This window comes from Pipra filicauda, unplaced genomic scaffold (genome assembly GCF_003945595.2).
Source record: "Pipra filicauda isolate LSUMZ 115617 unplaced genomic scaffold, ASM394559v2 scaffold29_size4552773_pilon, whole genome shotgun sequence".
NCBI lineage: Eukaryota > Metazoa > Chordata > Aves > Passeriformes > Pipridae > Pipra > Pipra filicauda.
Window position 1 is genome coordinate 3,683,085 of NW_024104420.1, and position 72,089 is coordinate 3,755,173.

General features: G+C 40.2%; 2 protein-coding genes across 5 annotated transcripts; one reads left to right on the forward strand and one right to left on the reverse strand.

Annotated features, from left to right (window-relative positions):
- Positions 1–2,346: 2,346 nt before the first annotated feature.
- GRAMD2B (GRAM domain containing 2B) lies at positions 2,347–34,276 on the forward strand. 4 transcript variants are annotated; one of them, XR_005564252.1, is made up of 15 exons: positions 2,347–2,504; positions 15,668–15,790; positions 19,142–19,229; positions 19,547–19,613; positions 20,572–20,675; positions 23,897–23,992; positions 24,982–25,053; positions 25,183–25,263; positions 25,954–26,065; positions 26,774–26,896; positions 27,111–27,198; positions 27,657–27,758; positions 29,484–29,577; positions 30,460–30,831; positions 33,035–33,050. XR_005564252.1 is itself a non-coding variant. In XM_039383106.1 (14 exons), the coding sequence occupies exons 1-14, from the start codon at positions 2,413–2,415 to the stop codon at positions 30,547–30,549; spliced, it is 1,332 nt and encodes a 443-aa protein (XP_039239040.1). In that variant the 5' UTR covers positions 2,347–2,412; the 3' UTR covers positions 30,550–34,276. The 4 variants fall into 4 exon arrangements, 3 of the variants coding, with proteins under 3 accessions (XP_039239040.1, XP_039239041.1, XP_039239042.1); XM_039383106.1 differs by having other exon boundaries at positions 30,460–34,276; XM_039383107.1 differs by lacking the exon at positions 30,460–30,831 and having other exon boundaries at positions 33,029–34,276.
- Positions 34,277–50,943: 16,667 nt separating this feature from the next.
- ALDH7A1 (aldehyde dehydrogenase 7 family member A1) lies at positions 50,944–67,258 on the reverse strand. The gene is made up of 18 exons (XM_027710273.2): positions 67,083–67,258; positions 66,917–66,970; positions 65,848–65,913; positions 64,161–64,241; positions 61,706–61,829; positions 60,975–61,107; positions 60,310–60,354; positions 59,483–59,560; positions 58,514–58,611; positions 57,454–57,495; positions 56,241–56,335; positions 55,294–55,378; positions 54,898–55,004; positions 54,032–54,148; positions 53,481–53,578; positions 53,230–53,303; positions 52,187–52,262; positions 50,944–51,438 (listed from the first exon to the last, which is right to left on the reverse strand). The coding sequence occupies exons 1-18, from the start codon at positions 67,188–67,190 to the stop codon at positions 51,384–51,386; spliced, it is 1,536 nt and encodes a 511-aa protein (XP_027566074.1). The 5' UTR covers positions 67,191–67,258; the 3' UTR covers positions 50,944–51,383.
- Positions 67,259–72,089: the final 4,831 nt, after the last annotated feature.

The following is a 72,089-nucleotide window of genomic DNA, read 5'->3' on the forward strand; positions in this document are numbered from 1 at the left end:
ATTTTAAATGTCTTCCTTTCTATCCAGCTTGGTTTACAGTCTTCGCATTTTCTTGAACTGGAGCTAATTAAACCGACAGCCTAGATAAGATCATACAGCAATCTCACATTTGCTGTGTGCCCAAGAAACTATGGCAGTCCTGAACATCTTCACCATTAACACCTTTCTTTTCACTGATTTCCTGAATGTATTGCAATACCTAAAATTCATTTCTTGCACCTCCAAAAGACTAAGTATTCAAGTAATCCTAACAATGCCACTCAGAGGTGATTAATTTTCTTCTTACATTTTTTAATCTGAAATGTATGTTAGCATCTATCTCCTACACAGATATTCACCAACGGAAGCCATTATCGTGTACATATTCTCCCGTTACCTCATGTGAACAGTTGGCTGTTAGGAAGAAACCAATATAGTATATTATTAATTCTATTAACATATTCTAACACATTAAACATGAAAATAGACCTTTTTATAGAGCTGTTACCATGAACTTTCATTCCCAAGATTGGTACTCTTTAGACTGTATCCTTACAACCACAAACTCCATCTTAACTTTATGAAAATATTAGTTCACCAAACTAAAACCTGACTTGGGTATTAAGCAGGCAGTGAAAACATTTTTCATATGCATGTTCACAGTTTGTGTCTGCCATGCAAGATGACTTGTGCCAAATGCTTCCTTAAATTTAACCTTCCTGAGGGCACAAACTTGCCCCACACCTCCACCAGCACAAGCCAAGGGAAGGCCAGGGTAGGTCATACTTGATCTTTTTTGCACAATATTAGGTCATTTTTTCAGAGTTACTAGAAATGAGACAAGGAAGGCTAAGACCCATCTAGAATTAAATCTGTCCAAGGATGTCAAGGACAACAAGAAGGGTGTCTACAAATACATCAATAACAAAAGGAAAACTAAGGATAATATGGGCATGTTAATAAAAAGGGACCCTGGTAACAGAGGATGCAAAGAAGGCAGAGCTCCTGTGCACCTTCTTCGCACTTGTCTTCACTGGCAAGACCAGCCTTCAGGGATCTCTGAGTGGACCTGGGTAAAAGAATGCTGGAAGGAAGACTTTCCCTTGGTCAAGGAGGAACTACTTAGAGAACACCTAGGGAAATTTGACATCCACAAGTCCACAGACCCTGACAGGATACATCCATAAGTGCTGAAAGAGCTGGCAGACAATATAACTAGACTGCTGACCATCATCATCTTTGAAAGGCCATGGAGATCAGGAAAGGTGCCTGAGGACTGGAAGAATGCAAATGTCACCACAGTGTTCAAACAGAACAAGAAGGAGAACCCAGGGAACCACTGGCCAGTCAGCCTCACCTCAGTCCTGGAAAGGTGATTGGACATCACATCCTGGAGGCCATGTCTACTTACATGGATGACAAGACGGTGATCAGGAGTAGTCAGCATGTATTCACTGAAGGGAAATCATCCTTAACCAACTTGGTTGCCTTCTACAATGAAACAACTACCTGGATGGATGAGAGGAGAGTAGTGGATAGTGTCTACTTCAACTTCAGCAAAGCTTTCAACACTGTCCCTCACAACATCTTCATAGACAAGCTGAGTGATGCCAAGCAATAGGACAAGGGGCAACAGACAGAAACTGATGCACAGGAAGTTCCACCCAACTATGAGGAAGAACTTCTTTACTGTGGGGTTGCCCAGGGAGGCTGTGGAGTCTCCCTGGAAAAATACAAGAATCGTCTGGACACAATCCAGTGCTGTGTGCTCTAGGATGACCCTACTTAAGCATGGAGGTTGGACCCACTGTGGTCCCTTCCAACTTGATCTATTCTGTGATTCTGTGATTTTCTGGGCAGACGAACCAGCCTGGGGTGCTGCTCATGATAAAGGAACCAAAACCACTTGAGGCTGCCACAAATGGAAATATCAGCTAGTCACCTCAGAAGTTCACGTTAGTACAAGCCGTCCAGAGGCCAGCATCGATATTTGGGCTACTGCCTGCTTCCAGGAGTCACCGGGGAAATACGCTGACAGAAACCGGGGCCGCGCTCACCGCCGCCTTCTCCCCCGGGACCGCGCCTGTGTGAAAGCGCGTATCTCCTGTCCCCCCGTATAAAACATTAAGGACGGCTTTTGTTGGAGCGGCGGGAGGCGGCGTCTCACGCGACACAGCATCCCGACTGAATAATTTAAGGCTCGTAAAGGATAGGCTGCGAGGGGAGCGTGGGGCGGCAGCGCTCCCGGAGCTCTCGGCCGCGGCCCGGGCCGGCACAGAGCCCCCGGCCGGGTGGATCGACCGGTTTTTGGCGGCTCGGGCTCCGGCCCCAGCCGGCCGAGCGCGGGGGCGGGGCGACGAGGGCGGAGCGGAGCGGGGAGGCCCGTCCCGCCGCCGGCGGAGTGCTGTGGGGCGACAGGGTGCTGCCGTGCCGATGGTGCTCATGACTGAGCCGCGGTGCGATGCGGAGGAGCCGAGGGCTGTGCGGGCCGCCGGCAGGCGGGAGAGCAGGGGCGGTCCGCGGCTGTGAGTACTGCCCGCGCCGGGACGGGGGGGACCCGCCAGGGCGCGGCTCCGCCCGGGGGGAGCGGAGGCGGCCCCCGGGAGTCGCTCGGCGGAACCGCGGCCCGGGGGCGGCGGGGCGAGCCCTCGGCGCGGTGGCGCCGCGCTCTGGGGGGCGCGGGCCTCGAAGTGCCCCGGGAAGAGTCGCCAAAGGGGCTCCGCGGCCAGGCTTAAATGGAGCGCGAACACCCCCGCTCAGCCGAGGTCCGCACCCGAGCACAGCGTTGAACTCCGAAGTTATACTTTAGGAGCAACGCGTATAAATACTGCTTCTAGTGATTTCACGCAGCAGCCTGGAAATCTTTCTGAAGTACAGCAGCTGTGTTTTATCGCTTACGGCAATGTGCATGGGCTCCAGTGGGAAGCTGTGATCCTGTCCTCTGGGTGCCAAGAAAACCCAGAGCTTTTCCAGAAGTTCACAAAGTCTGATACAGGCACGAGGCAGTAAAATGGGAGTTCAGTGTGACTTCTGTCCCACACAGAGATGGGACAAGGCAAGGCGGTGGTCGGTCACCTGCCTTGGCATGGTTCCCCACCATGGTCCTTGCCCATTGTGGCAATACCCATACTGAAACTTCTGCTTTTTAACCTAGGAGGTACTGTAAAAATTGAGCAGGTGTACATATCGAAAGTGCTTAATGTTCTCCATGAGGAAGAGGAGGCCTTGCTGGGTGCCAAAGGCTGTCGGCCTGGTGGAAGGTTAGGGAAGTCAGAGGGCTTCCCATGGGCCGGAGGACTCTCTGCACTCCCCCAGGGCTGCTGACCTTCCCAGCCTCTGATGTGACTGGGGGCATAGAGGGTTAAAGGTTCATCTCCTGCATTGGTCTTTGGCTTCCTGTGGAGATCTCAGTTGTTTTAGTTTCTTGTATGCCGTGGCAATGACCATCACGTGAAAATGTTACTGGAGTCAAACAGCTGTCTGTTTCCATACTGACCTCCCAATTCACATGGGTCTTGGCAGTCCCAAGGATAGTGTTTGAGAAGTTAAGCATCTGCAAAATAAGAATCTAAAAACTGTGGGGCTTTCTCCTCAAAAGAAATTTAAAAAGTTAACTTTCTCCTAATCTGAGATGATTCCTCTTCCCAAAGAACTGTTTTTCAGAAAAATTTAATCTTAGCCTCCAGGAAAAAGGCGAACAAGTTACCAGCAGCTAGCTCTTTCTCTGGAAAGAAACACTGAGAAGGTCTGTGGGTTTTGGAGGTTTTTTTGGTTTGGTTTTTTTTTTTTTCCTCAGCTGTTCTATCCCTGATCTCTAAGCAGGTGTATTCCCAAAGTATGTATCAGAGTGAAATCTGTTGCCAGAAATAACTTGCTTGTCAGAGAGCACTGGGAATCAAAGTGTCTTCTAAGTGTCCTTTATCCTGAATGGTGTAATCACATCAGTGACTTCACATTACAAGTGAGGCATAATTCCCAGACCTTCTCTAGACCTTCTGACTTCAAGACTTGGATCCTGATCCCCCACGCAGAATTATGCCAATGAACCTAATCAAGTTCTTCAGGTATGCAAGATCTGTATCTGAGTTTTCTTTTGAGAACAGAACTAGGAGCCCAAGACAGGGCATAGAAAGCTTGATCTCAGAGACAGTGCATGTTCACCAGCTGACGAACTGACTGTCTGTTTTGACCCCAGAAGTTTAATCTTTCAGTCCTGAATCAGCTACAGTTTTAGAAGCAAGGTCAGTCTTAACCAGTGTGATGAATGGAGAAGTCTCACTTGCTATGACATTATGACATTTTTTTAGCTGTCAATTCTTGCTGTTCAGTAGGTGTGATGCAGAGGAAAGCTGGGAGGTCTGTTACGCTGTAGGCTACAATCTTCAGCAATACTAGCCTGGGCGTCAGGAGGCTGAAAAGACCAGGGGTAGGCAAAAAAACTTGAAATGCTTTGTCTTAGACTAGAAAACTGTTGAAGCGTTTGCTGGCTGGAAACAAAGTTGAAATTTGTTTGCCAGTCCTATTTAACTAGTATCTGGATCCTTCTGAGAACCTGTTGTGTTCGTGTAACTGTGAGTTAGCTCACAAGCCAAGTAACTTTGATTTGACTAATGAGAAGTTGTACTGGGGATTGTTCAGCTGAAGAAGAGGAGAATCATAGTTTTGATTCAGCAAGAAGTGAGCTTTCCAGAAGTTGAATCGTTGAAGATTTGTTTTTAGAAAATGTTGTGCATAAGTGTGTGTGGATATGGTGGAGTTTCATTCCCTTCATGTACTTCCAGGGAAAAATATACAACCAACAGAGCTCATGCTGACCTCTATTTGAAAAAAAAGCGCTAGCACAGTTATAGAGGCTCATGGAATCTTTTTGTGTTTTCCAAAGTTCAGGAGGCAGAGATGTGTGTGTAGAGTGTGTGTGTACAGTAACCATACTTCCTGGAGATACACTTAAAGTGTTGTTCAGTTTAGAGATGGACTTGAAGCTTGATATGCTTCTGCTGCTGTCATAAAGATGTCCCTGGAGGATAGGTGCTTCTGAAAGATTGAGGCTGTAGAAGTATTTTGGGTTGGTTTTTTTTGTTGTTCAATTAGTTGTTCTTAATTATTTCAGGCTTAGAAACTGGGAAGTCTCTGTTTATCTGGCAGCGATTCAGGGACATTATACAAAAAGAGTTAAGTACGTTCATACTGATTTAGAAAATGGGCTTCTCTGACATGTTTAGTGATAATTATATATTTACAAAGTTTGCAGTAGATCTATGTGAGTTTTATGACCACAGAGGTAACACTGTGTGTAAGGTGGGCACTGTTGTTATGCAGACCCAAAACAGTGATGTGCCGAAAGTTTCTCATTATGTGGAGTTCCTCCCAAGCAAATAAAAAATTTCTGGACAGAAAAAACCTTCCGAATGGTGATCTTGACCAATACATCCTGATGTGGCCTCAGACCAAAAAGGAGTTAACCCTTGTATTTAGAGGAGATTCACTTTTCTGACCTGCAAGGGGGATGTGTTATATTTGTGGTGGCACTGGACATGCCTTAGGAGCTGTCAGCCCTGCTGCAGAGACAGCTGGTGGAACAGATATTTTAGCATTGAAAACAAGAGTGTGGCACATGAAGGAGAAATGGCAGAAGTGTAGTAGCAAGCAATTCATATTCCATGTCAGCATCAGTGTGCTTTCACCCATACTTGCTTCTTCTGAAGTCACTATAGCACTTTCTGGTGCCACAGATGGTATTTGTTGTGGTACAGTTCAGTCTCTCTGTATTGATGTGATGTGCTGAGTTCCTGCATGGTAAAATACAGCTAATACTGTGGCACATTCTATCCCCTTATGGTTACAGCATAATGTCCAGTTACTGAGTGTAACTTAAAGAAATTAAAAGGCTGGACCTTGAGAGTCTGAAAGGTATGGAAGGTTTTAGATTTTTTTTTTTTTCCTTTTGGAGTAAAAATACTTTGCAGATACTGGGGAAAATATGCTACTGAAAGCAGTGGAAAATGCTTGCAAGCAAATTGTGTACTTCTGGACAAAGAGCGAATGTGATTTTTATGGTTTGTTTGTATGAAATATTATTCTACTGTAACAGATGTTTCCTAATAACTGTTTATCAGTTGATAAGTTAAAAGAAAATTGGCTGACCTGTGCATAATCACTATTCACGAATTATTTTTTTTCTTGAAGTCTCTTACTTCAGCGAAATACAAAATGCAGAGCAGAAAGGGGAGATTATTTATTACTGATTCAAAGTTTTATTTCAGCTTTGATCCAGGTTAACTTCTTTCCAGCAGCCAAACTTCTACTGGTTTTTTTGCAAAGGGCAAAAGGTGTAGGTGTGTACTTTCAGTGGATGAAGATATTAATGTCTATTAAGTATCATATTTTTTAATTTTTCCCTGGTAGTTCTTATTTTTATAGCAAAAATTGTAGCATATGATCTGAAAAGACGGATAGGCTTGCAAATGAAACATTTAAACTTGAGGTGTCACAGGAAAGGTTTTCAACCCAGGTAACCTCTATTTGTTCATGATGATGTTTTTTAATGCCTTCTATTTTTTCCTTTCTTCCCCTTGTCATTCTTACTTTTTTCACTTTATGTGCATGCTTAAGTTATAAAAACAGCTTTTTAAAAATAATTGTTCCATGTGTAAATGCATGATATGCATCTGAACAATGTTTTCTTTCTACCCAGTTGTCTCATGTGGCTAACCTGAAATATTCCCAAATGTGCCGCATTTACTGGTTATATGCAGTCTGTGAGAAATGCTTGTTAGGCAACTACAGATAAGCTTTGGGCAGCAGGATTTATTGCTGGTATTTGACAGGTGATACATAAACATAGTATCAGAGTATTGTCTTCATACCACTATCTCCATAAATGTTGCAGTCATGTGGTTAGAAAATATGTGCTTATCTAATGATACCACTGCTGGGGTTAATGATCTTCTTGCTCTGTACATAGCTGTTGTCAAGTCCATATATATCCTTGTAAATTAATCTTTTTAGACTTGTGTTACTCTTATACCATAGAGATCTTGCGTTTGTTCTAATGTTCTTTACAGACCTCTTTTTCAGTAATTATTTTAACTGAAATTCATAGGTGCCATTCTGAATCCGGCTAGCAAAAGCCTCTTCAAGTGTTGTCATCATGGAATTAATTTCACTGCAGATAATAGGAGTATGGTAGGACAAGTGTTTCCCTGATTCTTCACTTTTTCTTTGAGGAGAAACTTCTTGCTTTATCTAGAGGATCTCTGAACTACCCCAAAATTAGAGATTATATTTTCTTGCCAGAAGGCTATAATTATGTACAAGTATTTAGAACACCTGTTTTTCCTTCCAGGTAGTGCAAGGGGGAGTAGAAGATTCCAAGAGGACCTGGGCAACTGCTTCTGGCCCACCCACTGTGTAGGGTCCTTGTCTCATCTTTGTAAAATGGCATAACATCTCGTGCTGGGATGATCATTACAGCAATAGAATCAAGTACTGGGAGGTGGGACAGTTGAATAAAAGGGGTTGTAGGGGTATGTACAAGGAGAACACAGTTGCCTTTTCTTAATTCCCTGGTAACTGAGCTTCAGTGCTGCACTGAAGTATTCACTTCCTTTAACTAAACTTCTACCTGGCACTGACTGTATTCTGCCTCTGTCCTTGAAAAATAGCACGCTAAGGTTAGGGAGGTTAATAAGGTTCCAGAAAGAGTGGCAGGAAATAATATGCAGACTGCAGATAGGCAGCAGGGAATTTCAGCAGAGCAGGGAATGTAGAGGCAGACTGAAGCCTTCATTCATCCTCTGTGGATAGAATGGAGAAGCCTTCTCATTACCTGACTATAAAACAGCAGGTCTGTACATCTGCTATAAAACCAGCCATACCTAGGCATGTCTTCTACAAAGACCCATTCCTGCAGGTGCCTCAGTTTAGCCCTCTGGGATAGACCACCTAGACAAAAGACTTGATGGTGCTTTTGTAGCTGCCATCTGTGCTGCACTAGTTCAAAAAAAACCATTTAGGTTTTTCAGCCTTTTTCTGGAAGAGAAGGAAGGTTATAATACAAAAGTTCAGTAAATAACGTAATTATATATATACCTACTTGTTTTTGTGAAATTTTAAAATACATGTGAGCATGCTATGGCCAGCATAGGAGGGAGTGTGTTTTGCCATGAAGGACAGTGTGTGGCCAGTGGAAAAGTTTATATTGAAGAAGGAGGCTTTCAGAGCATTCAGGCTCATTGTCCTAGTGACACAGAAAATAAAGTTCAGCTGGCCTTAGCAGCAATCTGGCCACCACATGTCACATCTGATTCTAATAAGGCTGTCTTTTTCCAAGACTTTGGAAGGAAAATGGTTTGTTATGTTCAGTGTCACTGTCAAAGGCACTGTTGCAATTAGTGTTGCTTAGACCTATTGTTGGGAGCTAGTATTTCTTACTGTGAAACAGTAGCTTTTGTATTAGATTATCTACATTGTCCTGGGCTTTCCCATGAACACCTAGGCAGGTCTGTAAGAAAAATCATAGATTGCAACTACAATAATGGGAAATTCAGCATTGCCAGATCCTTGGTAAACAGTGAGCCTCCAACACTGATTTTACTTTAGTTCATATCTGTCCTTGATGAAACATAAAAATGTACTCGGATATTCCTTGAAACTTCAAATTTTGTCTCCTCATTTACTGTTCCATTTTAAACAAGGAAGGTGTGATGAAATAGGGTGGATAGACACAGATGTTCATTTTCATCTCAGTTAATGTTTTTCATTTGGCCTTGTTGTGCACTATTCTTGCTGGGGAACCTTACAAAAAAAGGTACATAGATATGTAGAAGCAGAGTCTATCTTTAGTACACTTTACACTTGAAACAGGGAAATCTTATTAATGATTATGGATTATCTGTTATCAGTGCCAGTTCTCAACAAAACTGCTGCCTGATGAGCATCCTTTTCTTTGTGTATAACCTATTATAAGAACTAAAATTATTTTTTCTTGTGTACATTAATTAAAACACGTTATGTACTGCATAGTAAGTCGTTATTTCTAGAAGTGCCATAACACAGACATTGCTGGTCAAGTGATTCATGGCAGCTTCACTTTTTATAAGCAGAGAATGGAAATAAAGTGTTGGTAAGATTGCTCTCAGACTCTGCTTTCATTTCTGACTGTTCTGCATTCTTAATAACAATTGTTAATATAATTGCTGATGTCTTTTTTTTTTTTCTTAATCCTATTTCAGTCTGATGTAACTGCTTAATTTTTTTTGAAAGCACAGTTAATGCTGGAAAACTGGCAGAAAAACATGCCTCATGTGGAGTCATGTTGCTCTGGAGTTCTTCCTCCAAATACCAGAGATGTAGCTTCAGGTAATGAGGCCAAACCTTTATGCTTATGCTCTTATGATCACGCCTCATTTGCAAAGATGCTTGTGTTTTTTCACAGAGATTTGTGGTGTTTCTGTCTGACTTAAGGAGCAGCTCTGGTTGATAGATGTATTGAACATATGAATTGTATATAGGTATAGTATTTGTCTTTTTTGTTGGATTTGGTATAGAACAATTGGTAGACCAGGCACTTAAGTGCCTTTGCCCTCTTTTCTACACCCGGAAAATTTGTGTTGTGTGCTAGATTTGTCTATGCTTTTGTTCAGATAAATAGTTGTTGGCCAACCTATTGAAACTCCCATGAAAACTGCATCGTGGGAATGTGTGGAGTTGAGTGAAGATACATATGAGAGGGCTCTTGCTTTTTGGAGTGGATATATGAAACGGAAACTCATGAAAAGACAAGAGAGCTAAATGGCTTGTGTTCCTGTTCTAGTGTTAACTTAATAAAATATCTTGTTATAGTGTCTCTTGTTTCAGAGCACAGGGAATTCTTCTGGTTTGTGTTTGGTTTTTTTTCTATGGAACTTGATACCAGTCTGGTTTTGATTAGACAGGGAATACAGACAGTTAATAATAGATGGTATTTAGAGCAGAGAATTTACATACTTGCTAATGACGTCCGCAGTGTCACAGTGATCTTGCTGATGTCCAAGTGGTAAGGCAGTGTGAAACTTGATCTAGTTATTATGTGAAATGTCTATTCAGTTGGAGAGAAAAACCTGACTTCCTCTGTCTTTAAAAGTGTTAGAGGGGTTCCTCTTCAGTATTAACTCAAAAATTTCATTCATGTTTTTAATAAAGATATAGCAACACAGATATACAAAACTACTCACAAGTGAGTAATTGTGTTCCAAGAGAGAGGCGTGGAATAAAGCGTAGCAAGTATTTCTGAAATTAATTACCTTCATGTATAAAATTAGATTCGGAGTTTAAGGTCATCTCTAACATTTGGGTTCGTTCCTCTTTTGGTGGCATCTGACATCAAGATTCCAGCTGTGCCTGCAGACATGTTCCATCCTAGAAATGCATATGGAAACCCATGGTGTGTATGCATGTTTGCCCATCCATATGCCTGTTTTATACACTTAATGTGCAGCTGTGTAACTCTGCCTCCATTGTGCCATGTTTGACTGATCTCATGAGAAGAGGATTAACCTGCTTCTTGAACAACCTGAGGTAGTTAAATCTCAGTCTGGTTCATACCTATTCATATTAACAAACCCTTCATGCACGGTTTTACATCTCCACACACATTAATGCTTTGCTGCTCTCTGTATTTGGTATAAATACATCTGCTGGCTGTTTGTTTGGTATACAAAAGACAAACAAAATACTGTACTTCAGAATCAGCTGTTTAACTTCCTTCAGACTTCAGCCGTAAGTATAAGCTGTGTCCTAAGTGTATGGAATTATATAAATACCAAATTGATACATTATGGCCATCTTTAACATCTGTTATAGCAGCTGTTAAGCAGCACTCTGGTTCTGTGTGATTAGGGTAGCTGTAGGTAATTTTCTGCCTTTTTTGATAGTTTAGTGGTGTCAGTGATAGTCAGTGTTTGACTTTCCATTTACACGGTAAAAGTGGTACTTGGTCTTAGATTAAATCATGACATTATTTTGAGGGCTTGTTTTCAGGAGATGTCTTTTCTCGCATAAACAGTGCTGTGTCCCACCTAACACTGGAGCATGGCTACAGAGCTACAGGAGGCATTTTGCTTCGAGGGACCAGACTACAAACAGACAAAACAGACAACACCTAAGTCCTCAGCTTGTGCACTTCTGTTAGTTTTTCCAGTAGGGAGACCACTGTGCTCTAAGAGGACAGCGGGAGAGTTTACTGTGGAAAGGTATTTTCTTCAGTCCAGGTGTGAAGTAATGGAATTGTTTATAGTATGAAAGCAAGCTCATCAGATAAAGCACTCCAGAATCTAATTACACATGCAAAAAAAATTTGTTCAGACTGGTGTGGCATAGAAAAGATGTTTAGTGGAATGATATCTTTTGAAAGAAGACTTAAGACTTTAGTCCTAGTACAAGGTAATTTGAGATGATTGCTCCTCTACGATGTGATAGGAAAGTCAGTGTCTAGGAGGAGACCTCTGACCTGCGATGTGCTTAGCAGTGTCCTTTCAAGCACTGGTATGTTTCATCATACCCTCTTGCAGTCTTCTCTGCTTGAAGCATGTTTTCGGTTATGTCTCCTGGATTACTGCTTAGATAGATCTCTTCATCCTGCTCATTCTCCTCTACTTCCAAAGCCTGCCCTAGTCTGTCATCTTGATCACAGTCTACAACTTCCTTGTGAGGGGAAGAGGATGAGTAGACACTGATCTCTTCTGTGTGGTGACCAGTGACAGGACCTGAGGGAATGGCCTGAAGTTGTGTCAGGAGAGGTTTATGCTGGATATGAGAAAAATGTTCTTCACCCAGAGGGTGGTTGGGCACTGGAACAGGCTCCCCAGGGAAGTGGTCACAGTACCAAGCCTGACAGAGTTCAGGAAGCATTTGAATGATACTCACCCACATGGTGTGATTCTTGGCAATGGTCCTGTGCAGGGCTAAGGGTTGGATTCAATGGTCCTTATGGATTCCTTCCTTCAGAAGATTCCGTGGTTTGGGATCCTTAAATATTTGGAGTCTCTTCCTTTGGCTTTTAGTTTCTGATTAGAGACCAGTGTCAGGGAGTAAGAATAGCTTAAATAACACTATCTCTTAGCATTTGAACCTTTTACACTGCTTTGATTCCTTTGTCAAATCCTTTTGGTCTGCCAAGTAAATTCAACACAACTAAGGGATACAGAATTTCTTTGTGATGGATATTTTCACCCATGGTGTACAAGCATGGTTGTGGACAGTAGGGGAGAAATCAATTCACACTACTGGTTGATCATTTGCAGTAATATAGCAGTCTAACTGCTGTTGCAAAATTAATACTTTTTGTATGAAAGAAACAAAGCAGAACAACAGGGCTTCTGAGGTAACATGATGATTGATACGTATGCTACATCCACAGAAGGAAAGTTGCACCAACTCTGAGTCAGCTTTAAACCTTAGGGAAATTCTGGTTTGGCTCCAGTTTTACAAAAAATTGAAGTTGTAGCTAACTTCTCTGGTTATTCAACAGGCATTTCTCCTCCTGCAAAACTGATCTGTAATTTGTGGACCAGGGGACTGGTTTGTCACAACTTATTGTCGCTTCTGAACTTTTAGACCTTTTATCAGGTAGACCAAGTGGTGTCCTGAGAAAGCTTTGTAGAAGGATTTGTGTGGTTGCAGGGAATTAAAGACAGTAACCACCGTACAGTTCTGGAATTTTTGGTATTTTATGTATGCCTGAGAAGTGTTTGTGTCTGGTTCTGTACTGGGTTGTCAAAGACAACTGTTGTTTATTAAGGCTCATTTTCCAAACTGCGGCCTATTATTTTTGTTCAGTGCTTTTTGCTCAAACGGGTTTAGAAAGGACCAGGGAAAAGTTTATATTTTAGATTAATGTGTTTAATTTTTTTTCTCTAGAAAAAAATCCCATTAATATGGTACATTATAACATTCATAGGGAATTTGAATTTTTCTGGTCTGGGAGAAGATTAATGCCAAACAAGAAAACCTTTTGAAGTTCAGAAAATTTTATGCAGTATAAAGAACTTTATGCACATCTGCCAGCAAGTTTTTGTTTCACAGAAACTATTCAGATCGGAAGAGAGGAAGTTCCTCTGACTTTTAAAATATATTGATGAATAATGTATTTTTGAACTTCATTAGAATGAAACTTAGTCCACTGCCTTGGTTTATGGATTTCGTAGCACTTTCCCTTAAACACAACTAATGTTTATAATAACTTGCTTGGATACAATGTATGATCCCGTAGTAAGTATAGGCCTTGGCTTTGAAAATATTCCTTGTGACAACTGTTCTTTATTTAGAAACTAGAGACAACTTTTCTCTTTTTTTTCTTTTAGATGTTATTTTGAGTGGGTTTGCTAGTAGTACCAAATGTACAATATATGTTCAATTTGAGAAACTTATTTTCGTATCGACAATCCTGGTGTCTCTAAGTCTTTTTTCTTTGCCCTGATATTTGCAAATACAGTTCTTTTATGTGCAGTTACCACTAACAGTTGTAGTTAGCGTCACTTGTTTCTTAAATGCTCTTTATCTAATTTTTTTTATGGATTCCTGACTTTTATGCTCTTTTTACAAAGCATTTATGAATACTGACTCACGCATAAAAATGTAAGAACTGCTTTAAATTACTTGTGACTAGATAAACAATATTTTACTGGTTTTAGAAAAGGAAAGGAAGATTTCGGAAGGAATGATCTTCTCCAGAAGGTCAGCTAAAATTCTTCTGATACTTAAGAACCACCTACTAAGTGCTGTGTGAAGCTATAGTTATCAGAAGTGTAAGGACAAATCCTTAGGTAGATTTTCACTATGAGAAGAAAGCATATAGGAGTTAGGGTGAAGGATAGACACAGTGAAACCATGTCAGATAGTAGAATACAACCAACTGCTACTGCCATTGGCACATGTTACATGGGTGAGTCTCCTCACATCTGTGTTTGGGTACGTTGTCACTGTTCTCAGCTGCAGAAGACAGTCTTAGAGAGGTGACCGGACTGGTGTGAGTTAGCTCAGCATTTCCAAACACAGCTGTCAGTAGGACTGACGTGTTGAGATACCCAAACTCTCTGCCATCTGAAAGGAGCTAGGTGGAATGAGTTCAGACAGTAGAGATTCAGGAATAGTAGAAGTCAGTGGGGAAGACAGATAGGATAGAACAGGCTCATAGGTTTACCTGTGAAGCAGGGATTCATTTATGGATGAGGGAAAAGGAATAAGAGTAATAAATAAAAAAAAGCATTTAAGAGTAGCAAAGCATCTAACCTTGCTGACAGGTGTAAGTAAACACTAAAACCTGTGTTATAGGTTTTTTTGAAAGTTATTTTTAATACAGAGGTGTGAGACAGGCCACCTGAATCAGTTGCATTGCCAGGTAAGAGTAGCAGGCTGCCCAAGGCAATGATCGGCACCAGTCAGGCTTCAAGCTCAAGCAGCTACATCTTAAAACCACTGCTGTGTTATGTAGTCTTATTCACTTGGGAGTTTCCATGCTGAGCTGCTCTTTTGAAATACATGTGTGACTGAAGCTGACAATTTTGCCTCATCCTGTTCCTTATCCCACTCACGTCTGGTGTTCTCTGGCTGCCCTTGGAGCCCAAGGATTTGGGGCATAGATTAAATCAGTCTGAGAACCTCTGTTAGCAAAACTTTTGTCTTAGTAGGAAAAGAAACTGTTTGTAGTAAAGACATTGTCATGTGATGGCTGTGGTGTTGCTGTAAAATGACAGAAATTAAACATTTTAATGGAAAGCCTCTGTAAATGGGGTCATTCAAGCCAGGCATTTAATTAGTGGGCAACATAGTTTGGCTTTGTTCTTTCATACTAAGAGCATGCTTGAGTCTTTCTGAGGTGTCAGGTTTCCACAGGCAGATATTTGTATATATTTGTCATGTCACTTTAAAGTATTGTCATTCTTCAGACCCAGTTATTAATGACAGTTTTTTCAATCTAAATTTTCTGAGTTAATAGTTTATTAGAAAATTATGAAAAGAGAAGCCAGGGAGAGGCTCTGATGGCACCTCTTTCAGCCTTCAGACTCTAGTTCCTTAACATATATTTCTGAGGCAGTGACATGTGATGTGAAAAGACAATGCACTGTGGTGGCAGTGCTGCTTTTGTAAAATAAAACCAGTGCTTTTGTACTTGCAGGGGAACCTTTATTGTAAAAATTCTGCATGTGCACTCTCACAGAAGAGGTAAGTTAGAGGCAAAATAGGACCCATCTTCCTCTTGCAACATTGAACCACAAATAATCTGCTAAGCACTAGATACTGTCATGCAGGATGTTTTTCTCCCAGCTTGATGATCAAGTTAATTTCCATTAGTCATCTGAGTCTAAGTACCGAACATGGAATGCGTTTTTCCTAAACGAGACATACTCTTTGGAACAGAAACTAGAGCTACAAATTTTATGAGCGCTGAAATATCCATGGCAGTATTTCAGTTTTCCTCTCTTGCTGAAATTCTAGTACTGGAGCTAAGAATACTGTTCAGATGCATAATACAGTCAAGTCAGTAGATGAAGACTTTTCAGGACCTTAATCTAAAAGATATGTCATAATTTTGTTCTTTATTATGTGCTGTATTGCCAGTATGTTGCAGTGGCATTTGACATCACTATGAATCCTGCAATACACATCGCTATCTGGATTTCTAATTATTTGTTTATTTTTCCCTCTGCAGTTCAGATGGAGAAAATGGAACAGATGAAAAGAGAAAGGCAGGAAAATTGCCTACTGTGTTGCTGCAGACCCCCACCAGTGAAATGGAGTATTTTGATGATCGGAAAAAAGTTGATGTTGCTAGGTAATGTCAGAAATACTGTCACTTTTCCTCTGGTCAAATTATTAGAACGGTTACAACCCATTAAAAAAGCTAGACTGACTAGCAATATTTATCAGACATCCTACTTGTGGGTTAGGTTGCACACTGTGCAAATAAACAGGAGTCAGCCCCACTTTCCAGGGTTGCTCTGTTACTCAATACAAGCAGTCAGAATAGTGGGAATTTAATCTTTGAGCTGGCTTATTTTCCCTGTTCTAGGAAAAAATACATTGCACTGTTTGTTGCCATTGCTAGTTACATCCCTTTCACAATCAATTTGACAGGCAGTCAAACTGAGCTGCAGTTTGAGTCCTGGCCTGTTTCCAGAACACTTTCATGCTGGAATATTGATTGTCCATGGTAAAACTATGACATAAGTTTTCATTTTAGATTCTCAGTTCTATATTGCAATAGATTATTGTAATGTCTCCACAGAAACAGTCATTATTACTTTGTTGGAGAACTGGAATGCATTTTAAACTCTTCTAAAAGAAAACTAAGTAATACTAAAATCCCGCTTGAATGGTTTGCACGCAGCTTTTGCATCCTTTTCACTTTGAAATTCACTGAGCAGTGAATTCAAAAGTCAGTGGTCAACCTGACACTGTGGATTTGATCACAAGGCAAATATTTAAAAGACATCACTTAATTTCATGAAGCATCTTTGAGGAAAAGGTATTTGAAGGAATATGTCATTACTTTTTTTTCCCCCGAGTCTTTCTAGTGTTACCTCTCATAATGTAATTGATTGTGTTTGGTAGGGGTAGGCATGAGTTTTTTGTAACTTGTGCTTTAGATAAGCACAGAAATACATGTGCACATGTATTTCAGTGTTTTCTTCTCTGAGGAACCACCTGAGATAATGCAGCCACTTCCCCTCTTATCTAAGTCAGTCCTACTATACAATCTCTTTCCAGCTGCGTCTCCATTATACTTAGGGTTTCTGTTCCTCTCAGCCTTAGAGATTTTATTGTTATTTCTGAACCTCTCAAGTTTAGGCAAGTAAAGAAGACTTGTTATGCAGGATATGGTGCAGTAATAGAAACTTCTCACAGAATCACAGAATGTGCTGATTTGGAAGGGACCCACAAGGATCACTGAATCCGACTTCTGGCCCTTCACAGAACCATTCCCAAGAATCACACCATGTGCCAGAGAGCACTGTCCAAACACTTCTTGAATGCTGTCAGGCTTGGTGCTCTGACTACTTCCCTGGGGAGCCTGTTCCAGTGCCCAACCTGGGTGAAGAATCTTTTTCTAATATCCAAGCTAAACTTCCCCTGACACAACTTAGGCCATTCTCTCAAGTCCTATCACTGCTCACGACAGAGAAGAGATCAGTGCCTGCCCATCCTCTTCCCCTTACAAGACTGAAGTGAGGTTTCCCCTCAGTCTCCTCCAGACTGAACAAACCAAGTGATCTCAGCCACTTCTCATACGGCTTTCCCTCAAGGCCCTTCACAATCTTCGTTGTTCTCATTTGGACACTCTCTAATAGCTTAATATCTTTCTTATGCTGTGGTGCCCAAAACTGCCACAATATTCAAGGTGAGGCTGCCCCAGTGCAGAGCAGAGCAGGACAATCCTCTCCTTTGACTGGCTGGTGATGCTTTGCCTGATGCCCCCCCAGGACACGGTTGGCCCTCCTGGCTGCCAGGGCACTGCTGACTCAGATTCAACTTGCCATCAGCCAGGACCCCCACATCCCTTTCCATGGCACTGCTTTCCAACATGTCATTCCCCAGTCTTTCTGTACACCCAGTGTTGCCCCACCTCAGGTGCAGAATCTGACACTTTCCCTTGTTGACCTTCATACAGGTGGTGATGGCCCAGTCCTCTGATTTGTCGAGGTCTCTCTGCAGGGCCTCCCTGCCTTCGAGGGAGTCAACAGCTCCTCCCAGTTTTGTCTCATCTGCAAACTGCTTAGTATCCCTTCCAGTCCTGCATCCAAGTCATTTATGAAGCTGTTGAATAGCACAGGGCCCAAGATGGGGCCCTGTGGAACCCCACCAATGACAGGTCACCAGTCTGTTCACTGTTACCCTCTGTGCTTGAACCGTGAGCCAATTGCTCACCCCCCCACATGATGTGTGTATCCAGCTGTGTGCTGGGCATTTTGTCCAGAAGGATCCTGTGAGAGACAGTGTTGAAAGCTTTATGGAAATCCAAAAAGATTACATCAGCTGGCTTCCCTTGATCATCTACATGAGTTACCTTGTCATAAAAGGAAATCAGGTTTGATAAGCAGGAATTTCCTCTCTTGCAGCCGTGCTGGCTTTGACGAAAAACTGCGTTGTCTTTCAGGTGTTTTGCAACACCTCCCAGAATAATCTTCTCCGTAACTTTACGAGCACCTTTCTTTCCCCATTGTATCTTTAGCACAGCATGTTCTTCAGGTCATTCAGTATAAGAATCCTGTGATGTGTTTTTACTTCTGCTCTTCAATCTGTAACTGAAGGCATCTGAAAAAGAGCTACCTGATTTTTATAGTGTGTTGATATGCATTTGTTCTGTGCTAAATAGCTCTCAGAGGTAATGTTCTCTTCCTGATTTATGAAACAATTACTGAACCTCTCTGTTTTTCTGAACAGTCCAGGCCATTAACTCCTCCTTTACAAAACAGACAAAACTTATTTTCTCAGCCATCCACAGAGACTTTCCTCTGTACTTGTTCTTCTCTAGAGTTGTATGATGAGTTTTTTTGTTTTCCAGTATAAATACCTAGAGCTGTACAGGTACAGCTTCCTATACAACTGGCACTCAGAATTTCGTTTAATCTCCTCTAGGGTTGCTGGTTATCTTAATGATTTCATTACGCTACACAACACAGTTCATAGCCATCCTCTGACTTGTACATATGTGTTTCTTCTCTGTTGCACTTTCAAATGAGCTCACTTCCTGTGATACACATTCATAGCTTTCCGCACACTACCTTTCACTTTCAACTACTAAGTTTTATCTTACTTAATCGTGCATTAGTAAGGAATCTGCTTAGTATTAGTATTTCACATATTGCCAAGAAACAAATTAACGTGAAGCTAAACACTGTAATAGCTAATTCACTAAGTTGTAAATTGTCTTGAAATTTTTTTACTTTCTTACAAGTAAATAATTTAGAATATCTCTTCTAAATTAAAAGTCCACCTTCAGGGAGAACTGGCGTAATTTAAGAATAAGATATACTCCTCTTTATTTCTGTGTAATTCTTAATGAATTAGATAATAGTTATTTAAAGGATTAATATGTTTCATGGAAAAGTACATCCTGTTGGTAACATACGAAGACTAATGAACTGAGGCCAGGCTTATACCAGATGCTTTTTTTAATCTTCAGGACAAAGAGCAGCACAGATAGTCCAGTCCTGTCAATGGATATCAAGAGTGACTCCAAGATTGAAAGGAAAAAACGTGCCTCAAATCAGGTAGGGCAGAGAATTTACTTGTTTGTTTACATATGTTAAAAATAAACACATAACTACAATGAGAGGCCTTTTGTTTAGCAATATTATAGTTCATGGTTGTATAATGGTATAGGTTCCTTTTGCATCAGTGTGTTAAAGTTTGGGTAAAGCAGATTATAGAGTTAATAGCCACACAGAAAAAAAAATGAGGATTTATTGTAAAACAAGTGGGCAAAATGAGAAGGTATGGGGAGGCCAGGAAGTGGAGCAGGTCACTCGATTGTCAGACTGTCTAATAAAGTATGTGTCTTTTGGGTGTGGGGCTTTTTGTTTTTTAGCTGAAGGCAAATGCACACTTTCATAAGCTGTTTCTAGATGTTCCCATTGATGAGCCACTGAAACAAAGTAAGTATTAATCCCTGTGTCATTGTTGGCTGTGGATCCTAGATAATGTAGTTACCCAACAACTGTGGTGCTGTACAAGAGGAACTACCTACATTTTAAAAACCTTTAACTCCAGCTGCCTAGAGCTTCAGGGCCTTCATCTACATGCAATGGCCTTTTTGATGTAATCTTGCAGATCTTAAATCTTTGCGTTTTGGGCTTGTTTGGGAATAGTAGCCCACTTTGCAATACTTAGCAGAGTAGCCTAGTACAGTATTTTTTGATACTGAATCTTCCTTACTAAAGGCACTACTGAGACAGCACTGGTCAAGTGATTATCTTGAGTTTTTGCTGTTGATGATGCTTTGATACTTAAAAACACTAATACAGAAAGGACATCAAATGTTTAAATATTGTGCTGTTGCCCGTGGTACTTACAAGGGAATTCTACATAGACGTTTATAACAAATGTTTCTTAAAAGTAATACAAGGAAGGCAGTTCATGAGTGAGAAGTGGTTTGCTCATGTCTACTGCAGTAAAAGCAGTATTACTTTATGTGGATTCTGCCTCTGGTCATCTAGTTTAGACAACTGCTATAGAGCTAGAAGTTTAAAGCTAAAACTTTCGTTAAACCCTTTACATTTAAGTAATATAGTTACCTAAAAGCTAGTCAAAAAGTTTATAGGAAGCTAGGTGGTAGTCTCTTAGAAAGGATTTTTGACTTGTAGAGACCAGTTGCATGTTACTATTCATTTCAGTCATTGTTCTTCAAATATTTTGAGCCTAAACTTAGGCCTGTGACATCTTCTCAGCTTGTCAGTGTCAGTTAAGCATTGAAAGTTTCAAAGTTTGACAATGTTTATCAAAGGTATAAATCTAAATATATTATGGCTTTGAAAAAAGAACAAAACAAAACCTGAATTGGCTTGTCTTGGGTTGTGATTACCTTGAAGATTATAGAGTATTTATTTGTTTCAGGCTTTACCTGTGCTCTGCAGAAAGAAATTCTGTACCAAGGAAAGTTATTCCTTTCTGAAAACTGGATTTGCTTCCATTCCAAAGTTTTTGGTAAAGACACTAAGGTTAGTAAAATCTTTATGTATGGAACAGTAATGCTATTCTTAACAATTTGTTCATCACCAGAAGTTCAAATTATTATGCAAGACTAGAATACTAATATTTCTAAGTTTTTTAAATACAGTCACTATTTAGAAGTGATGCCCAAAATTCACTCTAGAACTGGAGCTCTATTATCTTTATTAGAGATTGAGTCTCTTGCTTAAGGACTTTCTGTCTGAAAAAAAGCCTGATGAAAGGAGAGGATCTGACAAGCAGCAGTGAGGGTGTTGTGAAACCTGTGTAGCACAAACTGCAAAAATGTCTCTCTTGGGGTAAGTATGTAAAAGAGGAGGAGGGGGAATAATGAAGGCTGAAAAGTATTAAGGACTCCAAGACTATAGATGGGGAACTGGGGAGAAGAATCAACATATTTTAAGGCAGTTAAAGAGGAAGAACTAAAACTGGCTTCTGACTTGAGTGGCAAAGCTCTTTAAAGCATTCTTCTATCACTCCCATTCTGCATAAATAGAGAACAGGGAAAGAAAAACAAGTTTGCAAGGTTTTTACCTGTGAGCCTAGTATGCAGAGCAGAAATGAGATGTGAACAGTTGGGAAGATCAAAATTTAGTCTTTGTGACCCACCTAAGGTTCGGTCCCACTGTGGTAATGATGTGCATATAGATAAAAATAAAGAACACAGATCTTTGCAAAAAGATCTGTGTTCTGGCTCTGTTGATTTGGAGCTTTTGGAGTGATTTTGTTTACATAAGCTGCTTTTTTTTGGCTTTTATTGGAAAACAGCTCAGTTCACTTGAAGGATTTCTTTGGCTTCTTTCTTTCAGGTGCATCTCTGAACAAAGTTCCTGGTTAAATCCAGTGAACTGGATGCTGAAGTCAGTTTAAGGGTTGAGATTACCTTATTTCTCTGCTGTCAACCATTTTGATAGAATACATCTGTCTTTGAAAGGGCTTTAAAAAGATAGAATAGTTTTAAAGAACACTTAAAATTATTAACGGCACATTGTCCATTAAAATTGAAGCTGTTTTACTAGCAGCCTTCTATTCAGCATGAACAAATGTGACTAATTCCAACTGTGGAATAGCTTTCTAAATTCAGGCTAAACTAAATGTTTACAAAATATGGTAGAACTGTACTGAAAAATAGAAAAACCCAGAAAAAAAGAGGCAGAATAACAGTGATGTAGTACTAGGAAATTATCTTTGTCAACAGGGTTTCAAATGCAGGAATATATACATAAATATATATATATGATGAAAAGTGAAATCATTTCACAAGATAAGATAGAACAGACAGTATTGTAAATGTGACTGTAGTAAGATTCCAGAATATTCAATTCTGGGTCTTGTTTTCAGAAAACAGTGTGGGGAAAATTAAGAGTGAAGGGGATAGTCCTTATTGTTTACTTAGAGCTTTGTCCAGTTTTTAGGAATACCATCGACAAAAAAACAGGAAAATCATTAATACAATGAAAATTAATGTAGTGGGAGAGAGAGGAGGAAATAAAGCTTGACAGGAAGAAGAACATTCTTAGCAGTCAGATACACTGACAAAGTCTCCAAGATGCAAAGCCTCTATTGCTTAGAACTTGTAAAACAATTTAAGCCTCATGATAAAATGTTTGTGAGAAATAGCAGATCTACATGTTCTAATAAAACTTTTTACATGAATTCTACCTGCAGAATTTTTTTTATTGAAAGCTTTGGTGCAGGGAACAACTATGCAAATCAGGAATTTTGAATACACAGTGAAGACAATTGTGCGTATTCAAAAATAAGAGATTGCTTCAGCAGGATTGAATAGGCTTTAACAGACATCACTTTCTTTCTGGGTAGCTCTTATTTGGCTATATGTTGGCCTTGAGCCTTTTTTGAATTTAAATATTATCTTACATTTTTAAACTGTTTTCCAAGTTGCCTGCAGGTTAACCTTGTATTCTGAAATAATTATTACTTGAGATGTGAATAAAGTAGCGATAAAGCAGTGTTTTTACCCTTTTAGTCTAATACATTAAGCAATAAGTAAATGCTTAATCCCACTGAAGTACACTTTAGTCCTGATTACAGTGATGTTATCCATCAAATAGCGTGCAGTATCATCTCTGATTCAAAGCTCTTGGAGGTAAATTGTGAACTGACATAGAAAACTTGTAAGCTGGGGTTTTTGTAGCTTGTAGCAGGATTTCTGTTCAAACAGTACTTGGCAGTCTCGTAACCAGCCTATTAATACAATAATATATTTTTTGTTACCTGGAACAATTTTTCATTTCATGATTTTGTGTTACTGTTCTGAACAAAAGTTAACAAGAAGCTGTGCACAGAGTAACTTCATTCTCCTCTAGTAACATCTTTTTAATTCAGTTCTGTGATTGCTCTTTGAACAATCTACAGACACTTTAAACCTTGTTTCCAAGTTTCTCAGGTAGTTTTGACAGTCTGTGCCAAAGGAATTTTTAACAGGATCTGTACCTTAATCATGTATATCCAGGATTATTATATTTGCCTAACTCTCTAAGTCTCTAAGCTTTTCAACTGAGCATCAAACCAGATATTTGTTCCTTTGCAACATGAGCTTTACAAGAAAAGCCCATGCAGAATATCTAAAGTGAAATCCTCTGAAACATTGCAGATGTTAATTAAGCTAATGGGGTTGGATGTAAACACAAAGCAGGAGTGAAGATTGAGAACTTTGCAATGTAAATGTAGTCAAGCCTGGTTGGCACACACAGGAATCAGTTTAAGTCAGAGAGTGTGTGGATATTGGATCTTTCAATATTGCTGAAGGACAAGCTGTTTACTCACCTGCTTGTTGCAGATCTGCGACTGGTGAGAAGACTTTTGTGTTCACTCTTCAACAAGCTTCTTTTGTCTGATGTGTTCTGAAATGTTTGGTTTCTAAACAAAGAAGCCTAACTCTAAGACTGGTTTGTTCTGCAGGTCTACAGTGAACTAAACCTATAGTCTTGTGAGACCCAGAAGGGATTGGGAAAGGAAGGCACAAGCAGAAACCTGGATTAGCATTTCATAATAGCAGAAGTAGTTAAGAAATAGTAATAATCTGGAACCATACCTATTCCATATGAAATAATAGTAATCAGGGATGTAGTGGAGAAATCTCTAAGAGGGTCTGGCTTATCACAGTTGGTAGGCTGCCCCTTGTGAAAGATTGTACTGCAGATTTGTGTGCACATGTTGGGATTCGAACACTGTTTTGATCTTGTTTCAGATTAGTATACCTGTGCTGTCAGTGACGCTGCTGAAGAAAACCAAAACTGCCCTTCTTGTGCCAAATGCCCTGATCATAGCGACAGTCACAGATAGGGTAAGTACTGGTAGAGGGCAATGGTATTGCACCCTACCCACTTTCTTTTTTTTCTACTTTTTCTTTCTCCTTACTTACCAGCAGTAATATGAAGGCATCTGCAAAGTACCAAGTGGCCAGTTAAACAGCTATGGGAATTGGTCACATGTGGGCATTTAGAGTCAGAACCCTGAGGGATCTGGTTTGTTTGGGAATGATTCTAACTTCTTCTGCCTCCTCTCTTTTGACAGGCAAGGACAACTTTTTTCCTGTTACTAATTTTCTGTCTTTTTTTCTTTGGATCTGCAGTAAACAAAGCTATGTAGAACTTGGTGAGAAAATAAAAAAAAGAACCATGGAATCTCTGTTTGCCACCTATTCTCTGTAATCTTTCATTCCCTGTTTTCCAAGATTGCTGTCATAGCATAGAGGGAACTGAAACAGCTGGGTCAGGAAGTGCATGCACAAAAGGTTACCTGCCTTGGCAGATCTGACAGTCTTCTTTCATTTACTTGTATCTCTTACCTAACCAGCCATACCTTAGACACACAAAAACTAGTTGCTTACAGTGATATTCAGGAATAATAATTGCATCAGTCAGTAGGAAGTGTGATTAGCCTAAGAGCAGCTTCAGAACCAACATACTTTCGTTGCACAAATATTTTGTGGGTACGGGAGACTGTACACTAAAAGCAAGTTTTGGATTTGGGATTTTGTTTGTTTGGGGTTTTTTAAGGGGTAGGTAAAACATAGCATGGAAAGTGTTTTTGAAAGAAAGAACAGATCTGGATTATGCTCTGGCTCCTGCAGCAGAACATGGTAACTTTTATGTCCCTGTTGTGATTAACCTCAAGTCATAAATTTAGAAGTAGTGCAGGTTTTTCCTGCTGTACTAAAGTTCTTGAAAGTAGGTACTTGATTTGCAAAACCACTTGTCAGTTTTATTTAAATAAAAGGAAGCTTGTAGTGTGTACCTTTTCTCAAACAATTGTTGAACTTTTGTTTTTCAGTACATGTTTGTCTCCTTACTCTCCAGAGATACCACCTACAAGCTGTTAAAATCTATCTGTAGACATCTTGAGGTAAGTACTAGTGGGAGTGAGGAAGTACTAATGGGTGTGTAGCTTTGTGTTCTTTATTACTCCCTTTCTGCTGTTAAGTACCAGGTAGTTTCCCAGTGTTTTCCTGTTAACACTGCTGCTTTTTTTCAGGATACAAGCGTAGGCAACAGTCCAAATCCCTCTTCTGCAGAAAACAGCTTCAGGGTTGATCGTCCTACAACCCTCCCCCTGGTAAATGGTTTAGAAGTTTGTTCTTTTATTGCATGGCATCTTTGATTGCAAGTACTATTTATAATCTCTTATGAAAGGAAACTGATGGAAATCATGACATCTGCTTCTCAAACTCCATGATTTTTTAACATTAGAAAACACTTGGAGCAGTTAGCATAGGTGTCGTTTGAGCTGATCACATGCAGTATATATACATGCATGTGCTTTGGATTTATCCCAAGGTTTGTATGTTCTTCATATCTCTGTTTTGCAATCAGATTTCACTGTACTCAAAGTTACTTCATCATCTGCCATGAATAGTTTCTAAAGTGTTTCTAGAAGCACTCCTTCCTCTGTAAGCTTGTTCAGACATATGAAAGAGCTGTGTAGACTCATGTGATGACCAGAATCTAAGTCTAGTAATGCCCATCCTGGACTCTCCAGTTTGTATAACTTAGCAGTCTGACTTTTATACACAGACTTAATTTCTTTACTTAAACAAAGGCAGGGGATGAGGCTTGAATTCTGGTGATCTTATGGATCTTATTTTTCTAACTTGATGTCAGCATCTTGATATCAGAGATTATTCCTGGTTAAACAGTTTTAAAGCTTTAGTTTTTGGTTCTAATTGCAGAGTGAGGTTGAAGGAAATTAGATTGCTTAGATTTAGAACAGGACTGAGCCTTTTTGTGATGTTTTTCTCCCGATCAGGATTTCAATGAAGATTATTCTGATCTGGATGGAATAGTTCAGCAGCGAAGACAAGAGATGGAAGAGTCCAGCAGCACAGGCTCACAGACACCAGAGCTGGAATGCTTCCAAGGTGAGTGGGATCATGGAGCCCCAAGAAAATGAGTATGGCTTAGCTCTCAGTTATGCTCCTGTAATCCCCTTCTGATATGGAATCTACATTCTCCACAGTCCTGGAGAATTATGTGATTTTTGAGGTCTTCCTCAAGTCCCCAATACCTGCATTTTTGTTATTTCGTTACCCTTTGCAATCCACATTCAGGCAGTGACTTGGTCATCAGCAGATCTCAATTGTCATTACTGCTTCCAGTTGCTTAGGCATACTAGGACAGATACAATGTAGGAGCTGTTCCTGCTTTGAAACACAGAAGAAAAATACTTAACACTGGTGCTTGCAATCTGCTGTTGTCTCAAGTTGTTCAACTAATTAGCAGTAATGCTGTGTAGAAACTCACTACATATAAGTTAAATGAGTACAGCAGTACTTGTTTTATGTAGCCCATGCTGAATGTTACTTCATGAGTTGCCATCTTTCAAAGGATCTGGAAATATATAGGCAACATACATTTTCCCTTTTCAATCCAGGTGCTTGTTTTTATTTTGTGTTGATGCAGAATTCATATGTAAACTATTTCAAGGATACAAAAAACTGCTTTGTACCCAATGACAGAAATGCACCTTTTAAAATCATCCTCTTCCCCTGCTGCTTGACTAACTTAAACTACCAGCAATTTCCCTTGACTTCATATTTCAACTTTATTAAAAATCTTACTTTTGACAGATTATCATGTCATGGAAACAGAGACTCACTTGAAAGTTTCCAAGACTGAGACCAAGTCTGTTCGTTCAGATGCACATAATAAACGTGGACCTGATGGAAAAGCCCGAAACAGTCCTCGAAATGGTACGGAATCAAGGGCAGACTCCATCAGCTGGAGTTACTTGAGATAAATTTGCATAGTTATGACAGTTCACGTAATTTGGAAGATCTCTGTCTTGGTTTTCCCTCTGTTTGTATTAGCTGTTAGCTAATTAGCATGTATTAGCATGCTTCAAAACGCTGTTTGTATGCTGTGGTCTGCTCCAATCAAAGTAACATTTGGTTCTTTTCCTTGCAGGCCATTCTGAAGCCTTCAGGTTCTTCCACAAAGTGAAGTCCCAGAAGCTCTTATCTCTGAACCATGTGCTTGTGTTTTACGCAGTTGTGTAAGTTAGCAATTAATACCAAGATTGTCCAAATATTAGGATTTTCTTACATTTACAGAATTGATATAATCTAAGCTTCACTGGAAAAAGGAAAATTATTGGGAATTGTGGCCTTTATACTTTTCAGAAGTATATATATATATATATATATATATATATATATATATAAGCCTGCTAGGACTGGCCTTTTATGTGCAAGGGGTCTTTTGATTCAGGAAATGTTTACAGTATTTAAGTACTTGCAAATTCATTTTTTATGTCACTTAAAACACCATACTCAAGGCTGAGACTTTCATGACTGTCTGAATGCCAGTGATTGTGTTCCCAAAGTGTTTCTAAGAATGATACCTTTATTATTGAACATGTACATGTAACAATTTAAGTGGCTTTTAACATTAAATTTGTCGAGTACTACTAAAGTTTCCTTAGCTGATGTACTTTATTCTTCTCTCTTGCAGTGTTTGTATATTAATATTTTCTACCTTCTACATGAGATATAAAATCAGTGTCCTGGAGGAACGTCTTATGTCCATCACATCCTTTGATTCACATATTAAGGAGTAAGATACAGTCTTTAAAACACTCACTCTGGGGGTTTAAAGTCTTTTTAAGTCTCTCTCGTGTTCATCTATTTTCTTCAAAAACCACTGTAATATTGTAGTGCCCATGTGATCCTTTAGTGTTCTGTAGTTCTTTCATCTAGCCTAATCTCATCTTTTTGTTTCAGACTATTAGTACAAATGTGATATATCGTGGTGTACTGCTGTCTTGAGAATATTTCAGATAGCTGTGGGTAACTTCACTGTAAACTGCTGAAGTGAGCAGCTCCTTTCCAGAGCAGTAATCCTTGAGAATGGTGTAACTTTTGTCTTCAGTCTTGATGTCATTTGATTAGTCTAAAATAATAGAACATACTGCATAATCTTTGGACCAGTACATCTGTCTCGCTTGTGTACCATTTTCTAAAGCTTTGGGCTGCCTATATTCTCTTTAGAAACTGATATCCTATCTTGTTAAAGTAAAAAAACCTACACCAGAAAACCAAACCAAACCAAAATTCAGACACACCAAGGGACAACAGTTCTTTGTGTATTTGAAGGGGAAATAGGGAAAGGAAGCAGCGTTCCATGAATAGTTCCTTCCTGTAGCTAATCCTGGCTATCATCTTCCCCTGTGGTTAGTTTGTTTGTTTGTTTTGTTGTTGTTTTGTCTCCATGTTTCATAGATAGAAAATATGCAAACATTAAATGGAGAGGCAATACAGGGGCATGTGTTTTCCACAGCAGTTTGCCACCAGAACTTGTGTCGGCTTCTTGCACCTGTCATAGGACAGAAGGCAGTTAACTGGATACTGCTGAAAATACTAATCAGTCTATTGAACTTTGCATTAGCTCTTCTCCCCTTCGTTTAATAGATTTTTTCCTGAGCTACTCTGAAAAACATGGCTTCAAAAGTCATTTGTAAAGTCACTGCAAAACCTGTAGCCACATGCAGCATGAATGGGAATGCTGACAGCTGGAGAAGCACCTTATGAAAAAAGAGAGGGAAAATAAAATTCAAGACAGAGCTGACTCAGGCATCGTGGAACTGTCTGCAAAGTGTTTCAAACCTATACCAAGCTCCTAAATAAGTGTGCTTTTTAATTCAACTTTCTTTGATGACCCATCCATGAAAAAGCATGTCACTCCGACATTACACTTTCGGTCATATAGAACAATGACTGGCCTGCTCATGATCCAACTGCTTTCAGCTGTCATCTGTGGAAAGCTGTAGGACTTGAGTGCGTGTGTGAGAAGAGAGAACTAAGTTCTTCATAAAAAAGGGATAGGAAGGAAACGGTTCTCTATCTTAAAGGGGTTTGTATTCATACATTACGAGCAATGCAAGGGGCGGGGTAAACCTGCCTCACATAGTAGGTGACATCAAAAGCCTTCTTCTCACTTCTGGCATATTTTTATTAACAGAATGCTGTGTCGCTCTTCAGAAACTCAAGACAGTCCTGTTTCTGGTGTTCTAATCCCAAAGGGTAAAAGATACAGGAAGGAAGATCTAATGTGCACTTCTACATTCTCAAGGGGATGGGCTTTTCAGTGGAAATAGCAGTAAAGTTTTACATCAAAACTTCTGGAGAATGAGACCACATAAAGAAGTGACTTAGTACTTTGTTTGTATTAATAAGTACAGTTCACAGTGTTGGCACTGTGTTGCCTTCTGTAGGTGAATCCCAGTTCTGTTTTCCTCTTTTTTTTTGTCTGTCACACTTACTTTTTCATTCCCTTTGACAGAAATCCAGTGCACCAAGGTTTGGGATCTCATCTGCAAATTAATGCTGATGCCCTTTGTGATGAGTTAACTGCCAATCTTGTGAAATTGGAAAAGGTAACATCCTATGATATAATCAAATGCTGATAGACTAATCAGGTTCTTGCTATGTTTCTGTGATCTGTTATTTTGAAAAGTGTCAAGTTACCTCCAGATTTGATACCAAAAGCTGACACATTTTCTTAGACAAAGGACTGGTTTTTGAACTACAAATTAACCCAAGTATAATATTGGTATGTGTAGAAATTTTGCCTTGACCCGATGCTTATAACTAGGAATACTGTCCCTGAAGTGGACACTTCAGGAGTGATTATTACATGTGGTGATCTCAGTTCTTCTTTTAATATATCAGGGCTAAGGATTTTGAACTTAACTTTTGTGGCTGTTTGATGAATTTTCCTGTTTGGGGCTTTTTTTTTGAGTTTTGTGTTTTTTGATTAAGAAAAACAATGCTGACTTTCATATAACTGCAAAACTAAATGAATTTGGTGACTTAAATTGAAAACTATACATAACAAGAGGGTGTGCACACCTTATTTCCACTTCAGGTGTTGTGGTGTGCTAACTTTGGCCAGCAATCAGATGCCCACCCAGCCACTCTCTTACCCCCCTTTCTTAGTGGGGCAGGGGGAGAAAATAGGAGGAGAAAGCTCGTGGGTCAAAATAAGGGCAGAGAGACTGCTTACAACTTACCATTGCAGTCAAAACATACTCGACTCCGGGGAAATCTGTTTAAAATAGTACTAAGTTAAAATAGATTTGAGTATTGATAAACAAGGACAACCAATAGAACACCTATCCTCTCCCTTGTGCCAGGCTTAACTTGACTCCTTTGCTGCTGACTCCTAACCCTCATGGGGCTAGTGGGGGGATTACATTCAGTGCATAACTATTTTCCTTCTTCTTCTCTTTTCTTCACCTATTTTCCCCCTGCTACAGTGTGAGCTCCTCCAAGAGCCCCAGTTCTCAGGAAATGCATGCTTTGGCATGGATTCTCCATGGGCTGCGGTGTGGACATCTCTGCCATGAAGTACCTCCTCCCCCACCTCCTTCTCAGAGTTTGGGGTTTCTTTTGCTGTTTCCCATCCTCTTACTCTCCTTCTGTCTTTGTGTGGTGTTTTTTCACCTTTCTAAAATACTTTACCAGATGCTCCACCACCATCATGGCTGGGTTGATGCAGTGGGTCCATCAGAGGCTGCTGAAATGTCTGTGTCTAGCATGGGGCAGCCCCTGATTCTTTCCCACAGCTGCTGCCCCTGCAGAGCTCGTCCCACCCTGCCCCCAAACGCTGATAAATGCATCCAGTACAGGTATATGAAATGTTGCGTGTTGGGAACACATACAAAGGCCAAGAATGACAAAAGTACTGATGGAACAAAACCAAAAGTTACTTGAATTCCTATGTGCTTAAGTCACGTGGGATATTTTTGCCTCTGTTTCTAAAACTGAGTCTGTGCCAAGGTCTTTCAACACATTTTTTCCCCAAACCAAGTTTCTCAAATAGCATAAAGCTAAGATTATATAATATCACCTCTGTGGCACAGATTTTAGAAATACTGCCAAAAAGGAGTTTCTTCCCCACATCTTCAGCCCCTCGTCAGTGGAAATCTAGAGTAATGCTATCATTACCCCTCTCTGTGCTCTGCATAATAACAGTGTGAGTACAAGGGGAAAATGCTTTCCAGATGGTTACCAGATAGAATCTTTGGCCAAATTAGGTCATTTAAGAGGTTACTGCTTTCTAGCTGTCTGGGACAGGCTGGCAAGATGGTTCATGGGAGGCCTTATTTCAGTGGGAAGCCAGCCAGCCAGCCCTTTGCAGCAGGGCTAGGCACTTTCCCATTCCCTTATATAGTCTCTGCTTGGAGACACAGTAATAGGCAGCTGGATTGTTGGATCATTCAGCTGTTCCCAGAGAAGTGACCCCCCTTAAGTCGTGTGGTTTTTTCATTTGGTGTCTACAGGATTGGACCCTCAAAAACTTACTTGACAGCTGTTCAAGACAGTGAAGTGTTCTGCATACAAGATAAATCAGTATTGCCCATAGGTGCATAATGCCACATGCTGGTTCTCTCTAATCTAGATAAGCAGTGGTTAAAACAGAATGTTTGACCCTACTCTTTGTACTGCAAAAGTGGTAGAAATCTGATAGCTTTTGGTTCTCTGAGCAAAGTTACTACAGTTGCTTAACAGTTTCATATGCTTTAGTGAATAGTGGTGCAGCAGCAGAGGTGGTGTAAAAAGTTCCAGTGTAACTTGTCTCTCCACTTGCTTCCTCTGTGAGCGCAGCACTGTAAACTGGAGCACAGAGATTATCTAGATTGAAAACTAAAAACTACTTTGCAGTTAAAAGATGTTCAGTGCAAGAGTATGTTGCAATGACTTTTTCAGTGTGACCTTGTGATTTTTACAAGCTCTCATTTATGCCTGGAGCCAAGGAACTATCATGGCTTACCAAAATTCTGCTAATTTGGCATTTAATTTTATTTAACAGGTTGTTGAAATGCACCATGTGTATCAGAGGATAAAGCATTAAATGGGGGAGGGAAAATGTGTCTTAATATTACTCATTCCCTTATGCTAACTTATCTTGTTAAAAGGAAATTCATGTTTGTGTTGTAACTCTTAAAAAATTAGATACTTCTTACTGCTTCCCTTTCCCCAGAATACCACTCTTGAAAACGGTATGCATCTGGGATAGAAATCATGAAGTAGGATTAAAAAGTGGTATCCTTGAACAGGAAGTAAAATGGCTTCTCAGATAAAAGCCTGAAAGTAGCTGGGACTAAACCTTCTGTAACCAGTGACTGTGAGTTACTAAGATACTGACATATCAAGTACTTGTGTGCCAGGGGATGTGACCCACTATATTCCCCCCTCTCTGCTTTTAAGGACAAGGAGATGAAAAGTGGAAAAATAGGCTGTGTAAAAATAGGTCTGTACAAATTATCCTCGAGGATGCCACTGGCTGGCATTGCCTTCAGTGTAGCTAAGAGAGGATGACCCACAATCAGTGGACTAAACCTGGCAAATGGGACACATCTCCTAATGGTTAAAAGACCTTATTTTGCAGTGCACACATCATAGAGGAAGCTGTTACAAAAACTGTTTGAATTATCCACTTAAACCATAGAGCTGTGACGTGGAAGAGGCCTTTATCAGATTTTGATTAAGCTCAAAATAATTGGGTTTCTTGTCCCATTGCTTCAAGCTGGAATTTTATTTCTATCTTATTTTCTCATACCTAATGAAGGAGAGGATCTGTAGGAGAAAATTGCAGGAGATACTCATAATATAAAAGCTAGATATTGTGGTGGTCAGTCGTATCTAGGTGTTTCCTTTGATGCTAGTGCAGGAAACATTTAACAGGAATACCACTGGTATGAATAGGTGTGACAGAATTAACATTCACAGAGAGTATATTGAAAAGCATGTCTTGATTTTATTTTTTATTTCAAATGCAACATAACACTTCCTGTGTCTCCCCTGTTTCCTTCTTTTTCTAAGATACAGAACAACTTACAGAAACTTCTTGAAGATGGTGAATGAAACATCATTGTTCTTGGACTGCTTCAAACCTCATTCTTCCATCGTGACAAACAGTTCCAAAGGAGCTCTGCTGGCCAGAGTTCAAGCTTCTTTATTTTCAGTCCAAGCCAAGCTTAAACTACTGTAAAGCTCATGTCATAATGCAAAAAGTCAGTTTATTCTTGAACATATATCTATTTGTTTTGAAAACATACATGGTTTGATCTACATGTATCTATGTGTTTTAAAAATATGGGGATTTTTCTTTCTCTTTTGTGTGTGAATTAGTGGACTTTATAGCTTGCTTGATTCTAGACTTGCTTACACCGGTGCAAACCTGGTCCATATCCTTTTACCTCAACATTTGCTTTATGCCTGTTGTCATACAAATGTAAATGAGAAGAATTTCAGTCATGACTCATGTGCTGAAGTGCTGTGTGAATGAGCAGGTATCTGTTTTAGCTTTGGTTATGGAACGGTGCTGTGCTCTTCATTTTTACTTACTTCTTTGCACCCTGACATCCCAAAGATCAGAAAATAGATGCCTCTGCATTTGGGTATGCAAAGTGCTGAATGTTTGAGGCCTGCTCAGTTCTCAGGTGCTGTAAAAAGGCTCAATTTCACCTTCTGTGACATTGTATCACCACTGAGGGTAAGGTCTGTTTCTACTGAGCATTCAGTTTCTATGGATTTGCCAACTTACAATCTAGTTGTTTATGAATGGCAGAATGGGTGTGACACACCTGCACAATTTAGAAAAGCCACTTGGTTTTTTTTGTCCACTCATGTCATCTCTGTCCTTTATGTTAGTCGGTGTGAAGACCCTCAGTCAGCTTTCCTTGGAGTTGAATGGGGTTTTGGTTGGCTGAGCAAGTGCGATTTATACTCCACTTAGTGGAAATCTAGCCTTGGTATGTGACTCCAGGGACTGGATATTTCCACATAATAGGGACTGGCAAATTAATGGTGCAGCAATATAAACAATCAGTAGAGTGAATGATAAAGTGGACACCTGCTTTGTTTTATCACATACTATTTTTTTCAGAGTGCCTAAGATGGGGATTTTTAGCTTTCTGATTCACCAAGCAGGCTCATTAGTTTTTAAAAGCAATATTTAGGATAATAACAACTACTATCTGTAAAGTAACAGTATTGTTTGTAATATGCTATGCATTTTATAACCATTTCTGTGAAATGTACCTACTATGTTTAAATAAACTTTTTTAAAGCAAGCGACTTGACTGTAATTTGAAAGAACCCAATTCCATCCATCAGTTTTAGTCAAAGGTCATAATTATGAGGCTTATACCTTACAGTACAAAGTTTGTGCAAAACCCAGTACACAACAGAAAGGGTTGGGAACTGTATCCTGCTACTGTCCTTGCTCAGTTGTACATGAGATCTTCCCAGACTGCAATAAGAACACTACAAGCAAATTTGGCCCCCAGAGTTTTGAGGAAATTTTAATAACTTTCTCAAGGTCCTCAGGCTTCCTCCTTGAAGGATATGGGATGAGTATTGGCATGCTTAGGCAGCTTAGAGAGCCCTGTGTGCTCTAACATGGCTGCCTGGCACAAGATTCCACCAGAGCACAGTATGTAAGAAATCTATGATATTTGACTGTTCTCCCTATTGAAGCCTTTGCTTCCTCAACTATCATGGCTTTATTGGAAAATTCATTTTCACAAGAAAAGTGTTGAAATAAGTAGGTTTATTTTTTTCCTTCTTTTTCTATCCTTATCCCTGCTCTTTTCTACAGTTACATAGCTTATGTAATGTTTTGTACTCTGACCTCACTCTCTACCTTCTCTACTTCTCTCCCTTGAATTCTGTATCAGTAACAGAAGTCTGTAGCTCTGTTTATGGTTGAAAAATTGATGCCACGAGTCACCTTTATCAAAGGAACTATAAGAAAACTTGGTTATATCCAGCAGCTGAACTGAGTTAGCCAGTTACTCCATTACATTGGAAACTCTGTGCTTTGCTATAGGAGAACAAGGAGAGATATAATATTTGGCATGTGCCTATGCATATCAGGCAGGCTAACTCCTTATCATTAGCCATAAGTGAACAAAATAATTACTGGAGGGAATGAGTAATCAGAGGTGGAAGTGTGCCCTTTAGCCTGTTACTGCAGCGTGCCAGGGGAGGTGAGTCTGGACAAAGGTGTAATGGTGTCCTTCAAACAGAGGAAAACAAACTAAGCTCCAGAGAAAGAATTGTCTTGTGACTTGGAGGTCATGTGAGCTCACTGATGCAATTCAGTGTGGCCGCTTGATGTCCTCGGGAATGTCACCCTTTTCAGGTGTCAGTGTGCAGCTGGGCAGTGAGAAGTACTGAGGTACTTCAAACAGAGCGTGTGCAAGACCCTGCACGGACAAAGTTTGCAAGCAAGTGGAGTGATTTAAATCCTGTGATTCAGTCTTACACCTAGAGAGGAGGGGTTTTGCCCCAGTCGTGTTTGAGAGGAAAGTACAACGATGATAAGCAAGGAAAATCTGCTTCCTGTGAGGCTGGGAGTCTGTTAAAAGAGTAGGGGGACTTCTCCTACCATCTGTGGTGGTGCATACAAAGGCTACGAGGAGGGATTTTGCCTTTTGGCAAAAGTGCAAGTTTGCAGAAATAGGAAAGATGTGTGACTTCAGGGAAGTCAGAAATCCACACAAAATGCTTAGCGCACACACTCCTAACAATGAGCATTCATAATTTGCCACATAGGCTGCATAGAAATCTGCTTTAAAAAGCCAACTTTAAAAATTCTTCCATGTTTGTTTTTCCAATTTTATCTGTTTGTTGTCCTTCACAGCATAGAGGCTAGAAAAACAGCTGAGTTCCACCAGCCTTGAAGGACCTAATAAGAGTACCAGGTTCTGGGAAGATACTTTGAAATTGCAGATGAAAGGCAAGAGGGGCACATCACTAATGTTTTCTCTAGTTGTGGTTGGTGACCCAATATTTTTTTCTAAACAGTCTTAGCCCAACCTTCTTCAGTTCATAAGAATGCATCTTGTAAGGGAGAAGAGGCACAGTAAACACTGCTTGATTTTCCTTCTTAGAAAACAATTTTGGGGAAACTCCAAAGACACTTTGGTGCTTGTCAGCAGGAGCCATAGACAACACCTGACTTGCCAGCTAGTGGACTTTGAAAGGAACTCCTGGCCTGCCAAGAGTAATTTGAAGTGTTTTTCTCCACTTCACTGGTATGAACATATACCAAATTGCTGATAGTTGCAGGGTAGAGGGGAAGGGATGACAGAAGAGAACATGGAAGTATATTATAGGCATGACTTTTGATCTTTTGGAATTCCTCTTATCTTCAGGCTGCTGTAAATGGAAAGAGTCCTCCTTTCCATTTCTCCCCTCTTCCAGATTCGTGGTTGCCACTTTCTTGTGCATTTTTCACAGGTAGCAAAAAGGAGACAAAAAAAGTAATGTGCACTTGGAGAGGCTGCTTGGGTTGAGGGGTTGTTGAATTAGTTTTCTGCCAAATTGTGTGCCAGACATAGGATACTGTTGGTGTGAAGGATGCAGCTAGCACTCTAAGAAAGAAGTATTATAAAGCCCCCCTCTCAGCAGAACATGAAAGGCAGTAATTCCCATTAGCATTTGCAGGAAAGACAAACAGTTTTGTGTGTGGTTTTGTGTGGGCTTATTTAATACTATTAACTGCTTTCACATGAACCTTCAAACAGGTGTGTAGTAATGCTTTCTGCTTCCTGCTACGCCTGCACTTTCATTTCCATGTTTCCACCTAATAGTCAGCTGACAAATGCTAAATAAATCTCCGTGTTGGTGTTATCCAGGCCCTGGCAGGCTATTGCTCAGCTGGTTCAGCTGCAACTGCTAGTGAGGTGTCATTCCCAAGTACAGAGGAGATTTTGCATTTACAGCGCAGGTGTGATATGCAGTAATGATCATGGAAAAGCTGGCTATTTAAACAGAAAACTGAGCAAATATTAAACTGAGCAAACAGTTCCTTTTGCGCTCAGTGCCTCTGTATGCCTCTATAAACAGCAGAGGAATAATGTCGTTTGAAAGCATTTTACTGGCACCTGCTTTCAGTTTGCCTGGTGAGACTATCTGAGTCTGACAGGCAAATCTGCTCAGGAGGGAAAATTGACTAATCTCATTTGACACTTCTATGTTTATAGTTTGAACCCAGTGGAGCTTTCTACTAAACATGGTTGCGTATAATGAGACTTTACAAAAGGGATGGGGTTTTTTTGCTTTCTTGGGTTTTAAAATCAGTGTAATACCACTTTATGGTTGTAGAGCCTTTTGATATCCTATTGGTCACTGAACAGCCATAACAGTATGCCAGTAAATTTCACTTAATTGTCCCTTAAGTTGCTACTCCCTGTTTGTCAGCAGCCGTCCTGTATTTTAACAAAAAATCAGTCAAATCCATGCAATAAAACAATGTACAATATACATGAACTCCACAGCACTTAAGAGAGTTTATTCCCTGAGCTTCATGCAATGTCATGATCCCTGTCACTATTGCTGTCCAAAATACAGGCATTTCACTGATACTTACACAGAGGTTTTTTCAGACCTTCTGTTTTTCTTCCTGGTGACATCTACTGAACCTCAAGTTTCCTTTTAGTCAAAATACCCATCAAGACTGTGCCTACTCAGATTAAGTCTAAGATTATTTGATGACGAGGCCTATATCCTGTGCTTAGGAAACCTTGACTACACCTGCTATTGGTAGGACCCTCAAAGGGGGTGATCCCCAGAAGTAACTGATGAGAAATATGCTCTGAGAGAATACCAGCAGGGTTAGTATGATAATCAGGAGTTTTTGTCTTTCTTCTGCACCTGGTTTCATATCATAATTTACAAACAAGGGGGCAGGCTGCAGCATTTTACCAAGCAGACTTTGAGCACGAATTCAAGGTATGCCAGAAAAGCCTTTGCCAAGATTGTGGAAGTATATATACAGAACTATAAGAATATTCCAGATACCCCCTATTAAGTTACAAATGCTTTGCATGAATCACTTTACCTATTTTCACCACTATGGGCAGCATTTGTGCCAAAAAATCTTCCCTCTCCTGCAAGGCCAAGAGTGTAACTGTAGGTGTAAGGAATAACCACCCTGAGTTGGATGTCTGTTCACTAAATAAACTGTACCAAAAAACATGGAAATTAGCTCTTGAAGATAATTGTCCGAAAAATTATTGCCCATATGCATTTCATATGGACTAGGCTCCCTAGCTGCCAGCCTCTGTGAATTCAGTCTAGATAACTCTTCCCCCCACTGTTTTTTTTCCTTTTGTTTGTTGTGTGTAGAGCCTGTGCCAATGTACTGTATTGTCTGTGTGACCTTCTTACCTTGCCAATTTCTGTACTGAGTTCATTTGTAAACTGCTTAGAAGTTCATTATGTTCCTAGAGTTGAAAAGGTATCTTTCAGGCTTTACATAACCAACAGCAAGCTCATGTCATGATGATGTAGTAGCTGCATCCTTTTATGGAGGTGTGACATTCTACATTAGGCTTCATAACAAGGATTTATTAATCTTTGGCAATGCAGGTAGTTTGGACTGTACAATAAAGGCCTCTTCAACTGCTGTTCTCACATAATGGTATTGATAAGGTAATTTTCTACTGACTAGGCATTTTAGCTGTGCTTAGCAGGAGATTAAAGGAAAATCATTCCAATGTGCTGCCAAGTACAAAATTAAAAACCAGCTCTTCATACTGTCTTCAAATAGATGGATAAGGGTTCCCTCCAAGAAGAAAAGGTAATGAGTAACTTAATTAAAACCTTACATGCTGAACCTGGCACACAGGGCAAATATAGCTCTGAATCCTTCCCACACTTAGGGCTTGCTGTCATGGCAATGTGCACACATGGGCACCTTCTGGAGCAGAGGCAAGGTGGGAAGAAAGTCAGCTTGTACTAACAGCTGTTTCCATGATGTATGTAGTGAACTATGAACTTTCTTTCACAAATGAATCATGAAAAATAAATGCCTTGACCCTGACTTACGATAGTAGCGTGAAGAGATGTCCTTTGGTGTTTTTCCCATAAACTGTTCTAAGCGATGCCACTAACAGCACACATGAAAAAACCAATATCATCTACCTGAGCTGATTTGGAAATGGTCATGCTTCTAAAGACTCTGATCAACAGTAATGGCTATAAGGAAGAATGTTGCTGAGTGAAAGACAAACTTCTTGATTTTAAGAACACATCTGACACACTTCTCTTCCAAGTCCCTTCATACATTTCTGGTTCTGAAATCACTCTTTGACCATCACAGTAACTCCTACCACAAAAACTCGAACTAATGAAAGTACAGGATTTGGATTAGGTTTAGGACTAAAGAAATGAGAGTGCTTAGAGTTGGTTATTGAGAGCTCCAGTACTTAGTTACTCCCTTCTTCTGCTTACAGACCATCGTCTGCTTCTATTTCCCATCTTGTTCTACCAGATGTGTGCTGGATCCAGAAGCTGATCTGGTAAATAGTAACCCATCCAAAAATAGTTTTCCACCAGAGATGTTGATAAGAGTCTGTAAGACAGCCCAGTATCAAATGCAGGCCTGTTGAGCAATGCCTGAAACAATGTTTTAGGAGTTTTTCTGACATTACTACCTTTTTTCCCTCTATTGTTTTCTGTGTAATTGTATTCCAACACTGGAAGCTGCAAGAATATTCTGGGGCAATTTCTCTGTACAACTGCCCTGTACACCTACCTCTGTGCTTCCCCAAGGAGCCATGGGCACAGACAAGTGAGATTGACCAAATGTGTTAGCAGCAGTAAGTTAGGCTTCTGCACAGCTCTGGCTTTATTCAAACTGTGAGCATCAGAGAAAACTCCTCTTTTTTTTTGTTTGTTTGTATTCCCTCCAGGAGCAGTTAGAGTTACCTAATGCAATCAAACCTGTACTACTACTTGCAACTAGAGGAAATCAGACCTTCTTTTAAAGCTGTGACAACTTTTAGTGGTAAAGTTGGAAGCACATCTGTCACAGCAAGTATGCCTTGGGATAAGATGGACTTCATGCTATGCGCAATATTCTTTACTCTCCTGCAAAAACAAGGTTATATGCTGGCATACTTTGTTGGAATTTTTCTTCTTTTTAAATAGTGAAATTAGTCTCCAGGCACCAACACCAAACAGAAATAATCATCTCCTGCATCTCTTACTTTCTCTGCTTACCAGTTTTCCAATTCATCTCTCTTTGATGAATTAGTTCTGGTCTGCTGTAAGAAGCAGAGCTGTTATATCCTGTGTCTGTTTTAATGCTTATAGTAAGCCCTTAAGTACTAGAAATTCTATTTATAGTTCTGCATTTTTTGAAAAAATGTCATTCTTTTTGTTTTGGAGATATACAATAACAACGGTACATTGTATTATATAGTGTTCTTTTCAAGGTTTTGTTTGTTTTTTTCCAGCTCTCAGAGTAAGAGATGTTTAAGCTAATTTGATTTCTGGAGTTTTAATATTTATTCTGGTCTGAATCGATCCATTCTTTCTTTTACAATGTGCAAGAGTGTACTGCAAAAACAGATGTACTCAAATCCCATTGGAAAAACAGAGAAGTTAATGCCTAAATCATAAAAGGTGATTTTTTTTTTCTCTGACAGTTTTTCCATCAACTAAAAAGTTATTACAATAACCCCAAGTTGTTGACCCCATAGTTGAGTGAGTGTGTAACAACTGTGCTATTTGAGCCACTAAATTATTATAACATGGTGTCCCAGGCCATCCTAGAAGGGTACTTGGGAGCTTGGACTTGGAAGCTCAAAGCAGTACAGGATTTCCCCAATCATCTATTCCTTGCTCTGCCTGAGGAAGTGCCCTGTGCAGAGCAGTTCTGTTTCTGTCACCACCAGGCAAAGACCTTCGATAATGTCCTGGCAAAATTTTAAATCTCCAGCCATTTCACCACTTTGGTAGCTGTTACTTCTCCTGGTGATACCCACCACTCAAAGGTATGTGCCACTGCTGTTGGACAAGGGGATGCCCTTCTAGTGGATTCTCATCCAACACTGTGGATTCTCATCCAGCATCCAACTCTCATCTCCTGGAGGAGAGAACTATTCCTTCCTATGTTGGTCTTGATACGAGGATTTCATAAGCAAATAAGGTTGCACACAGGCTAACAACTGCAAGCTCATGACAGGAAACTGCAGCACTGTTACCAGTCTTGGAGGGATGAAAATTGTAACTTTGAATGCTGCAAAAGTTTGTCATCATTGCAGAGTAATGGGGATGTGCCATGCAAGCAAATGAAACACAGATAGATGGTCTATGCACTGGAATGAAGTCTTGATGTTTCCTCCAATATATTTGTCCTCATATATCTCATGAGTCTAGAAAAATTTTTGCCAATCTTGTTAAGGAAGTCAGTAGAAAATGTGCTCCACCAAAGAGAGAGTATGAACAGCCTAAATTATGTTATGAATAAGAAGTTGCTCAAAGAACAAAAGTCTCTGTATGTTGGTCTTTTTTGGAATTCCAGGGCATTTCCCCACTGCTTTGCATCACGTACAATTGCATAACACATGTGATAATGCAATTGTGTTATACTAAGCATTGTTATACAGTGTGAATTGCTGCAGTGGGTGAGTCTATACTGGCTCAGAGGTCTGAGCAAACAGTGGTTGAGGGCACTGACAGGCTTTTGGCAGCAATGCTAATGACTGACAACAGAGAATCTGCACTGTGCAAGTGTCTGCCAATCTTCTACTTTCAGTATAGGTTTATGAAGGAAGGAAAAGTCAGTAATTTTCTTACCAATATGTAGTTGGCATAGTGAGGCACAGTTCAGGAAGTGTGAATTAGTCAAACAAACAAAAATATCCACTCACAACTCTGTTGAGGCTCAGTGGTTCTTCTTACTCCTCTTAAGTCACGAGCAATTGATCAGTTTCTCTCCTAGGGCTGGTTGATTGAGTGAGTTGCTCACCTGGGATTTTACTGGCAAAAGCACGTGTCATGGGCCACGGGAGAGAGCAGAGTGCTTTGGTAACCTACACTACCTGTGTTTCCACCACCTCTCTAGCACTTGCAATGAGCAATCCCTCACAAAACACTTGTGACCAACTACATAATCTTCATCATTATCATTATTATCATTACTAACAATAATTATATGTTTGTTTATCTCACCACTCATAAGGTTGAGTGGCTAGTATCTTTCCTGAGATTAAAAGTTTTTGTAAAGAAATCAGCATTGCCTGATCCTTAAGGATTTAGTCATTCATCTGCCCAACTCACTTCAGATCCTTGCATATTTCCATCTCCTCTGCCATTAAGCACTTAAATGAAGCCAGCTGTGGCTGTTGTCCAAATTGCCATCCGTTGTTCTCCTTAAAGACCAGCATTGCTGTCACCCTACCTTCACCACCTTCCTGGTCATGTGCTGCTGCTTCCCCTCCCCACCAGTGGGCCTGTAGCGCAGTAGCCCTAATATGCTTCCAGGAAAATCAGCTGGGATTATTTTGTGCAAAAGTCCAGAGTGCAAAGGTATGTTGCATCAGCTCTGCTGCATCAGCTTTGCTAAATAGATTAGAGCATCTGAGTAATCAGTTTGGCAGAGGAATGAGGAACTGGAAATGATGAGTGTCTGGGGTAATAACACATTCATCTCCTATGGGTAGATGTGGAAGATGCTGCTTTATGTTTCTAATTCCCTTTTGGCAGCACTTGCCTATATTTAAGACTGAGGTTGGATATACACCCCTGGACATAAAAGAAAACATTTACAACTAGGTTTTGTAAGGTGCCCTGTCCTTGTTCAGAGAAAACTTACTGAATTAGGCAGGCAAATGCTTTTTGACATCTACTGATAGAGACTTTGCAGTGGGCCACAGAGGGAACAGCATTGTCTCAGAGAGCAGCACGTGTCCTGTCAGCATGTCCTGTGTGGGAAAGAACAGGATGAGGCAACAGATTAACCAAGAACCTGTTCAGCCTCTAATTCAGTGCACAAGGTAAAATCCTGCTTTACAGTGCTCTGGCCACAGCTATATGAAGGAAGATGTCTTTCTATTGAAATCTCTGTTTTTACCTTGCAGTCACTGCACCATGTGACTGTGGAGCAAAAACAATTCCTCTGGACATCTTGTAGACAGGACCAGACCTGTTTCAGTCCAAGATGCTCATGCATTGCTCTCACCTTGCAGTCAGGCAGTCACGTTTGTGGCTGACACAGCAGGAGGCCTTTATTTGGTACCTCTGACCCCTGGCAATCTGCCTTGCTGATGAGAAATTGGGAGGGCATCTCGTGGGTGCAGGCTTCCACTGTGGGCCAGGAAGGGCAGCAGAAAAGGGCAGACAGCTTTTCTCATCTCTTGGACAAGTAGAACTACAGAACAGCATATTGCAGAAAAACACAGCTTCTCGCATGCTCTGTCCTGGGGAAGAGCTGTGAAGGAAATGATCAGAGCAGAGATTAGGAAGAACTTGATTTTTGTGCATTGGTTGCACTCACTGTATTCATCTTGCCTTCATGGAAGAAAGCAAAAATTAACACCTTGAGTCTTAATTAATCAGTCTGGTAGATCCAGATTCTCTATCCCCAGCAAATATCAATCTAGAGTAATTACATAGGATTATACAAACAGAAACGATGCTAAGTCACAATAATGAGGAAAGAGCAGAAATATTTTCTGCTCTGCTCTGATCATTTACTGAACTATAACAAAAGTGGACTAATCCCTCCGTGCTGAGAAATGAAAAGCTATAGAATGATGAAACAGATAATTAAAATAAATGCAAAGTTATGGAGAGGCTAGAGAGCATATTATGTTAGTCTATAGGTATTTAGGGGGAAAATTATTGTTTTGAGTTGGGTTATATCTGCTGTAATTCTGTTACAGAACTTGGTTTGATCTCTGTTAGAGAAATAATGAAAGACCATGATTTCCATGTTTTAACCCACATTGCAGAAGTTTTCTTAGCAGCTTAAATACATAATTCAAAATATAGTTTCTGAGTAGCTGAAGGCCACTGTAAGCCAAGCAAATCACTTATTTTTTGCAAACCAGTGGACCCCGAAATATTAATGTCTTATCCCAGTTTCAAAAAAGCTCCAAAGAAACAAACTTACACTCCGAGGAATGACAAACTTCTCAATTACAGTAATTAGGAAATTTGTGATTTGAAGAATTCATAAAAATTGAGTGAACTATTCTTCATATTTACTATTTCCCGTAGGAACAACACAACACGGAATAACACAGGCTCAGTACCAGGAAGGGCTAGCCTTTCTGTGAACTTTCAGTATTTGTTGTTCAGAAAGAAGAAGGCAGTGAACACCCGGAAGAGAAAATGATATGATCAGCATGCAAGCTAGAGTACTTAGACAAACAATGGCTGACATAAATCTCACAGAGATTTGAAATGCATGGTTTGCAACATCAGAGATGATTTTTAAAAACACAGACCAAAGGGACTGGTGTGGTGTTTTGGTTTGGTTTATTTTTTTCACAAAACATGTTTAATGACATTGGGACAATTTTTACAGCAAAGAAAACATTAAGAGAAACACAACTATCAAAACAAGAATGTTTCTTCTGTTCTGAGGTGCCTGTGTTGATAGTGGGTATTTTTGTTAATCACAATAGATAGTTTTGACAGCTATTAGATTCATGCCATAATCAATGAATTCTGAACAGGTTTGGAGGTTTGGGATGATAATTATACCATAGTGAGTATGTCTGTTTATGCTTAAATATGCCATAAATGTAAACTTATGTGCTAGCTTAAACTACATCTGACTCCTTTCCCCGCTCTCCTCACGCAGTAATTCTCTTATCCTTTTATATATTTGAAAACATGCTCTTTCAATTTATCCTATTTTGCACACTCTGCTCCGCCTCCCATTTGCAACGGTCAGACCTCCCCCAGCATCCCCCATGTAATATCCAGCATCTAAAAATATGGTACTAGGTCCTGTCTCTCTACAATGCTGCCTGTGTCTTTCTTCAGATTTTGCAGGGAGTCACTTCCGCATTGAATTGGCAGGGGGAAAATAAATAAATCAGCAACACAGCTAACCAAAAAATATGGGAAGGCAACGAACAGGCAAAACAGGGGGCCAGCAGCCAGTGTTGGTTAAGCTGGTTGTGGAACAGCAATGCTTGACCTACCATTTTTAGATTTCCTACCTTGTGCTCCATTCCTTTTTCTATGCCCTTGAGTTTCTGTCTCTTTTGCCTTCGCTCCATGATCCTAAATACCCTCTATTTCAACTGAAGTCCTCACACTGGTTTTTTAACCTACAAGGACTTAATATAGTAGCAAATCTTTGGAGAATAGTTCGACTTGTACTGTATCATGAAACATCACCATAACATTATTCTGCCATTTGTTCTGCTTTAAACCAAGACCATAAATCAAGTACTGTCTGAGTTAAATAGAGAGGAGGAGGAATGTCTTTACTCTACGTGGCAAACAGATATCCCCTGTTTCTCAAACATATAATCAGGAGCACATACAGGTGTAAGTGAATACAGTCACATATGAGCTAGAAGGAGGTTTGTATTCCAGGGTTCTATGAGAATTCTGCATACTTTTTCAGATAAATGTATTCATATAAAAATACCAGCAATTGTGGTCCAAACTGTAGTGGGAAGAAATACAGCTCAAAGAAAAGTTGAGTGCTACACTTTTTAGATACTTTTCAAGTGCAGCTGTCACACTGGACTGAGATGTTTCTATCATTATAGGTCAGTCTAAGTCACAGGCCAGTGAGTGAGTAGCCTCTTAAAATTCATAAAAGACAGGAGACAATAAGCACTTAGTTCAGGAATTAAATAAAATCCTTAGGAGCAAAAGATATTATATTTATCCTCTGTTCCTCCTCTATCTCCCATTTTTAAACTCTCATGCTGTAATTTCATTACCTCTATAACAGTCCTGAATGTGCAAACAGGTGATATTAACTTCACTATCACATCTGTGGAGGTTTGGGACACCTGTAAGGATTGTGCCAGGGAAGTGCAAAACACAATTGCCACCTATTGCCAGCTTTCCAGACTTTAATGTAGTGCAAAGATATACCTTCCCCTGAAGTTCAAAGATCTAGCTTGCACTATTTGTTCCCTATTAGCCCACCTTGAAATCAGGCTTCAGGAAAAGAGCTGTAATGCTGGAGAACAGTAACATACTGGGTAAAGTATGTATTAAACTATTCTTCCCTGGAAAGGAGTACCCGGCTGAAACATTATTATTTATATCCTTTGGGTTTTGAAGTTAATGTTTTATATAGCCATTGCACTAATCAACTGAGGCTTTTGCAGAATGCAATGTATTTAATTACTAGCTCAGGAGCAGCATTCCCAGATGTACTGGAACATAAAAGACATTCAGACAAAGAGGTCTGTGTTTTACACAGCTGGCTAGCAAATGCAAAGGCTTTAGCCTGACCAACAGCGACACCAGGAGGAACACAACGATTTTAAAAAAGGCTCCACTACGCTCTTCTGTGTAAGTCCCTGTCCCAAAATGCAGGTGCATTTCCCTGTTAAGTAGTGAGCTGTATGGAAAATCAGTGCTAATAATTAAGCAGAAATGAAAGACTGATAACAAATTATCTACCTTTGTACCACCTATCCACAGGCAAGCACGCTGAAAATGCAAAGTTCTCTCTGCAAGGAACACGTCAGTTGCAGCAGAAGTTTGCAGACAGAATGCAATTAATCCATCCGTTTTCTAACACCTGACATGTGCAAATGACAGCAGGTTTTACTGATCAAGGAATACTAAACAGAAGACACTAAAATAAGTATTTGCTAAGCCAGTGTTTTTACTCAAGAATTTGATTTTATGTGATTAAGTCAGGAAAATAAGAGTATACACTTCTCCAGTACATGGCCAGCACCTTAATGCAGCACCAACATGGCCAGCGATTCAGACGAAAATCCAGGTAAAGATGTCTCCTGTAGTTTACACTTTATCACACAGTTCCTGCAGAGATTAATGCTGAGATATAAATGGACTAGTACTGGCTAATGAGTCTTGAATACAGCAGCTATACATATGGTTTCTTGTACAGGAACATAGACAGCTGCCACAAATTAAGAGAGCTGGCAGCCATGTGGTTTTCAACTTGTTCAGCAACAACACATAAACAGAACGACAGAAACACTGCAAGAAAACAACATGAATGGGCTGGTATGTTAGTACTGAAAGATAAGTGAGCACTTTCCTGGTTCTTTTAAATTCAGCACTGCAGGATCACTTTTTGCAAAATCCCAAGCTGAGACCTATTACTGGCAAGTAGTATTCTTGGTTCCCGAAAACAGTCCCCATACCAGCTTTGCAATTAGAAACTGTGACAGGATACAATAGAAGAGAAGCAGCCTGCAGCTCACATTTTCATCATTCATTAAAAAAGCAACTGCTTTGTTTATCAGCAAAAATTAAATCAGTAGAATTTTCATTTTTCTTCAGGTAATAATATCACAAAAAGAAAGGAAGCTACTGGCAAGACTGTTCCATCAAGGTCATTTCACAGTAAGCAATACTGTGCTAACAAATGAATTATTGATCACGTGTCATTTAACACTTGTTATTCACTGGTGTTACACACTCAGTGGTAATTAAGTTTATGCAACTGTGGAAGATGCTGACAGAATTTCTATTAAAACTGCAAGTTCCATTATGTTGCATATACCAGTAGCTTCAAGACACACTTTATGAATTCTCAAAATTGCTTTGCTTGGGTGAGATAACCCGCTGACAGCTAGTGCAGTTTACAATCTCCTTAGTGGACTTTCCAGATTAAAGCAGAAACTGAGAAACTGGGAGCTTATCATGTCTTTAAACCTCCTTAGATTAATACTTCATCATAATCATAACTGCTCACAGGCACCTAAATTCTTGCCAAAACATACTGCAATGTGCAGCTGTCTTTAAAAGTCACTCTTCCCAGAGCTACTTCACTGGAAGTCACTCAGCTAGTCAATTCAGGTAGGAACGTTCAACACCACATACCTATATATATAAAAGGGTGGGGAGAAGCAAATTGCAAAAATAATGTAAGGAATTCAAAGCTGTCTGGAAAGCAGATGAAGCATTATGATTACATGCTCTGAGGCCATACTAGTAGTCCAATGTCAATGCAGATAACAGGATCTTTGCAAAAGTCAGGATGAATTTCTAATCTACTTAGGTAGAGAGCACATAAAGTCGATCTAATGCGCTTACTCATAACATACAAAGGTAGTTACACAAGTATTTCAGCCAAATCCTCTGTAAGACTACTCAAATTTTGTATTAAAGAAGGGACTGCTATGTATCGAAATGTCAAGCTAACCTTCAAAAGCAGTTTAGCATGGTTTGCTATGATCACCCTCTTGACCACATTCTCACACTTTTTCCATTCATATTCATTTTCAGATAACGATTTGAAGACCAGTCAAACATCAGACTTGCCATCCCATTTTTGCCTCATTCATGGTCTGAGTGCACATATCTAAAGCCAGATGGCAGAATCAACCTTATTATTGTAAATTAAATCACTGGACTTGTGAAATTATTTTACCCAAAAAGAGTAAAAAAGAGCCTTTATTTTCAAGAACAACAGAAGTGACCTGAGGCTATCAAAAAACTATTAATAAGCAGCAAAGAATTCTTATTTTTCATTGCTAAGAGTTTCATATAACATTCAGTGCCATAGAACAGCATTGAAGAATACAGTTTGTATAAATCTGTGCTATTTTCAGAATGATTAAATTTGGGAACTGAATTGTTTCTTTGCTCTATCTGCTAGTGATTTATCTCTCTGCTTAGGGTATGCACACAGTTCCTTCTCTGTGCTAACATACAACATTCTTTAATGAAATCCATTTCCTAGTTAAATGGCCAAGCACAAAGTAATAGAGGAGAGTTCATCTGAATGTAAGAGACTCAGTAGGATGAAACACTGCCTGCCTAATGGTTGATCTACAGAAAGCAACACCCCAAATACCTTCTATAATACAGATGTAAAATTCTAAACACTACTGATTTTGAAACTAAGGTAAAAGATACTAAGGTGAAAGAAGACCAACTAGCCTTGTGGTATGGTGGACTTGCAATACACTTTGCATGGCACTGCTATTACAACATCAAAAGTCAAATCAGACTCCTAGAATCTGAGACAAAATGAACAGTTCTGCCATGCCTAGAGATTGTGGAAATTTGGTACATAAGGAAAAGAAATCTCCAAAACCAGTACATTAAAAACCTCAGAAGTTACTCTGTGGAAAGCTAAAAATCAGTCTAGTAGCACTGTGCCTTTTCTAATCCTGAGTCTTGAGCAAGGCTCCTAAATGAGCTGTTGTTGGCTGTAATCTCCAGTGGCCACGAGAAATTCCCATCTGAGGTGAAACATATAAAAACAATTTGCCTTTTAGAATCATAGAATCATAGAATCGATTGGGTTGGAAAAGACCTCCAAGATCATGGAGTCCAACCCTTGGTCCAAATCCAGTCCATTTACTAGATCATGGCACTCAGTGCCACGTCCAATCTGCGTTTAAAAATCTCCAGGGATGGTGAATCCACCACCTCTCTGGGCAGCCCATTCCAATGCCTGATTACTCTCTCTGTAAAGAATTTTCTCCTGATATCCAACTTAAATTTCCCCTGGCGGAGCTTAAGCCCGTGCCCCCTTGTCCTATTGCTGAGTGCCTGAGAGAAGAGACCAACCCCCACCTGGCTAGAACTTCCCTTCAGGTAGTTATAGACGGTGATGAGGTCACCTCTGAGCCTCCTCTTCTCCAGGCTAAACAACCCCAGCTCCCTCAGCCTCTCCCCATAGGACTTATGCTCCAGTCCCTTCACCAGCCTTGTTGCTCTTCTCTGGACCCGCTCCAGCACCTCAATATCCTTTCTGAACTGAGGGGCCCAGAACTGAACACAATACTCAAGGTGTGGCCTCACCAACGCAGAGTACAGGGGAAGGATCACTTCCCTGCTCCTGCTGGCCACGCTACTTTTGATACAGGACAAGATCCCATTGGCCTTCTTGGCCACCTGGGCACACTGTTGGCTCATGTTGAGCTTCCTGTCAATTAGTACCCCCAGGTCCCTTTCTGCCTGGCTGCTTTCCAGCCACTCTGTGCCCAGCCTGTAGCGCTGCAGGGGGTTGTTGTGGCCAAAGTGCAGGACCCGGCACTTGGCTTTATTGAACTTCATCCCATTGGAATCAGCCCATCTCTCAAGTCTATCCAGATCCCTCTGCAGAGCCCTCCTGCCTTCCAGCAGGTTGACACTCCCTCCCAATTTGGTGTCATCTGCAAATTTGCTGATGATGGACTCAATCCCCTCATCTAAATCATCAGTAAAGATATTAAACAGGACTGGACCCAACACAGACCCCTGGGGAACACCACTGGTGACCGGCTGCCAGCTGGATGCAGCTCCATTCACCAGCACTCTCTGGGCCCGACCCTCCAGCCAGCTCCTAATCCAGGAGAGGGTACACTTGTCCAAGCCATGGGCTACCAGCTTTTCCAGGAGTATATTGTGGGAGACAGTGTCAAAGGCCTTGCTGAAGTCTAGATAGACCACATCCACAGCCTTCCCCTCATCCACAATTTTCCTGGCAAATTCCCTCAGGAGGAGTATTCCCTTCTGATTGCATCTTCAGTGCTTCAGCTGGTTTGGCTGTAGGGTGTCACAAGAGCTGTGACAACCTGAATTGGCTGTAACCCTTTCTAGCATTAAGAGAAGGTTCCAAAAGACTACAGTAGTCCTTGGCCTTACTCTATATCTCCTAACATATTCAATGAATGTCTCCTTTCTGAAAGAGAAGCAGGAAAGCAAAAGCAGTCCTTTTAGCCCAATGCTATTCCCTCAGCTTGCAGCCCAGTGTGTGAAAACAAAGTTAGCTGAATGTTCCTGCTCCGAAACAATGAACAAAACAAACAACAAGCCCAAGCTATCTCACAAAATGTACCTTTATTTGTGCATTGAAAAATAGCCCTGTACTGCCCACCCCCACAACACCAGTTATCTGCAGGAAACTCGGCACACAGCTTGAAGCACAAGCTGTGTTCGAGCTGGAAATATCAGGGAATGGTGGGAAGGGAAGGGATACAGTGCTGGTACTGAAACACAGCGGTAAGGCAACAGGTTATCCAGGCCACCTGAATACAAGATTGTTAGTATCAGTCCCTCTCCCTTCTTCCCAAAGACCATATACTTCTCTCATTTGAAGACTGAAGTAATAAATTCATACATAGAAAGTGAAGCAATTTTAGAGTTGATGATTTTCTGATAGAATTGGTTTCAGATAATAAATTTTTATCCCCATAATGCTTAGAAGGTGCTTGATTCTGAAATGGTAGGAGACTTCATAGCACCACCATTCATAAGGCTGTTACTGAAACTTGATTCCTTGAGCCAGAGGCAAATCCTTGCTGTAGTTGATTGTACTGGAAGAGAAACAAGTATTTAGAGACCAGACTTAGTGAATCACTGAGACAGATTATGCAGTCCACTTCTTATGTACAAGGCTTCTGATGTCTGTCACATGTAAACAAAAGGCTTCTGTACGCAGTTTGCCTATTTAAAGTTATGAACTGACTTTACTCCAGTTTTCAACCTAGTAACTATATTCAGGGAAAGACCACATTCCCCATTATTTCTTCCTTGATAGAGGATCTACTTCTCTTTATCTATTTAATCTTTTACTGTGACAACATCCAGATCGAAAAAGCAAAGTGGGATTTCTCACGTTCATAAAACCAAAGTTAGCACAGGTAAAGGCTGTGAAGGCCAGCAGGGAATGTGAACGGTCAACCACTATGGGCTGTCAGGAGATTTGGGGTTAGATAACCAAAACATAGCTAAATCACCCACCAGTGGCAATAGTGGTTTCCTCACTGTGGTTGTCACTTTATGTATTTCCTGACAGGTTCCAGTAATTTAATTTTTAGATGAGTTTAAAATCAAGCAAGAGGGAAAAAAAAACCAGGGTTTTTTTTTCCTTTTGAAAGGAAAAAAAGATCTTCATAAAACCCCTTCAAATAATCTTCTAAGGAATGTGAAGAAAAGGCAATTACACTCATATATAGTTATCTCACATTCAGTAAAGATAGTCTCCTTGTAGTTAAAGATTTATGTGTTTTAAAAGTTTATCTGCAGTTTACATTTATTTGGAATTTAAAAGGTCTGTCTTACCAAGTAGACCGTCTCATATAAAGTTTCCATGAATCACTTCCAGATTCCCTTCCTCCACCAGTGTGCTTTTCACCACCTGTGGAAAAAAGGTTATAAATTAAATTTGATTTTTTTTTTTTGGAGCATGGGAATCTGGACTAACTCCAAGAAGTGAGACATTTTACAAAAATACATGGGGAAAAACTATTCCTTTGCCCTTATTCCCTATCTGAACTGAATTACTAGAACACCACCCCACAAAATACCCACAGCTAGCTATCTCCCTCATGCTTGATGCAAAAAAATATCTGCCTGGAGTTGAAATCTCATCATCGTGGCAACAAACAACCTTGTTTTAAAGATATTTTGTCTTAACATGAGACAAGAGTACCAGAATGTGCTGGTTCTTGTACTGTTTAAATAATAAGGTGAATATTTCTTCTTCTATTCCCTCAATTCCTTAAATATGTAAAAAAAAAAAAGAGAAATAAAGGCAAAAATGCTTATTTAAAGACTTTTTCATGAAAATACTATAGGTTATGGATCTTATATAAACATGTAAATATTCACAACAAAAATGCTCAAGATTGTTTAAAAACTGTTTTAAACAGTTTTCCACCTGGCCATACCTCTAAACACCTTCAGAACATACCTCTGACTTACATTCCTTTGATGGGAAGAAAGAAATAACCCATGGAATTTTTAAAAACTAAACAGAGGTATTTTTAAAATATCCGTATGTGAGGGTTTAAATCCAACTACCTCTGGCCAGTATCTCTTTACTGCTAAAGCAGTATAGCTCAAAATTAACTTCACTGATTTCTTCACATTTAGTCATTTAAATAGACTGATTAAAACCTTGAAAAATAAAAAGGGGAGACCTAAATTATAACAGTTTTACAGGGGTAATGTTTTATTCTCTTCCAGAGTTGTTACAAAAATAAAAAAAAAAATTCTGACTTTAAAAAAAAAGTGAAGTCTGAGGAATAATACCAAGCCTCTAGATCAAATGTTAGAGGACTTTCCCATTTGAAGGAAAAGGAAAAAAAGCATAAATAACATACCAAAAGCACCTCCAATCTCAGCTCCACTGGTTGGGATGTTAACATTCACAATGCCACAGTCAGAACCCTTTGGCCTACAAGGATAAGACACAATTCCTCCTTAGGATCAGGAAAGGCTCCTTTCCTAAAGCCCTCCTTTCCTAAAATGAGGGCTATAAAATGCTCAGCTAGAATTGTGCATAGGTTTACAAAATACATGGAAGACTGTGAACTTATGCCTCAGGAAGGTAGAAAAATAATTTAAGTTATACCCAAGCCAGCGGAAAATCCTTCCCAAATCCTTGGTAAAGATACTGCTGGAAAGACCTTGTTTTACTTCATTATTCCAGGCAAAAACATCCTCTTCCTCCTAGAAGGAACATGTACAAGTGGTTAAGCCATGATTATTCAAGGTAAAGCAGTTACAAAGAAGCACTGTGAGAAAAAAACCCCAACATATCACAGCCATAACAAAAATGTACTGAATACCACTGGGCAAACACACACGTACCATGACAGCAATACCTCCACCACTGCACAAAACACACTCTCTGCTTTTCAACAGATAGGAACAATATCAACAATACAACATAAACAATAGAAATCTATTCCTGTGCAGACTCTTAACTCCAGTGCTCTTCACATAAATGTAGCTATGCAGTGAGGTGAGCTATTATAGTGGATACTTCACTGGGCAGAACAAGAGTTACCACCTCTTGAAGTGCTGGGAGAATTGCATGGACATGACATACATCTGACATCTCTCTCCTGACTCTTCTGTTAGCATCCTTGACACCTGACTAGTTCCCTACTGTTATTTTACCTTAAATTTCAGCACATACAGTATGGGGGCAAATGTCTCAGTGTGGACAATGGGCGCATTATGAGGAAGGCCAGTCACAATGGTCGGCTCGACATAGTTTCCAGGGCGATTTATAACCTTCAAAACACATAAAAAGCAACTGAGTAAGTTTAAATTAGCATCTAGCTTAGCACTAGTGTAGGAAAGGAATCCCTCATGGTCTGACTACTACAGTTGTGTCTAGCAATCAGAGACAGAAGCTCAGGTAATCTGAGTAGGTAACTTAAATTTTACTTAAGTATTTAAAATATAGAAGCATAGCTTATGTCGACTAAGGAGGTAACCAAATTGCAAACTCTAGCAGCTGAGACTAAAAACACTTCTTTTCTCCAACTTGTATGCTAATTGGAATTTTAAAGGTATCAAGAATAAAGAAGGTGCCAGCGAAAGACAAGAATTCCCAGAATGTTACTTCAAGGAGAATTAAATATCCCATATGACGAAAATATGCAAGTGGCTGTCTTGAATCTTCAGTATTTCCTGCAGTTTGATATTGTGAATTCAGGGATTTCCACTATTTTCCTTGTTATACATTTGACATTCACCATTTACAATGCTGTTTTTATTTTCACCATCACCTGCTACAGGAGAGTGGTATAAGAAAGAGCCAAAAGCTCTTAACCATTTCTTGAAGGAGAAGGTAGTTTCCAAGTACAATCACCTCTACCCTGAAGACAAGGTTATTCAAACATTCTCAGACTGACTAAACTAACATCCTGTAGTGGCTGACAGAACAAACTGAAAAACAGTCTTGGTCTAAGCCACCATGTTACTGTGTTTTTTCCTAGAGCACAAAATGTAGCAGGAAAAATAAAAGTTAAAGTCACCTTTCCACCACAGACCACAGAGCCACCCTGTTGTTTCGCTTGTTCTACTGCATCAAGGAACATTTTCACTGCTTCTTTGGTATGAAGAGGCCCATACAGAGTGTCAGCTAAAAACAGAAGGTTCAGATGCTTACTTTCAGCAAAACTGTATACATTTGCAAGTACTCTTATTGTGACATTTTGGGACTAACGTTTTCATCTGTCCAAGATGAGCAGTATTAGCCAGATTCTTCATCTTCCTTTCAGAGTTTGTATTCTAAATGAAACCAGCTATTTCTACTCCCAGGTAAACTGCTAAAACTAGATATTCTTGACCTACAACCCATTTGGAATTTAAAGAGAAAGAAACAGACAAACTTGTCTCCTAAATCTGTGAGCTGGAAATGGGTTACTTACGATCCCATGGATCACCGATGCGGACCTGGGCATAGGCCTTAGCAAGCTTTGCCACCACCTCATCATGGATGCTTTCATGGAGAAACTAAAATGTGGAAAGAAAGGTGTAAGACAGCATAGTCTATGTAACCATTCCTGGATACCATTGCACTTTGAAGAGGAATGAATGAAGTGTGGAGATTGTGTTTATTTTTAACTTTGTGATTTGCTAAATATGAGCAACACTGAGTAGGGCCTCCAAACAGCACCAACACTAGAAAACGAATACATAAAATCTTCACCATGAAGATTTAAAGCAAGTGAAGAAACAAAACCCTGCTTTAATTTTACCTGATCTCTTATCAGTGACATCGATGTGTTCTGTAAACACTTCAGTTAAGTGTTCTAGGACAAATACTCAAGTCATTTTATTGCTACAATTTGAGGAATCACTGCCCTTCCAATACACCCAAATCAATTTTGACTAATATTTACCCAATCAACCCAACTCTGAAAAGACTATATAAACACTGACTGACACTCTAACACCTTTAAACTTGTTGAAAATGATTGGTTAAAAACTATTAACAAAGTAAGCAACACACAGCCCCTTGCTTTGCTGAAATCTAAAGCCTGCACCAAAATGTGTAGCAGTCACAAGCAAAGAAGTTCTGGCAATGAAAACAGAGAGAAATACAGAAGCATGCCAAGTATTATTTTCTGGGCTTTTAGCACCACATACCTTTGAAAACACATACAAAGAAACTGTTTAGATCTAGAATTATGGTGGAATGAAACCATAGTCTTATTTTTCCATCATACTTATTTACTTATACTAAGTAAAAATGTGTTTCAAATATTATTTGTCGCTCTTCATAGTATTAGGAATTGTCAGGCATTTTCTAAGCTAATTTGGAACTAAGTTAAAATGCAGAGCTACCCAAACCAGACAATACACATTTACTCACCAGCCTTCTAGCAGTTGTACACCTCTGACCTGCTGTTCCCACCGCGGCAAATAGAGCAGATGGGATGACTAGGTTCAGATCTGCATCTTCAAACACTTTAAAAAAATAAAAACATGAGCATGTTACTGAAGTAAACAGGCAATCCACAAGACTTAAGATGCCTACACAATATTATAAACTGACAAGTTGGTCAAGAAGCACTAAGAGCCATTGCACTAGCACAGCACAGTTAAGATATACAGAAATACCTTGAAACTCTTATTGTTTCTTTACAACTGGAATTAGACACATACAATTGGACATTAATGAAGGTCTGAACTACTGAAGAGAGCCTTTTGCAATAATGCTTGCAAAGAAATTCAGCTTCATTTTAATTCAAGAAAATACAAGCAATTTCTTGCCATTTCTCCACCTTGTCCACACTGAGAAGCATAGCATAAAGTAACAATGGTAAAGTATATCCAGATGGCCTTTCAAAAAACGTAGCTTAAACACACAGGTGTACAATAATAAAAAATACACAATGAGCTGAACCAATTCCTCCAGCTAGAAGACATTGAGACATTTTATAAGCCTCAAATGACTCCCAAAATATCACTGAGTTTAACCAATTCCACAAAATTCTCTTAAGCCTCCAAAAGTATTATTAAATTTGGGATAAAATCCAACCAAGCAATGATTATGCAATCATTCAAAGCCAATTCCAGAAAAAGCAAGACTTTGATATGAAAAATGAAACAATTTTCAAAGTCTAAAACCAGTTTATGCTACTGGCTACAAAGCAGCACAGGAAAAAAAGAAAGACTTGCTCAAATGTGATTTTCAAAAGAGTAGATGAGATACATGTAGATAAGCACATCGGTTCAGAATATGAGCAAGGTGAAACAAAAGACTATAACACAACAGGATTGCAATTTAGGTATTTAGCTTACATTTTCTTTCTTCCATGTTGCTCAGCTTTACAGTATTTATGTTGCTTATCTGGGAACTGGATCCCTTCCACAATACCAAAGACAGAAAAAACCCCAAACATTCTATTATGTACTTTTAAAAGCCCAGTGGGCAGGTGGGGGGGGAACCTAACAAAAAACAACCAACCAACCAACCAAAAAAAGCCCCCATCAAGCAGAAAAAAGGGACAACTTGCTACAAACATGTGCACACTAACTTCCAAATATCATCTATAGGACTAAATTTCTACAGTGCATATTACCAATAATGGCATTGTTTCCTCCCAGCTCCAGCAGGCTTCGACCTAACAAGAACACACAAAATAAGTTATGTCATGCACACACATATTCACTACACCTCAGTCAGTGAGTTCACCTCTAACTAGAGCTATTGTTCATTAAACATATTTTTCTGGATGAACAAAAGGTTTTAGGCATCACAATCAACTAACCACTCTAGCCAAAGCAGAAAATTACACCAAACACTACATCTATCACATGTTGTGAAGAAAGATACATGGACAGCAGTTATGGCACAAAGAAGCTTAAAAAATACGCAAAAATAGCACAGGAAAGAAAAAGAGGAAAACAGGAAAAAGTTGCAGCATGAATAGTGTGATGCAGACAAAGAAAAAGAATTCAAAGAAGAATAAGAGATCAAAATGCACACATAAAATTTAACTAGGCTTACCTATTTCTCTGGCAACTGTTTTATCTAAAATCTGATTGAAAGAATCCCAATTCTACCTCTGAGTCAACATTCGTAATCTGTTCTGGGTTTTTTGGTTTGGTTTGGTTTTTTACACTTCTATGAACTTCAAAAGCATAAAATGAGAAAACCATGTTCACAAGGTTTTCTGTTCAAAACTAAAAAGTTAGAATCCAGCAGCTGAGCTGCTGTACACTTCATGCCTGTACACTTTTAAATATTTGCAACAGAAACAGCATCTCAAAAATCATCACTTTTCTCCTATATTTATAAGGAATAAAAGGTGAGTGGGCATGTATTCATGAACACATTGCCAAAAGACCATAAGGCCTGTCCACCTTGACGATTTACACACAATTACATTCATGGACACCACTACACCCTTCTCTTAATTAGTTGTAGGACCACGGATTTGTGGATATCCTGGAAAAAAATGCCGAACTCTAACAGAACCAAGTAAAAAATGCAGTACCTACCTCTGAGCAGTTTCAACTCCTATTTTCCCAAGTCAAAAAAAAAAGGAAAAAGATAACACAGCTGAAACAAGCTGTTATTTTAAAATGCTATGGGGCTCCACTGCCTGTACCAGCCATAGAGAGAATGTACACACTCACCAAATCTCTCCTGAACCATAAGTGCTACTTCCTTGCCCACTTTTGTGCTGCCAGTGAAGGACAACAGGTCCATCCTCTCATCTCTCGCCATTGCTGTCCTGCATAATGGGAGACATACCACCATGTCCAATGGAAGAGCACATAAATGGAAAAGCAGCTTGCACCTTCCACATACACCAGCTTCAATCAGGGAGATCTTTAAAAGTCAGAACCACCTCTTTGAAACATCTGGTAAGTGACTGAGCTAATGGCAGGAAACCTTAGTGAGAAACAAGGAACAAGGCCATTTCCTTCTACCTTTTCAGGCCGTAAAAGCATCATTTGTAGTAAGACTAAAATTCAGTCTAAATTACATAGTGAGATCAGATCTAATTGTTATGATCTCTAAGAAAATACGCATATCTATGACTTTTTTTTTAATGCTCGCCATCTGTTTTGTCTCCTCTTAAAATGCTCAAAAGATACATCTGAGTATACATCTGTACTGGGAATTTCCACATTGTAAAAATCAAACAAAATAATTTGGTTTGAAGCTTGGTTTGAACAGCTTCCAAGCACAAGTATAAATCTATAAGCAAGTGCTGAGTCCTGTGTGAGCATGGAAAATGGGGACATATTCTTCTCCACAAGTAATCCAAAAGGCCAGTGGGCTAGACACTGAAAACTCCTAAGAGCGTGATGAGTGGAATTTAATATTAGCTGTATTCTTTGGGTGCAAGCATATGCAGATATAGAATATAAATTTAGTCTCCTCATCCGAGAAGTTATTTGTTAGCAGCTGATCTCACAACAGCAAGTAGACATATTTATTATATTTAGATCAGGGCCAGAGTATCAGACCAGCTGATAAAAATCATGGCAACATGTGTATGTACCAGGAACTCCTGGAGACCAGAATAACTTTCTGAGAAGTAGTTCAAAGAATATTCCTTCTATAGAGGTTCACAAAACACAAGAAATTTTACTCACCCAATGTCCGCTCCACCACAAACTAAGGAACAGATTGCTCCAGGCAACTTGTTATCCTCCAAGACTTTGGCAATTATCCTAGAATCAAAGATGTAAAAATTTCAGAGATTTCTGACACGTGCAAATAGGGAGTGAACCATTAAAACTGTCTTCGGGTTTTTGGGGTAGTAGTCATTTGGGGTCATTGTTCTTAGGAGTTAATATGAGAGCTACAAGACTTAGTAATTAATGATTTTAAGGGGCCTACTTATATTTAGCACTTTAAAATAAATGTTATTTGTAATACACAATAAATGTTTTAAGTGCTAATATATTAAGGAAAGTAACAATAAACCTGAAGTAAATAACCATGGCATTTATTCTTTGGAGAAATTCTTTTTACTGATATTGAGTTTTCCTTTTTATCAAAAATGAACCCTGGAAATGCATGCTAAGGTGTTACTATGTTTTGGGTAAAAAAGACTGTGTGACATTGTCTTCAGGATATGGGTCTAGAGAGCCAGTCAGAAGAATTTGCCAAGAAACTGGGTGCTGACGTTGTGCTGAGATACTAGAAAATAAGGGATGATTCTGAAACATGATTGTGTGACTGAGGGAAGCCAAATTTCAAGAGCAGTTCGTCTTTCACAAGGAAGCAAACCACACAGCTAGCCCACCTTCAGCAGAAACACAGCCCTGGTTCCAGAAAAAAATGGCCAACAGTATAGGTAACATCCTACATATACAGCTACTATTAGGGGAAAGTATTTCTTCTGACCACTGTTCACTACCTCAAACAGAAAAGCACTGTTTAAAAAGCAAAAGAGAGCAAAGAAACCAGAACTCACTTTGTAACAGCAACACTAACAAGGGATGTAGAAGGAGCACCCTTCCTAAAAAGGAGGGGAGAAAAAAAAAAAAAGGAATTACATTAATTTTATTTCAATTCTTTAAGAATAAGAAATTATTCAAATAAGCAATTTTTATGGTATCTGATATACAGCACACTTTGGTTAGGCTGGTTTTCAGGTACATATTAAGACAGGAACTCAAGCGCTTCTTTCCACAGCTGAGCATTCAGAAGTTCTACTGAAATCCATGTGAACTAGGGCTAGGCCAGGCATTAGAGTGAAGCAGGCAGACGAAAGCAAAGCAGGATCCACAAGAGGAAATAAAGTTACCTTTTCAGACTTTTAATCTTAGCTGTACCAACTCTGAATATATGAACTGTTCACTACCACTGTTTCAAGACCTCAGCCTGGGTTCTTTATTCACAGGCCATTTGGCTAAGACCTAGATGCTTCCCAATCTTAATATCTCAAAAAAGAGGTTATCACAAAATAAAACAAAGCTCTTTGACTATAAACGGACCTAAAAAATAAAAAGAAATCAAGCCTACATTAGATAGAATCAACTATACAGAAACATCAGACATTCAGCAGCAGTTTCATGCCCGAGATAATAACTCTCTAATTTAAAAATACCGTTAGCAGGCTGGAGAGCTAGATCTTACCAGAGGCAAGCGTTTCCACAAATCATTGCAATCGCACTGTTCCACCCATAAACTGCCACAGGAAAGTTAAAGGCTGTGATGATTCCTACTAATCCAACAGGATTCCACTGCTCTATAAGGGCATGGCCAGGTCCTGAAAGCAAAGACACAGCATAATGCAATTTTCATCCATTTAATGTTATCTTTTTTAAAAAAGGAAAACATGTAAGCAAGGAATCTAGCATCACTTCTCAGTCCATCACAGCATTAGCTTGTGAAGAGCTGTATTATATGTGCTCTGCAGCTTACTGGATCAAGGTTAGCTGGATTGTGAAAAAAGCTAATGGCACAACAACATAATTAGCTATTCAGTTAACATCATGACGACTGTGTGCTAATCAATAACTGACAAAGAGGTCTCTCTTTTCTAAGTGCACCACTGAACTTTTCACATACTTTCCTCTGCCATCCTCCATTAACAAAGAAATCAAAGAGAACTTAATGCTTCAAAGAGTAGAGAAAAATCGATGGGCTCACTTGCTTACCGGCCACTTCATCAGGAACTTCATTAGGTGGCGCTACTGCCCACCAGCACATCCATTCCCAAATCTCCCTAATAACTCACAGAACAGAGATCTTGCTGTATTACAACATCACATATTTAAGACACTTCTCCATCTCTTCATCTGTTAAAAAAGCAACTAACCAACCAACCACAAACAAACCCAAAGAAAAAAAACATACATACTTACTTTCTGAAGGCAAAATAGGTCCACCAATCATTCGGGACAAACCAACAGCGTAGTCACAGACATCAACATACTCCTGCACTTCCCCAACACCCTCGACAAAAATCTTTCCCATTTCCAAAGAGACCTGACAAAATTAAGACAATTTTTTTTTAATTCCCTTGCATCTCCCATATATTTTGTTTCCCACCAATGGCAGCTATATCTGTACACCAGGTAAGATTTTAATACAAACGTTTTCATTAGAAGAGAATCACCTCTTCCTGAGTTATTCACAGCTTAAAGAAATAAGACAATAAACAAGAAGACAGCAGTTGCATCTCCATACAATAGAGGAAATTAGAGAGGAAATTAATGGAGAAATTTTAATAAAACAAATCTACTGAAAGGACTATCCAACACTAATGGGGTTCATATGTTTAGATTAACAAAACACTGGATTTTCATCAGGACATTGCATACATTGTTGATTAGGCATGGAACATATTGGGAAAGTGGGACTACTCTGCTCCAGCAAAAGAAAGTGGTCATTTACATTTTACATAAGCAAACTACTCATTTGACAACATACCAAAGTGAATTTGAGAGATTTCATTTGCAGACACTTCTGAAAACATCTACATATCTTTAGTATTTTAGTAACCTGGGATGTTAGGATCAATTTTTTTTTTTTTTTTTAGCTGAAGTCAGTCCTAAGCTATATCCTTCTGTTAAAAGCATGTTAGATTTACTCAGCTGACATATACGTTATCAATGAGAATAAGCTGGTATTTGAAAACATTTTCCTCCAAAAATGAGAAAATTTGCAAACTTAGGAACTGAGAAGTCATCCATTTACCCCCACTTATTTTTGCTGTCATGCTCTGATATCTAGATGTTACTTCATGCAAATACAACCTACTACTTTAGACTGATGACTGTATTTTGAAAAGGCTGTTAAATGAGGAATCAGGTTCGAAGGATTGCCACGGAATTTTTCTCCCCATGCAAATCTTAAAATAAAGGTAACTAAATGCATGTCTATGACAACTGTGGTCATCTCAAGATAGAAGGAATGGCCATGATCTGTGACCAAAAATGGAGGAGCATCAGATATATTTACTAAAAAATGCAGCAGTGAGTCCATAAGTGCAGTACAAATACCAGGATACTTCACAAGGACATTGTGAGACAAGGCTGAAAATTTCCAATGGCATATAAGAAAGATGAGTTTCTATTCCATTCCTTTTATGTATTCCAAATCCAGGGAAAATCCTAAAATCTGAATACCTACTGTACTTCTTTCACCCTGAAGTTCCTCCTTAGTCATAGAAGAGCTGAACAGACTATCTCTTTGGGGAAACTAGGAAAACATGACAATAAGCCACAAAAGTTTTGTTCAAGGAACACAGAGTGAAGTTCTGTCTGTCCACACTCACCAGGGAAGCTGTACTGGTTTTGAATACAAAAGTACATTAGCACTCAAATTCCACAACAGAAACTCTGCTGAGGAGACAACATCAAAGGCAAGAGCAGAACAAAGTTTTGAAGGTTAACAATATGGGCTTGACTACACATGGAGTTATTCACTGACAGCTGTTTCTGAACAGCAGACATACAGGTAAGCCCTGTAAAAGGAAAGTGGCAAGTTCCCCACTTGTCTTCTTTTCTTCCCTAGCAACTAGCAAGCGTTTTAAAGGAGAGGTCCTTCAACCTTTATGTCCTGCACAGCACTGCAAGTGGATCTCATTAAGACCATCTCAGCTTCTGAAGCCTTCTATTTCCATATGTCAGTTGGCAAAATCCTGCAGATCACCAGAAAGAGCTCAAGGTTAAAAGCTCTGTATTACAGGAAGATCTCTTTCAGGATGCTTTTAGTACTAGACAGTGCCCTATCTGACAGGCAAGTGGGAAAACAGCTGGGCAATAGTTGTAACACTCCTCCCAGACAGAGTACAGGCTCAGAATGAATTAAATTTTCTTTCCCTATTATATATTATCATTTCATAGAATCACTGAATCATAGAATATTCTGATTTGGAAGGGACCCACAGGGACGATTGAGTCAACTTCTGGCCCTGCACTGGACCACCCTGAGAGTCACAACATGCATTGTCCAAACACTCCTTGAACTCTGACAGGCACGGTGACATGACCACTTCCCTGGAGAGTCTGTTCTAGTGCCCAACCCTCTGGGTTAAGAGCCTGTTCTTAATATCCAACATAACCCTCCCCTGACACAGTTTCATACTGTTCCCATGCAAGAATACTTGTTTTAAAATATTTCCTTCTTCTTTAAATTAAAACTTCTTTAGGGAAGCTAACAGAACTAACAGCAATTGTTTAACAATCATTAAGGTTAGTATTGCAGAATGGTACATTAACAACTGAGAAAACCAGTTTTGACACACCCCTCGCCCCTGTGCCCCACTCTCCCTTATTCCCCCACAAAGTTCAGCTACTTCTGAAAACACCTTACCAAGCTTCCTAAAACTTTGATTTTTTGTCTCAGGGCATCACCAATCTGTCGCACTATTTCTCCGCGCTTAGGTGCAGGGATCTAGTAAAAAAAAACCAAAGAATCTATGTGAGATTAAACATCTGTGATTTTTGCTGCATATATACTGCTGGGTCCCCTACCCTTGTAGTAAGCAATCATTGATTGCTGTGCTCTTTCCCAAGACTCTGTTACTTGTTCATTTTTATCACGCTCACTGCTTTACAAGCAACTGTTTCCTGCCTCTCGGAAACTGGTAACACTGTGCACATTTATGTCCATTCAAAACTTCAGTTCCACTGGATATTGCCAGCAGCATTCAGACTATTAGTTCTGCTACTTGTGCTCAGCTACATCACACATAATGCCCTCACACAAGCAACTGCATCTCAAGAAACAAGTATTTTTCATAAAAAGCACAGTTACTGGTTTCTGAGCCTTGGAATTGTTCTTAAAACCACATTTTCAAAAGTTCAGTATGATATTTATTTTGCTAGCAGATTCTGAGACACACAGAAACATCATTCATGGAAAGATTAAGTCCATATGTCAACTATTAATAGATCTTCTTCATGTGGTATCGGTATTTTAAATAATAATCAATAGCCAGGATCAATTCCAAATCATACACATGCAAGAGGATTTACAGGACTAGCAGTTCTTCGTAAAAACAGGACTGACAAATTCATAAACCATGCAATCTTATCTCTTTACAAGCAAAATCTTTCAGACAAACAACAAAATTCACAAACTAATAGCAAAGAGCTTTGAGAAAAGCCTTTAAAGAAACATTTAATGTTGATTCTTTATCTGTTAGATTGCTTTCAGATTATTTCCAAATATGTTACAAGTCACCCACATTATACTCACAGATTGTAACAAAAGAACACGTACTAATGTATCCTGAGGAAGCTGTTCTATTTTTCCTAAACTTTTGTTATCTTCAGACAAGGTAAAACTTTGCTGGCTAAAATACAGAATGCCCAATACCTTACAAAATCCAGTTTTCAGCTTCTACCAAAGAAACAGCAGGTAGCTGTAAGAACCAAGCCTGGCACAGCCATCAACAGAATGAGTGCTGGCTGGGCACAGCTGGTAGAGGTTCATGGGGAACTACAGCTTTCTAAGGAAAAACAGCTTAGGTATTGTACACAGCTATGTAACACTAAAGCTTTGGAATAACACAGCAGTCTTGTGAAACACCAGGACAGTAGGTGAACAAAAAAAGCATGTTTACAAACAGCAGCCTTCCTCACCCCGTGAGAACAAGATGATCAACATGAGTTGATCCAAATATCCTGTAGAGTTCCCACAGGAGAAAGAAACGTGGTGACAGGAAGTGAAACACATGCACAGGGATAGTTTGCTTGCTACAAGGTTTATGAACTTCACCAGACCTGCTGGCAACAGCTCACAGGCACAAGCCTGGCTAAATCTGTTTGGCTTTTCAAAACAAACATTTTCCACAAGTCAGTGTCCTTATCTTTGTACCCCAATGATATCAGGCACAAACTATGTGGGCTTGTTTCTCAAGATTTCCATTGCAGACTTTTGCTTTAATGCAACACATAAAATATTAATACATTTTTACACCTCCACCTGATGGGGCAATTTAATACCCTGCATCTGCCAGAGATAGGTTATAAAAGAGAAGACTCTGTTAACTTACATCAGCCCAGACCTTCCATGCCTCTTTAGCCTTCTTTACTGTTTCTTCATAATCCTCCAAACTAGCCTATACGAAGAAGCATGTCAAAGAAAAAGTTAGGAAAATGAAAACCCCAAAACAAATGCCACAGAAAAGCTTCTGCACTCAACTCAAGACATTTCTAGTAGAGAGTACTTGCACTACAGGCTATCACTTTCACAGAATGTTTCTATCCTAACACAATGTGGTCCCAATATGACACATCTTTTGAAATCACTGTTGAGGGAAAGCGTATGTGCTACCTAAACAAAAACAAACAAAAAAGCCACATAAGCAGAAATTTTCCTTCAGATGTTAAAGGATGCTCCATAAAGAATAATGGTAAGGGAGACATATATATATATTCATATGTCTTGTTTTATCTTAGATATTACTGTTATTAACAGTATTTTAAAAAAAGCTGGGAGGACTGTCCTACTTCATCAGTTTTACTGGGCATCAAAGGCTAATTGAACGCTAATATACAAAAGAAGTAAGTTAGCACCATAGCGCTATTCTCACACTAAAAACTTTCACAAATTTACCACGTGAATGCCACGTCGCTTTCCCTCCTACTTCCCCCTGGCCACTCAGCCCCACCGAACAGCCGCAATCTGCCCCTATCCAGCAACTCCCTTTAGGGACAAACGAGCAGAGGAAGGGATGGGCCCTCGCTCTTTCCAACAATACTCGCAAGAGTGGGAGGCGGGGGAGGGGGCCGGGGACATTAAAAAATAAGGCCAACAGCCTGTTTTCGTTCCAGGAAAGCCACTGGCGTATTTCCAGCAGTACTTCCAGTCTGCGACGAGCTCCAGCAGCCGCCCCTGGAATCAACATCACCTCTACCCCTGGACCCAACACCCCCTGGGGCCCCCAGACCCAACAAACCCATTACCGCTGCCGGGACTTTCGTGCCAGAGGGGACGCGGTCAGGAGCAGCTCCCAAACCAACGCCCAACAGGGCCCGCTCCGGCCCCTATGGCCGGGGGCTCCTCCCCTGCCCTCCCCTCCCGTCCCCGCCGCGCTGGCGATGCCCCCCGGCCGCGCTCACCTGCCGGACGCTGGCGATGGGCTCGTTGTTGGCGGGGCAGTACGTGGTCACCACCTAGAGCAGGACGGGAGCGGTGAGCGGCGGGGCCGAGCTCACCCCTCCACCCGCCGGAGGGGGCGCGACCCCCGCGGTCCCGCCGCCCCCGCTCCCACCCCGCTCCCCGCACCTGCCCGCGGCCGCCCCAGCGCCCGTTGTAGACGCCTGGGTTCTCCTCCTGCAGCCCCAGCTCCCGCAGCCACGCGTAGCGCTCCTGGCTGACGAGCAGCGTGGCCATGGTGGCGGCGGGCGGCCCGGCCCGGGGCAGCGGCAGCAGCGCGGCGGCGGCGCGGCGGAGCCCCAGCATGGCCGGCAATGGCGGCCGCCCCGCCACGCCCGCCCGCCGCCATTGGCGGCCCCGGCCCGCGCCCCCCGGCCCGCCCCCAGCACGGCGCCGACCTGCCGTGTCCTGGCCGGGATACGCGCCCGCTTTAAACGTCTCTGAGGGAAGGGACGGCTGAGAGAGGCCCTCAGCAATGCCTATGGGAATCTGCAGGGAGGGTGCCAAGAGGATGGAGCCAGGCTCTTCTCGGTGGTGCCAAGGAATAGGACGAGAGGCAATGGGCAGAAGCTGATGGAAGTTCCTCCTGAAGATGAAAAACGACTCCTTCACTGCGGGGTGACCACACGCTGGAACGGGTTGCCCAGAGAGGTTGTGGACTCTCCCTCACTGATTCAAGAATAATCTGGGCGTAATGCTGTGTCATGTGCTCTGGGATGGTCCTGCTTGAGCAGGGGTTTTGGACCAGATGACCCTCTGTTGTCCCTTCCAACCTGACCCATTCTGTGATTCCGTGTGCCCCTCAAGAGCTGAAGGGACAGAGGTGTCCCCAGGTCAGGTATTTCTAATTGCTGCAGAAAATAAGAGAACACTGAGGAAAAAACCTGTAGCTATCCTTATGCAACAAATAGTAACAGTAATATATAGGAGTGTGCACGACACTTTCTATTCTTTAATACCGTGCTTGAATCACAGTGAAATTAAGTGTCTTCAGCTTCTAAGCTGGCCACTTTATCCACACTCCAGTGTTTGTGATTTTACAAACTTTTTCTTTCCCATATACAGGACTAACACCCTTACCTCACTTGATATGCATTCACCTTGCAAATTTGAAAATTATTTCTATTCTGTGTTTTTACTGTACTACCCCTTAAAAGGCTCTAGAAATTTAGATGACTCATTATGATCATGAAATATTCTTTGTCTTCAGAGATGTAGTATTTTCTGAATGACCAAACCAATTAGGAATAAATTCCGACACTAAGATTTAAATCTTAGCACACATTTAAAGGAGAGAAGAAAAATGCCACTTATCTTAAGAATTTATTTCTGGTTTCCACAGCTACACATTTTTGCTTAATGTGAATTGCATTAACTATAAATAATTTCCTCCTTAAGAAGCAGTAGTTCAAGTAATTCCGTAGAATTCTGTAGAATGAAAAATATTTTTGGATGATGTAAACAGATTAGTAGTACAAAGCAGTCTTGGCAAGGTTCAAGAGCTGGCTTTGCCTTTGGCTTCTCTGCATGCAGTGTCAAATTATCTCTTGCATGTGGAAAGTGAGTTTGGATACTATAAAACTTGTATCAAAAAAACAGCAATCTGTTCATCATTGTGGGTAATATATAAAGAATCTTGAGCAGAAACAATTCAAAAGGGAAATTAATACATCTGAAAGGTAATCTTTTTTTTCAATCACAGGATGAAACCTTACATATACCTATAGTGCAAACACCATCAAGAGAACAGCAGCACAGGTTTTCTTCCCCTGATTTGATGCTGTACTTTAGTAACCTTGACCTCAAGAAACTATCCTACAGATGGTTCAGTAGATCGGTCCCCAGAGCTGTTTGTTCATCATCTGGCCAGCAGAGACTACTGAAAACCTCTTGGATAGGTCTTCATAACACCTGACATGGAGAGAGCTTGTTTTGATTTAGTTATCCAGCATGTGCAGCATTCCTTGAGTTATTCTATCTCCTGATGACTGTTACTTATAGTGCAAAGTATAAGTAACCTTTTTCTTGGAAGGTTGATTTCGTATATAGATCATATAAACAGATGAATAGGCTCCAGCTAGCTGCACAGAACACAGCAGTTCCACACATGCCTTGGGGAAGAAAAACCTGTTAAGGAAGTATCCCATCCACTGAACTGAGAGGCCTGTGGAGCCATAACTGTCCTTATGTTCATAACATGTCCATAATGTTCACTGGCATACTGAAATTTCAGAACAGAAGGACACAGCTTTGTGTTTGAAATGGACCAGATGCCCATCAGAAATCCATTGACCCCAGGGAAACTTTGCAGAGCTCTTCCTTGTAATGTCTGGCCCTGACACCTCACAGAGGGACAGGAGAGATACACTCTAGTGCAAGTACCCAGGCTTTCTCTTGGAATTAAATACCAAGGTTGTCTACCCACTGCTTCAAGAGCATCAAGGACCAAAAGGCACCAATAACCTTAATGGACCTGAGCAGTCTTACCCAGGGCCTGAAACTCAGCATTTGGTTCTTCCTGCCACTGCTCAGCTACAGCCATGCCTCTGCTTGGACAAGGATGTAGCAAGCCAGACCCTTACCTGGGAACTCATGGCCTCTGCCCTTCACAATGGGATCTGGTGATGCTGCTGGCTTGGTCCTGACTCTGACCAGGAGGTTGGCTTCCTGGATTTTCTTCAGAATGCCATAGTGCCTCACAAGCTGGGCTGTGACTTCAGGCCCCTGTCCTGACCTCCATATCCCCAGGGAGCAATGGTCATTGCTTCTCCCTGATGGAGAAGGATACTGGTGGCACAGGCTGGTGGTCATAGAGAGGTGATACTTTCTAATGCATTGCACAGTCTTCTGCAGACTTTTACCTTTTTTGACCTTATATGTCTTTATATGGTCAAAGGGATATTTCCCAGCCACACAGCTGCAAGATATTTTCAACCCATGTGTTAGATTCTAGCAAAAAAGTGGGACTCTGAAATGTTTAGGGCAGCAGCTGAGCAATTCCAGAGCAGCAATTTTTTAGGGCAGCAATTCCAGAGCTTGGTTTCAGTTCCAGAGTATTTTTCCATCACCATAAGCCAGCAGTTTCTTCAGCCACAACTGCACACAGCTGTTGGTACAGTAGCTACTGATCAAGTCCCAGAGAAAATCTGAAACTCTGGCACTGTGCCTGACTTGGCTTTGTTCATAGTTTTTGCTCCAGAGTGCCTAAGAAGATGAAATCATTGCTGTCAAAGGTGGTGCCAAAGTCCTTTCACGAGGGACCTGGGGCCAACTTGCCTGCAATTGGTCAGTGATCAGATATGCAGGACTGGCTGTGTGCGTTGCGTTGCTATTCAACCATCCACTGCAGTAAAGATGTGGTTAGACCTGTGTTACACCTTAATGTGGGACCCAAGCTTTTTTCTTCCTGCTGTGTCCGAGTCTACATTAAACCTAGATATACCTCCTGAAGTTTGAAGCACAACAGGAGTGTGAATTCAGGACTGTGTCTGAAATACAGCACAGACACAATCTGTGCTTCTGCTCCACAATTGCAGGGCAAGGCTAATTGCAGGAGAGTCTGCAAGATAGAAAAACATCGTGCAACGGGGTTATATGGAGGGGGATGGGGGTAAGCCCCACAACACACTACAGTATGTATTTGTTTCCTCTATTTGTTCTACATGGGCATCCTGAGCTGGATATATTAATTCTTTGTGTGTTAAACAGGCTTTTAGTGAGAAATTATCTGTCTACGGCAAGCTTACTCTGCAGTGTGATCATGTTAACATAACAACTGGCATCCTCCTTCATTTAGATGTGTTGTGTCCAGTAGTAAGAATGCATCTTGGAATTTGTGATACTGAAAACTGGTCATGGAACATTATTCTGCCATAAGGTTGTAATTAAGGTTGCTAAAATATTCACTTCTAACAAAGCTTTCAAATAGATGGGAAAAGATTAATTTCAGTGATGCTTGTGAAAGTCAGTAAGAACATGTCCTCATGCTGTCCATCAAAGTTTACTTATTTCCAGATCTGAATCAGCTGAGCATTGTCACAGAGATCTTGGCTCCAGCTTAGAGAAAGCAACACGGTATTAGAAAGAGGGGGCTTGGAAAGGGAGACAGTTCAACAATATCCCAGTCCTAAGCCAGACTTTGGATCCTATGAAACCATGCTCTTGGGTTCTGGAGCATAAGTCCTATGGGGAGAGGCTGAGGGAGCTGGGGTTGTTTAGCCTGGAGAAGAGGAGGCTCAGAGGTGACCTCATCGCCGTCTATAACTACCTGAAGGGAAGTTCTAGCCAGCTGGGGGTTGGTCTCTTCTCTCAGGCACTCAGCAATAGGACAAGGGGGCACGGGCTTAAGCTCTTTAAGTTGGATATCAGGAGAAAATTCTTTACAGAGAGAGTGCAGGCATTCATTTTCTCATCTGTAGGAAAATGTACAGGTTCCTTCCATTTTTAAAGGAGTATCCAGAGAACATTAACTGGACACAATGAGGACAGAGGTCAAATGTCTATGTTTAGGAGATCCCAGAGCTTTTACCCTTGTGTGAAGTTAGAGCTGCTTAAACACAATACAAGCAATTCAGACAATTGGAAGTGGGGAGGAAAAGGAGAAAAGCTTCCAAAAATATGCTTAAAAATTTTCCTCCCTTTTACACACGTTTGCAGCATGACAGAGCCTTGACCCAGAGCAGCAGGCTCCTCTGTCAATTTACAGAATAGTTATCTCAGTTCATTTTCAGAGGGAACTGTGTATTTTTCTCAGTGGTAGTATATGAAGAATGCAAAGAATTATGGTGATTCATGCTCTCAAAACAGTCAAATCTACAGGGGGAAGCAAAATCTACAGGGGGAGGTATTTCAAATCAGTGCTTTTCACTTTTGTAGTTTGACAGTGACTCATGTTTTAAAGTTTCCTGTTTACACTGCACTCAAAGAAATAGTTGTTAGGAATCACTTCAATCCTAAGAAATAGGTGTATATGGTTGTACAGCCCATAAAAACAGAAAATGGTTTTGAGATATTAGAAAAAAAACCAACAACAATAAACCCATCAAATCTAGTATCTTGTCATGTGGCCAACACAACAAGGAATTCAACAGGCACACAAACAGATTTGCTGACATTCAGTCAATTTCAGGGCAAAGA

Coding starts and splice junctions, on each gene's coding strand:
- GRAMD2B (XM_039383106.1), top strand. CDS start 2,413: ATGGTGCTCATGACTGAGCCGCGGTGCGATGCGGAGGAGCCGAGGGCT. Junction 27,199..27,656: donor CTTGTGTTTTACGCAGTTGT/GTAAGTTAGCAA, acceptor TCTCTCTTGCAG/TGTTTGTATATTAATATTTT. Junction 29,578..30,459: donor ATCTTGTGAAATTGGAAAAG/GTAACATCCTAT, acceptor CCCCTGCTACAG/TGTGAGCTCCTCCAAGAGCC.
- ALDH7A1 (XM_027710273.2), bottom strand. CDS start 67,190: ATGGCCACGCTGCTCGTCAGCCAGGAGCGCTACGCGTGGCTGCGGGAG. Junction 65,914..66,916: donor CCATCGCCAGCGTCCGGCAG/GTGAGCGCGGCC, acceptor TTCTTCGTATAG/GCTAGTTTGGAGGATTATGA. Junction 53,304..53,480: donor AGGATTTTCCGCTGGCTTGG/GTATAACTTAAA, acceptor TTATCCTTGTAG/GCCAAAGGGTTCTGACTGTG.